This window comes from Lactuca serriola, chromosome 8 (assembly GCF_051521515.1).
Source record: "Lactuca serriola cultivar US96UC23 chromosome 8, Lser_US96UC23_V15, whole genome shotgun sequence".
In the NCBI taxonomy this organism is placed as follows: Eukaryota; Viridiplantae; Streptophyta; class Magnoliopsida; order Asterales; family Asteraceae; genus Lactuca; species Lactuca serriola.
This window is the reverse complement of record NC_136415.1, coordinates 38,643,580-38,715,668: the sequence shown is the minus strand read 5'-3', so window position 1 is coordinate 38,715,668 and position 72,089 is coordinate 38,643,580. Positions and strand designations below refer to the sequence as shown.

Here is a 72,089-nt window from a genome sequence, read left to right as displayed (position 1 = left end):
CTTATTCACCCGACAAACACAACAACTACTTCTAGTACTGCTTTTGTTTCCAACCATCAACGTGTCCATTCATCAAGGAGATCCGGGTCCGATATAAAAAGAAAATAGTATCTTTTTGAGTTGGGTCGGGTCCATCTTTTCACAAAAAAAAAAGATTTTTTTTCCTTTTTCCATTATGTATATTTTAATTCTTGTTATCATTTTAATGCCAACTTAAAAACTTAAAAGTTTTTATCTTCCTATTAATAGAAAATATTTTGTTGACATATTTATGGGTTTTATCTGTTTTAGTTATTATTATTTTATTCTTATTGAAAAAATGGGTTTATCTATTTTAGAAAAGGGGTTTTGCTTATTTTGGAACAAGAATTTTGTATATTATCCAAACTCTAATTTGAAAGATGATTGAAGATTTGTTTTTCTCCATAATACATTTAGCTTAGTATATTTTTAACGCCTGGAGACAGATAATTGATGAATGAAAAACTAATTACTAATATATCGTGTAATATATGTTGGTTGAATAAAATTTTGAAAAAAGTAATAAATAGTTGAGTCGATGGAAGAAAGAAAAATATAATTTTATATGTTGAAGCCTTTTACAACTTGCAATATAGCACACCAAATTTATGTTAACTAGCAAAGAGGTCATATGTTGTACGGATCAATAATTTTTTTTTTTTTTAATGTTTTGTAACACTTTCGATCTCTAATATCTAATCTATAAAAATTATTAAAATTTTATTTAAAAGTGTGTAAAATATTCTCAAAATTTAAAACTTTTTATTTACCTGGTTTAATCGCTTAAACATCATATAAATTTATATAAATTGAAAAAATAAATACAAAAATAGCATCCTACTATCTAAATCTTGATCTTGTGCTCGTGTCCTTTCTTCTAGTACCACAACTGCTGAATACCTGAACCTACGAAAACATAAATCTCTTCTACATCAGACACTAGGTCTGGTGAGTTATTCTCCTATCTTTTATTACTTTCTTTTTCATAATTATTAGTCGTCCTTACAATTACTCCTCTAGTTCATCTCATACTTTGCACATATCTTAACTCTGTCTTTAACTCTATCTCTTCTCTACTCTATCTCTAACTTTATTTTTTCGCAACTCTGCTGGTCATTCTCTATTCAATCTCATCTATACTTAGCCTAATATACTATGTTATATATCATTTCTATTAAGTCTCGTTCACTTTATATATCTCTACAAAATCTCATATACTCTTTATATATCTCATCTAGTATATCTCATATTTGCTTAGTCTCATATACTCTGTATATCTCGTCTCGTATACTATATATATATATATATATATATATATATATATATATATATATATATATCGTCTCATGCTCAATCTCGTATACTCTATATAAATCATCTCATACTCAGTCTCATACACTATGCATAGCTCATCTCAGTTAGGTATCGTATACTCTATGTATATCTCATCTCATTCTCACCCCCGAAGGAATATCAATCTCATTTTCGGAGGAAGATAAATCTCATAAATCAATCTCATTACCGAAGGAATATTAGTATCATATATTAATCTTATTCCTAAAGGAATATTAATCTCATTCCCTAATGAAATTATGTTCATCACATGCCCTGCTACATGTTCTATGTATATCTCATACATATGCTCAAATCATATGCATACATGCTCAGATACATGTTATCTATGTTTAATCATGCTCTGTCTTCAACTTGTAATTTGATGGCATTCACTTAGTGCCTCAAGATTCTCATACATATATACATAAATATAAAATCAAAAATATAACAATCATAAAGAAAGAGTGAGAGTGATAACTCATCTTATCAGTTAGTGAACACTAACTTTCCCACTTCATCTCCTTTATTAATTTCTACATCTTGGCCCATCTTTTGCTCTTAGGCTTCCATAGGTAAAGGATGTTAATCCTTCTAATCCACCATCTCTAGCTTTTCTCGGCATCATTTTGGTAGCAAAATTGCCCCATCTCAAATCCTAATCGATCCCCCATGAAGAATGATCGAAATGAGCTCTTTAAACTGATTATAATATGTTTTATGTGTGTTACCACGTCATGGCCCCTGGGAATCAACAAGTTACATTGTTGATTCCATTCTAGCTCGAGGCAGTTTTTCTTCCAACTTCAAACGCGAATAACTTCTTCGTTTCTTACCTATTTTCATTGATCTTTATATCCACACGAAGCTAGGAATATACTATACATGTTTTTCAAGTTATATCTCATTGACTTAATATTGTTCTTAATTTATTAAGTCACAAATTTGGCCTAAAAAGCATAAAAATACCAATTTTACCCTTTTGACCAAAAAATGCATTTCTCATGCATTCTTTCTTTAGAACTCACTCATCTAACATCTTATAGTGACTTAAACCCTTCTTAGCCATCTTAATGAAGTTACAACTTCATATTCTCATATTTTTTTTCATAAATGACCAAATTGTCCTTTTGGTCAATACTGACTAAAAGTCAAATCTTTCTAAAATTTGGGTTGTTACAAGTCTTCCCCCTTTAAGGTATTCCATCCTCAAAATATTTTCTTGCTCTCTCAGTCATCTTGTCACTTAATGACCTCCAATCTAATATTATTCTCTAATTTAACATCATAACCCAAAATAACAATCCACTTTCCAATTCTTCGCATTATCAATACATTGGCCAAACTTTCTCATTACTTTACTCTAAATGGTTGCTATATGATGTCAATTGCTTTATCTACTCTTATGCGATCTTGTGGCACGGTAAATATCATTTTTCATCTTTTGTCCCACTTTTACCCAACCATTAACATCACTTATCTTTTTTTATTTTTTTATATGTGCGGTCTCAAACCAACACATATCTTGACTAACTACTATTTTCTCACCATTTATCATTATCGTACTCTATCCATCTCATGTGTTATTGTCTCATACTCTTCTCCAGTTCTTTTCTATTTTACTATTCTCTTAGATAAATTTATCATACATCTCGACATATTCGATGTTCTCTCATCTCACATAAATTGCTTTATCGCATCATCTGTTTATCACAACTCATTATCATATTCTAAATATATATATATATATATATATATATATATATATATATATATATATATATATATATAAGTGCTTTATATTCTTGCACTATAGACATATATCTCAAGATTAACATTAAAATCACTCTATCTTTGGAAAATCATGTATTGCCTCTTGCAATCAAAAGATTTACATCTCATTTTTAATCGTTAATCTCATTTCTTTTAAATCTCATCCTTTTATTCTCCATTGATATTTTACATTTCCCCAATTATCATGATCACTCAACATCCTTAATATTACTCTGAATATTGATCATTTCTTTTGCAACTAGTAATGGTTCACATACAACCATTTAAAGTCGGTTATTTTCTCTTAACCCTTTTCTCACTCATCATTTTGGTACTCGATTAACGAATCATCTCTTAAGTCACGAGTATATCACTAACATCAATAAATGGATACTCATAATCGTGTGACCATTATATTGGGTATTTTCACTCATTTTCTAGTAACCTCATACACTTCTGAATCTTTACGTAATACTCGAATTGTAAATCAATTATTTTAATTGGCTACACTTTAGATCTTCCACACTTAATTAAAAATAAATAAAAAATAATTTATCTCCCTTTTTGGTTCTTCAAACATTCAGATCAACCTCAATCAAATAAATCTCTGCAATAGTCACAACATGGTTACTCTACTCAGATCACTCATATTTACCATTCAATTTAATTGAATCAATCACTCTGATCAATATTAATCGTGCTAATCGATATCACTCCTTCATATCAATTAATCAAATCATTCAATTAAATTTCTCAAATCAATCACTTAATTTAATCACTCGGATCGCTCAGATTAGTTGGATCGACTTCTCACATCAATCACCCAGATCCATCATTCAAATCAATCATTAATACCAATCAGATTAGTTTTTCAGTTCAATATCACTAACTCAGTTCAAAAACTCAAATCACTCAATTAACCAAATCACCAACTCTAATCAATCACCTAGATTAGTTTCCAATCGTTTAGATCAACATCAGTTACTTAAATCACTCTCTCAGATCACATAAATCAATATTAATCATTTTGTTCAATTTCACTCAATCACTCGAATCATTCACTCAATTCAATCTAATCAATTACTCAAGTTATTTACTCAATTATTAATTGATTATATTTACTGATCATTCTCCAGACCCTTTTTTATACTCAATTATGAAATTTTTTTCTCTCGTAAGTTATAATTTCTCAAATCAATTTCAATCACTTCGATCGATATTATTGTTGTAGTTGCTAGGTGTATACATCATGATTGTACATAACGTCATATTCGATAGACAGTCGATTATTTGATTCTAAACATGAAATAAGGTTGAATCAAGCATTCTCAGGCTATAAAATCCTAGTATAGTTAATCTACTCAGATGCTCATAAATTACTTAGATCAGTTACTCTTGGTTATTTAAATTAATTACTCGAACTATTCAAATTAGTTACTCAGATCAATTATTCTGCTCAGTCACTTAGATTCATCACTCTAATCAATTTTCCAATTTCATTAACTCAATTTGTAATGCCGATTTTTAGGTAAATTTCTTGAAATATAATGTGTTTATTGATTTTGTGAGTTGGCCTAGTAAGTTGGGTGTAATCATGGTACGCTAGGTATAGCATGGCGAACCTTGGACACAATGCTTTTCCCCCTTGTACGCTGCATGTACATATGGTACGTTGGGAATACTTGAGCCAGAGGCAAACCCAAAAATTTAGGGTTAGGACCCTATTAAAGCACCTTATTCCCCACGGTTTCTCTCATTACCAGCCTCCATTGACCCCAAAGCATTATATCGAAACTGTAAGCCCTTTTCTTAGAGAAACTTGAGCCTTGTGTGTGTTTTTTGCATATTGGAGAAGAAGAGATCATTGGAAGAGGATTAGTTTTCATGGAGCATGAAGATCTAGAACTCTCTTCACATATGCAAGATTCTGGAGTTATAAAGCTTCAAACTTTATGACTCCTTAGCTTAGATATAGATTTAGGACTATGTTTCGTATGCTTTGGTCCCTTGGTTTGGTTCTTGTGAGTAGAAGTTACTCCAGAACTTGTATTAGTTATTCGTGGTATTTTTGGAGTTGTAGAATCATAAAAATCGCAAGTTGATGGGTTAAGCTCAACAATACATGAGTTTATGGTCTTAATAAGAAGATAGAGTGTTAGAAAAGCATGTTGGGCCTCTTTGACCCATGCAAAGGCATCAAATTGATGAATTTATAATTTAATACATTTCCATAGTGCTAGATTTGTAATTTGGACATCGTATTTAAAGCATTAAGTGCTCAATGGGGGTTTTGGTGATCTGGGGCATACGCGGGGCGTACCGAAGCGTACACTCAACGTAACGTGTTTGACCCTCAACTTCCCTTATGTTGTAAAAGCTTGTACATTGGGGGTAACTGGTGGTACACGGGGCGTACTCACCAGAACCCTTATTGGGCCATTTCTTGGGCTTTGGTTTTTCTGGCTTGGGCCGTGTCTTATTGGGCCAAGGGTAGGAAAAAGATAAAAAGCTCTTTTACCCTTTTTGAGAGGGTTGTGATTGGAATTTAGTGGTGGATATTAACCTGATTATTTATTAGATTTAGTTTGAATGTGTGCAGTTGAGGAGCCATCATAGCAGCAGCCTGTTAGTGTGCGTCTGTTCATCGTTTGATTAAGGTGAGTCTTCTCACATTGTTTTGGCGGGTCGAAGGTGATGGGTTTTGAACACTATAACATCCCTATGGTGCATATACAACCCTAATGATTTGGATCTAAGTTTTCTCTAGTTATACATGCAATTTTCATTTTCAAAAGCATGAAGCCTAACTAGCATACAACATTGATATTTGAAACATAAAAATGAGTTAGATGATTACCTCTTTGTTGTAGCTTGTAGAACATGGACTTAGAAAGCTTAGCACTTCAAATGTGATGCCTCAATTAAGTCACAAAACACCAAGAACAAATGGGGGATTATGAGAGAGGTTTACGAGGCACCAAAATCGTCTATACTCTTCTTAGAATACTTGTGTATCGATTTTAGGGGCTTATGGGTTACATATATGGTGTATAATTCCAAGGGTCACTTGTAAATCCTAATCCATTCACTTAGGCTTTTGATCCAATAATTCATTTAGAGTAACACTTCATGGACTCTGACATAAGCTTTGTCCATCACTAATCAATCATGGATCATTAGCCCGAACTATATGTATCACTTATTTACATAATCAGCCCCTGTTAATTTAATCAGTCTCTTTTGATCACTAAATTAATTCTTGATAAATACCAATTAAATAATATGATTTATCAATTAATATAATATTCTTATAATATATTAATAAATCACAAATAACCTCTTTCTCAAATATCCTTCCTATCAAATTGCTCTGGTGAATGCAACCCAAATGGACCATGCTACTATCGGGTCAAGTACATACCAATTATAGATATGGGTTTAGACACCAAATCCAACAGTCTCCCACTTGGATAAGTCTAATAACTATAACTGCAAGTACGACAAACCGACTAGCAATCATAGCTCTCAAAAGACGTTGTCAACTCTGATCAATAACGTGTCCTTTAGATAAGGGATCATATAATCCTCTGTTCTTCAAGATATCGTGTGAAAAAATACATGGAATGAAGTCATACTCATTGTCCAACAGTTTGTTTCCCGATTTCTGATTAGTTTGACATAGAACTTAATTGAACACATCAATTGAGTCCTGATTACTTGTTAAATTATACACAAGATATCGCTTTTAATCCTCTTAGGATAAAAGGAACAGATAAACTTCGACTTATATGCTTGTACTAATTACTTGTTAAATTATACACAACAACACTTTTTATTACACCGAGTTACTGATGCGTTTACGCACTATCAATATACAACCAACTCGTAATCAACAACTCATATATCTTGGTTTGAAGATTATATGATCTTATTGTCTCACAATCACTCTTGATAAATTCCATGAAGTGATTCATGTAAGCGTGGGTTTAACCCAATACTCAAATATTCTTTCAGGAGCACTCATGAACGTTGTAGAAAACTTTTTCTATGTCTAAACACCTTTGACAATCTACAAGCCAATTCATGACATTCTAACTTCATAGCCTACTTACAAAGTATGATCGACTATGGATGGTTTGAATAATCTTATTATTCTGGAAGCCAAAACATGCAAATTGAAACAATAGTAAACAATTGACACAATATAGCAACTTTACTCATAAATAAAACTCCTTTTAGTTAATCATCAAATATCAATTACATTTTATCGATTACAAGTTTCTAAACAACTATCTAATCACTAAAACTAATATCGTCCTTCAACCCAATACTCCTAGCATGCTGCAAGTGCTTAACCCTACTCAGTCCCTTCGTAAGAGGATCTGCTGGGTTCTCCTCTGATGATACCCTCTTTACTACGAGGAGTCATTCTTCTATCCGATGTCTTATGAAGTGATATTTTCTGTCGATGTGCCTGGATCTGCCGTGATCCCTTGGTTCCTTGGTTAAGGCGACCGCACTCTCGCTGTCACAAAAAATCTCCATAGGCTTCTTTATAGCTGGTATAACTCCTAGGTCACCGATGAAGTTCTTTATCCATATCACCTCCTTCAATGCTTCACTTGCTGCTATGTACTCTGATTCGCATGTTGAATCATCTACAGTCTCCTGTTTGGAACTTTTCCAAGTTACTGCTCATCCATTTAGGGTAAATACCCAGCCTGACTGAGAGAGGAAATTATCTATGTCAGTCTGAAAGCTGGCGTCACTATACCTTGTCACTCTCAAGTCATTACTTCCATCGAAGGTAAGGACCTGGTCCTTTGTTCTTCGGAGGTACTTGGGAATGTTCTTTACCGCAGTCTAGTGAGCTCTACCAGGATTCCCTTGATATTTGTTGACCATGCTCAAAGCAAAGGCCACATCAGGGCGAGTACATGTCATAGCATACACGATCGATCCAACTGCCGAAGCATATGGTACTCGGCTCATTTCTTCTATCTCTACATCGATACTCGGGCTTTGAGCCTTACTTAATTTGGTATTGCTCTGGATAGGCAATTCTCCTTTCTTGGAATTCTCCATGCTGAAACGTTTCAACACCTTGTCCACGTAGGTACTTTGAATAAGTCATATTAGTCTTTTACTCCTATTTCTTAATATCCTTATGCTTATAATGTAAGCAGCTTCTCCAAGGTCCTTCATAGCAAAACACTTTCCAAGCCAGGACTTAACCTCCTGCAAGGTTGGAACGTCGTTTCCTATGAGAAGTATGTCATCTACATAAAACACCAGAAAGCTAACTATACTTCCACTAGCTTTGATATATACGCAGGACTCATCCTCGCTTCTCGAAAATCCAAACTCTTTGACTTTCTCATTGAAACAAAGATTCCATCTGCGAGATGCTTGTTTCAATTCATAAATGGATTTCTCAAGCTTGCACACTCTATTAGGATAATTTGCATTGACAAAACCCTATGGCTGACTCATGTAAACATCTTCAATCAACTTTCCATTAAGGAAAGTATTTTTGACATCCATATGCCATATTTTATAATCATGAAACGCAGCTATGGCTAGCATAACCCTTATAGACTTGATCATCACTGCTGGTGAGAAGGTCTCATCATAGTAAATTACAGGAGTTTGAGTAAAGCCCTTCACAACCAATCATGCCTTATATGTGTGTACTTTCCCATACATGTCGGTCTTCTTCTTGAAGATCCATTTGTACCCGACCTTATTACGACTCGGTACACTTTCAACCAAGTTCCAAACTTAATCGTCATGCATGGACCGAATCTCGCTGTCTATCGCCTCTTTCCACTAAACAGACTCAGGGCCTGCCATGGATTCCTTATAGTTAGATGGATCTTCCAAATTTACCAGTGTACTAACACTGATAAACGTATCACCTTCCGTAGTAATATGAAAACCATAAAAATCTGATGTCATCCTAACTCGAGAGGAATGTCGAGGAGGTAATGAATCGTCAATTGGTTCAATAGGAGTTTCCTCCTCAGGTTGAGTGCTGGTGTTTGAGGTTCCTTCATCACTTAACTCTTGAAGCTCTTCAAGGTCAATTTTCCTCCCACTGTCCTCTTGACATATGAGTTCTCTTTCGTGGAAAACCCCTCTCCTTGCAACTAAGACAACATTGTCACTTGGTCTATAGAAGAGATATCCAGAGGATTTCTATGGCTAGCCGATGAAAATACAACGCTCACCACGAGGTTTGATCTTGTCGTGAGTCTCTCGTCTTACGAAGGTCTTGAAACCCCAAACCTTGATATATGCCAACGAGGGAACCCTACCTGTCCACATTTCGTGAGGTGTTTTGGCTGCCTTCTTACTTGGGACTAGATTAAGGATATGGGCGGCAGTCTCTAACGCATACCGCCAGAATGATATAGGCAATGAAGCTCGCTCATAATGGAAAAAACCATGTCCAACAAGGTTCGATTTCCCCTCTCAAACATACCATTAAGTTGCGGTGTCATAGGTGGCGTCAATTGTGAAACAATTCTACATTCCTTAAGATAGTCATGGAACTCAATAGTAAGATACTCACCACCTCGATCGGATCGAAGCATATTTATTTTCCTTCCCAGCTGATTCTCCGCTTCTAGTTTAAACTCTTTAAACTTTTCAAAGGTTTCTGACTTATGCTTGATTATGTAGATATACCCATATGTGTTATAATCATAGGTAGAAGTCACATAGAAGCGGTTAGCATCCCTTGTGGTAGATATGAAGGGCCCACAAACATCGGTGTGTATGAGATCCAACAAACCCTCACCTCTTTCAAAAGTACTAGTGAGAGGTGACTTGGTCATATTTCCAAGTAAACAAGATTCGCATGTGTCATTCGACTTTAAGTCAAATGACTCCAACACTCCATCCTTTTGGAGTTAGGCTAAGCGCTTCTTGTTGACATGTCCAAGACGACAATGCCACAAACATGCCTTTTCCAAACCATTGGATGGATGAATATGCAATACATTATTTCCTAAGTTATCTACAACCATCACAGTTTCATATACACCCTAACAAGGCAATGCTTCAAAATAAAACTTACCATTATAAAAAGCATTAATAGAACCAGTTTCATTATAAAATGAAAATCTAAAACCTTTTTTATACAAACCATGAAAAGAAATAATGTTTCTCGCCATATCTGACGAGTAGAAAAATTATTCAAATCTAATTTTAACCCATTACTAAGCAATAAAGAATAAACTCCGATCTTGGTCACATGCGACGCTTTCTTATTCCCCATGATCAAGTTCATCTTCCCGTACTCCACATCCCTAGTTCTTTTTAGACCCTACAAATCATAACAAATGTGAAAACCACATACTGTACCAAGGACCAAAGAATTAGCATGTGATGAGTTATTATAAAGAATATTATAAATACCTGCAAAGGTGGGATTTATATTCCCATCCTTAATGTCATGCAAGTATTTGCAGTAGCTTCATTTCCAGCGCCCTTTTTCATGACAATGAAAGCACTCTGCTTCCTTTGGATTAGAAGAGTGAGCATCAGAACCACCTTTGGACCCACTAGAAGAGGCACCATCATGAGACTTTCCCTTGTGATTCTTTATAGGAGCTTTCCTTTTCTTCCCTTCACAATGTCCAATTGCTAGGACTAGGGCAGTAGTAGTAGGAGTAGGTACAACAAATTTTCCTTTCAAACTACTTTTAGCAGTTTTGAGAAGGCCTTGAAGCTTGCTTAGAGTGAATTCCTCATTGTTCATATGATAAGTCATTCTGAACTGATCATAACAAGAAGGTAAAGAGTGTAGAATAATGTCAATAGCCAACTCTTCATCAAAATTGACATTCAACTTCAGCAAGCGGTCCACATATCTTTGCATCTTCTGTAAGTGGGCCGTGATGGACTCTTCATCCTTCATTTTGGTTGTTATCATGGAGGAAATGATTTCATACATTTCCTGTCGAGCACTTTGATGATACATTTCCATCAAGTCTTGGTGCATCTCGAAAGGATATTAGTCCTCATAGGACTTTTGGAGTTTAGTTGTCATAGTTGCAAGCATGACGCACGACACCTTTGTCGCGTCCTTCTCATGAGCCCAATATACAACAATTTCTTCAGGAGTAGCAGTCGCTTCATCAACCTCCTTTAGCTCTTTATCGAGGCCATATTCCTTATCCTTATAACGAGTGATCATACGTATGTTTCGAATCCAGTCATTGAAATTCGACCCATCGAAAATCACCCTCCCACATAAGTTCATGAGGGAGAAAGAGTCGGAAGGTTTGGAGCCAACAACATTTGGGGTAGACATCTTAAAAGAAAGAAAAAGTTTACATTAGATAAGAATCCTTAATATAACACCCTAATGAAATATTAAGGCTAGGACCCAACACAATATTTCACAATTCGGAAGAGGGATGCCTTAATCCAATTGCAAAATATTTGAAGGTAGGTAAATCACAATTTACCAATTTCCACCAGGAAAAACGAAATTTAGGATTGAAATTCCTAGATCTTTGAGATTCATTGAAATTTTCAATGGCATGTTTAAATCTCGATTATGCCCTTCAAGTTTGTGACAGGGATACCGAGGGTCACAAACAATGTGTGAATAACCATGCAAATGTGCTTGGTACTTTTGATGTCATTTATCATCTAATCAATGTGTCGGTTAACCACACACGCTCCATTGATCTATGAAAAACATCTAGCTACCCTTTGCCACCCTTGCTAGTCAAAGTTAATGTGCCGGTTTACCACACACGCTCCACTAACGACTTGGCAAGGTGCAAAGTGCAATTTCATGGAATAGCATCACTTTCACATTTTTCCTAAAGTAACTAAAATTGGGAATTTATAAAAAAAACATTTACTTACTTTTATAATTATCATTATACTTTTTAACGAGTTTTAATGTCCTATCATATCCGTTCGGCTAACGACCCTCCACCAGTCAAGGAAGCGGTGGGTGAGAGTGGACACCCATTCAATCGCATTTTATAGGCAATTTACTTATACCCACTTATAGACCAGCTTTAATATTATAATAATATAAGGGTTGAATTTTAACCTTTTAAAATTCTAGGGTTCAGAATTTAATGTTTCATACATGAGACTTTTCAAATTCCAAAACTTGAGGGAAAGTTTTGAAACACTCTTTAATTTTAGAATTTAATGTTTCATAAATGAGACCTTTTAAATTCCAAAACTTGAGGGCAAGTTTTGAAACTCTTCAAAACCTTTTGAATTCTAAAACTTGATGGCAAGTCTTGTAACTCTTCAAGACCGTTTGAATTCCAAAACTTGATAGCAAGTTTTGTAACCCTTCAAATCCATTTAGATCAAATTTTAAACAAGTAAAATAATCATATATTTTTATCAGTTACCATATACCAATTTGATCTAATTCAACTCATATAGCAAGATATTTCAAATCAAATAATACAAATAATCAACTTATTATATAATCAAATTATCTTAAAATTTGATAATTGTCTTTTAATTGCATGAGGATAATCACTACCATATCAGAAAAATTGAATTTTATGATACAAAACAGTTTGTGACAATGATCCTAATCCAATTCAGGCCAAAAACTCGAAAATCTATAAACAGGGGATTCTACTCGTCGAGTTCATGGATGGACTCGACGAGTTCATCTCATATGATCCAACTCGTCGAGTTTCCATGTGCACATAAAACCCTAATGCTTTGGATCTAAGTTTTATCTAGTTCATTTTCCAAAGCATGATGCCTAACTAGCAAACAACATTGATATTTGAAAGATAGAAATGAGTTAGATGATTACCTCTTTGTTGTAGCTTGTAGAACTTAGCCTTACAAGAGCTTAGCACCTCAAATGTGATGCCTCAAATAAGTCACAAAACACAAAGAACAAATGGAGGATTATGAGAGAGCTTTAGGAGGCACCAAAATCATCTATACTCTTCTTAGAATACTTGTGTGTCGATTTTAGGGGCTTAGGGGTTACATATATAGTGTAGAATTCCAAGGGTCGCTTGTAAACCCTTATCCATTCACTTCGGATTTTGATCCAATAATTCATTTGGAATAACACTTCATGGACTCTCACATAAGATTAGTCCATTACTAATCAATCATGGATCATTAGCCCAAACTATATGTATCACTGATATATATAATCAGCCCCTGTTAATTTAATAAGTCTCTTTTGATCACTAAATTAATTCCAAATTAACTTTTGATCACTAACAATTAGATAATATAATTTCTCAATTAATATATTATTCTTATAGTATATTAATAAATCACAAATCACCTCTTTCTCAAATATGCTTCCTACCAAATTGCTCCGGTGAATGCAACCCAAATGGACAATGCTACTATCGGGTCAAGTACATACCAATTATATTTATGGGCTTAGACACCTAATCCAATAGAAGGAACTAATGTCGGCCCATTGATTATTTTTATTAGGATGTTACCTATCTGTATGACTCTTGCATGTATTGTATTTGTTTACTTGTATACCGGGCGAGGCATAATGCTAGGCGGGACCTGATAAGTGTGTTGGGCGAGGCCCATCACATGTTATTGACAAATCTATATTGGTCGGGGCCCTATGTCGGGGAAGGACCGATGGATGTCAGGCGAGGCCCATTGTATATATGGTATGTGATATTTTGAGGAGAACTCACTAAGATTTATGCTTAGGGTTTAAGTTTTGTTTTAGGTACTTCCGATTCGAAGTGGACGACCCTGGCTTGATTGTTGTGCATCTACCCTTGTTTCCGCACTTTTATGATTTTTTGGGAATGTACTCTGATAACTATTTTTATTTTAACATATTTTCGTATAGTTGATATGAATATTAGGTGGTTTTGGGGTGAATTAAAAATTAAATTTTTACTTATGATTTTTGGGATGTTACAAGTTGGTAACAGATCCTTGGTTTGAGGGATTCAAACACACTCTCGGGTGTGTCTGAACTCATACTGAGGAGTTGGTAAAATTTTCATAAAAAGAAATGATTTCTAAAAAGGGATTACTACTAGAAACAGGGGGCATGATGCATGCAATTGTTTGTTCCAAAAATACCCATATATGTTTGTTTGATTCAGTATGTTAATAACATGCTAGATTAGGATTAAGAATCTGCTCAGGATTGTATGATATGATGGATGTCTTGTATGTTTACTGTATGAGCCCCTAGAACTACATGCTAGTAGGATTACTAATGATATGTTAGGATGGCCTGTTAGACAATGCTTTGGTTAGAACTCGGTGCTCGAATGTTGATTGCTTTGTGCTTTTAGGAACCACTGCTAATACTAATTGACTACCAAGCGAATATTGTCGATTACATGTTGCAGAAATTAGATAATTTTAAAAGGTTAGGTTTAACTCTATTGCGTAGCTCTTGTTTGAGTCCAATCGTTATAATGTGAGACCCTGCAGTAGAAGAATTATCTAGTGTCTATGACATGTAATTATATTTGTGAGATAGTTAGTGGGTGTTAGTGGGGGTTTCTTCTGTAACTGATGGTGGAGTGTAACTCCAAAATTCAAGGCCAAAAACTTCATTTTTAAATTAACCAATTATAAAACCATTTGTCTAAAAACAATCATCGCATCATTCAAATCAAAAACCAATGTATCGATAGTCAAAACATGTCATGATAAAAAATCATTAGAGTATAAATCCCAAAGATATATGGTGCGGAAAATGTGGTGTGATGCACTGCAATCATGTCGACTCCTTTCCCTTCGAAGAGGAAGTACCTGAAACTAAAATTGAAACTATAAGCACAAAGCTTAGTGAGTTCCCGCATCATACCGCATACCATACAATAACATACCACCAGGCATATTTAGGTGTCCCGCCTACCCTGTCAGGCATATCTGGGTGGCCGACCTACCCTGTCAAGCATATCTTGGTGCTCGACCTACCCTGCCAGGCATATTTTGGTGCCCGACCTACCTTCTGGTTTATCTCAACCGACTATGGGGACTATTTCACCCCTACCACTACCACATAATACATAGCATAAACATACTGTCAGACATATCTGGATGCCTGACCTACCCTCTGGTTTATCTCAACCGGCTATGGGGTTTAACCTACCCCTCCTACCACTATCACATAATATCATAGCATACAAGCACATAAAGCATAACATATAGTAGCATACCAAACAATTATCACAAATACAATCATCTCAACTATAATCAACTATTAGTGGCCCGACATTGGTGCCTTCGACCCCCTCCTACTGGAAGGTAACTCACCTCGATAACTGGTAATAGCTGCAAAAACTCTTGCTCTGAAATCAACCCCTCTCAGACTCCTACATATAAACATTTCCTTTAATTATCCATCCATACTCATGACCCCTTATGGGTCAACTTTGGTCAAAGTTAAAGCCAAAGTCAACACTCTGGCCAAAGTCAACCATCCAGGTTGACTCAACTTGCGGAGTTCCATAATCCATAATACCTTGGAAATTTCGATCTAACTCGTCGAGTTCCTCCCTATAAACGAGTCGAGACATTTCAACACAGCCCGTTGAGTTCCTCCTTGAACTCATCGTGTTCTTCAGTCTTCAAAACCCAAAAACCATGGCCAACTCATTGAGTCATCTCCTAGACTCGACGAGTTTGCTCAATAAACAGAAAAGGTAGGGGGCCACGATCCAACTCGTTGAGTTGGATGAACAACTCATTAAGTACTCTTAGTCTAAATCCATTCAGTCACTTCCAATCGATTTCAATGCTTCCAAATCATAGATCTGGTCCACTAGGACTGATATATCACGTAAACTTCCTATCTTTACTTGCATGCATGGAATACTTGGCTCAAAAGGCCAAAAGGATGGTCCATAAGTTGCATGGGACCCTCATGGCCATTAAGTTGGCACCTTTATGCCATGAAGTCCCCTAAAAACCCTTAATATGAATGGTTTTCCCACATTGGATGTCCAAGTCCCAAAGACTAACATTCTTGGACCAAAACATGGAGAAATCACTCTAAAACTATATATAAACATCGAATAGAAACGATAGGAACTTTATACGTCAAATGAACCAGAAATGGAGCTCAACTTCTGGATCTACTCTTCTCCTTCAGATCATTGCTCCTTCTTCAACAATCATCTTCTTCAAATTCACAAAGCATGCAAAAAAATGGCTCAAAACACTCAAAAGTGAATTAGGGTTTTGTGGATATGGTTTGGGATGATGGAGGCTGTAAATGAGGCAGCCTTTGGAGGTTAAGGTGGTTAAATAGGATGCTAAACCCTGAAAATTAGGGTGTCACTCTGGCAGTCCTACTCATCAAGTTGAGGCTCTTAACTCGTCGAGTAGACTTTCTAATCCCACATCCAAATATGTTCCTACTCAACGAGTTTAGGGCCTCCAACTCGTCGAGTTTCTATGCAAAAAGAATAAATTTTGAATTTAATACATAACAGGATCCGGGCGTTACAAATCTCCCCCACTTATTTTAGACTTCGTACTCGAAGTCTGCTGCATATGGAAATAGGTATGGGTAATGCTCCCTCATCTCATCCTCTGGCTCCCAAGTCCATTCTGTGCCCTTGCGGTGCTGCCATTGCACCTTCACCAACTTTACCCTCTTGTTCCTTAGATCCTTTGTCTTCCTGTTAAGGATGGCTACCAGTCACTTGATGTAGCTCAGGCTGCCATCCACCTGAATATCCTCTAAAGGCACAACTGTAGAATCATATGCCAAGCACTTCTGCAGCTGGGAGACAAGAAAGGTGATGTGGATCTGACTAAGTTCGGATGGCAGATCCAGTCGATACGCAACCCGGCCCACCCGGGCCAATACCCTGAACGGACCAATGTATCTGGAGCCCAACTTGCCCCGCTTCCTGAACTGGATGACACCTTTCCAAGGTGACACCTTAAAGAGGACCATATCTCCTAGCCGAAACTCTAGGTCTGATCGTCATCTGTCAGCGTAGCTCTTCCGCCGACTTTGGGCCGTTTGGAGTCTACTCCGGACCTGCTGGATCTTCTCTGTCATCTTGAGTACCATTTTGGTACTCCCCATGACCCTCTGTCCAACCTTATCCCAACATATTGGGGTCCTGCACTTCCTCCCGTAGAGAATCTCGAAGGGAGGTCGGTCGCTACTGGTGTGGTAGCTATTATTATAGGAAAACTCTACCAAGGGAAGGTAGGTATCCCAACTACCACCAAAGTCTAAAACACATGCCCACAACATATCCTCCAAAGTCAGGATGGTCCGCTCACTTTGACCGTCCGTCTGCAGGTGAAAAGTCGTGCTAAAGTGCAGACGAGTACCCAACTAATCATGAAATTTCTTCCAGAATCTGGAAGTGAATTGTACATATCGGTTAGAAATCACGGAGACTGGCACCACGTGTCGAGCTACTACCTCTCTGATGTAGATGTCAGCTAGCTTCTCAGCTGAAATGCTCTCCTGGATCGGAATGAAATGGACACTCTTGGTCAACCGATCCATGATGACCCAAATCGAATCCACTCCTTGTGCGGTCTTGGGAAGCTTCGTGATGAAATCCATAGTAATATCCTCCCATTTCCACACAGGGATATCCAATGGCTACGTCTTTCCGTGAGGTCTTCGGTGCTCGACCTTGACCTTCCTGTAGGTCAGGCATCTCTCAACATACCAGGCTACATCCCGCTTCATGCAGGGCCACCAGTAATCAGGACAAAGATCTCTATACATCTTCGTCGCCCCTGGATGGATGGAAAATTAGGACTTGTGTGCCTCCTCCATCAGGATCTGGCGCACACCGCCTGCGTATAGAACTCACACTCTGCGGTTGAGTGTCAACAGCTCACAACTATCATATTCGTAGGAGGAAATCTGGCCCACGATGCGCTCACGCTTCCACTGTTCCTCCTTCATATCCTCCTATTGGGCCTCTCGGATCTTCTCCAAAAGTGGAGTCACTATTGTCATCCTCAGATAGATGTCTCTTATTAGGGCTGCGAATGCCTTGTGGCTAAGTGCATCAGCTACAACGTAGGCCTTCCCCGGGTGCTAAAGGATCTCACAATCATAATCCTTCACCACATCCAACCATCGCCGCTGTCTCATATTCAGATTTGGCTGGTCCATCACAAACCTCAAGCTTTTGTGGTCCGTGTAAATGGTACAATGGACCCCCTAGAAGTAGTGTTGCCAAATCTTGAGGGCGAAAACAACTGCCCCCCAACTCCAGATCGTGCCTCGGGTAGTTCGCCTCGTGAGGCTTCAGCTGCCTCAAGGCATAGGCCAAGATGTGCCCTCTCTGCATCAACACTGCGCCGAAACCCAAGATGGACGCATCACAATATACTAAAAAGATCCTCAATGCCCTCTGTCAGGGCTAAGATCGGTGCCTCGCACAACCTCTACCTCAAAGTCTCGAATGCTGCCTGCTGCCCAGACCCCCAACAAAATACAACGACCTTCTTCATCATTCGGGTCAGAGGTACTGCTATCTTGGAGAAATCCTGAATGAATCTCTGGTAATAGCCTGCTAAACCAAGGAAACTCCGAATCTCAGATGGAGACTTCGGAACCTCCCATCTCATCATTGCCTCCACTTTGGCCGGGTCGACCAAAATACCATTATGATTGATAAGGTGCCCCAGAAATTGCACCTCATGCAACCAGAACTCGCACTTGGAGAATTTGGCGTACAAGCTCTCCCTCCTCAGGGTATCCAACACCTCTCGCAAGTGCTCCTCATGCTGCTCCTGCGTCTTAGAATAAAACAGGAAGTCATCAATAAAGACTATCATAGACCGATCCAACATCGGTCTACATACGCGGTTCATGAGGTCCATGAATGCGGTAGGGGCATTGTTGAGCCCAAAAGGCATCACCATGAACTCATATGGCCATAGAGAGTCCGAAAGGCAATCTTCTTTACATCCTCATCTCTGACTCGTATCTGGTGATTGCCTGAATGCAAATCTATCTTGGAAAACCAAGATGCCCCCTGAAGTTGATCGAAGAGATCATCAATCCTTAGGAGTTGGTAACGGTTCTTCACGGTTACCTTGTTCAGCTCCAGGTAACCTATACACATTTGATGCGACCCGTCCTTCTTCACAAACAGGATCGGGGCTCCCCAAGGCAGACTGCTCGGCCTGATAAATCCCTTGTCTAACAGCTCCTACAGCTGTGTAGACAACTCCTGCATCTTAGGAGGAGTTCCTTGGCTATTAGAGCTACACCTGGGACTAGGTCGATACTGAACTCCACCTGTCTCTCCGGTGGTATCCCAAGCAACTCCTCCAGGAACACATATGGATACTCTGTCACAACTGGCACATCACTCACGGTCGCCTTACCCGCCTCCCAGGTATCCATGACGTAGGTGACACAACCTGCACAACCCTGCTGAAGGTAGCGCCTAGACCTCGCTGCTGAAAACAAAGCCAGCCTGCGCGGCGGCCTCTCACCCAAAATCACCAACTCTGCCCCACTTGGGGTCCTGACACAAACCAAATGCTGCTCACAGTCGATCACCACCCTATTAGGGCTTAACGAATCCATTCCTATGATGACCTTGTAGGGGAGAACTGGTTATTCATGGCGAGGGTGCTCAGCATGGACCGACTCTTTGTTCAACTGTGAGAGCCAGAAGATATTTACAGCAAGGATGTTCTGGTTTTGTGGCTTATGTGTTAGATACAAGACTGGAGAAGAAGAGGATGATTGATGATGTGCCATTTGTTTGGAGTATGCGGATGTGTTGCCAGAGGGCCTTCCAGGAGTGCCTTTGGAGAGATAGGTGGAGTTTCGTATTGATTTAGTTCCTGGTGCGGCTCTGACAACCAAGAAACCTGATTGGTTGGCACCACCGGGGATGCAGGAGTTCTGTACACAACTGCAGAAGCTGTTAGACAAGGGATTTATCAGACCGAGTATTCCAGCCTGGGGAGCACCAATATTATTTGTAAAAAAATAAGGATGGCTCCCACAGGATGTATATTGATTACCGAGACCTGAACAAGATAACGGCGAAGAACCATTATCCACTTTCAAGGATTGACAATTTATTTGACCAACTTCATGGTGTGTCTTGGTTCTCCAAGATTGATTTGCATCCAGGCTATCCTCAGATGAGGGTCCGATATGAGGAAGTTTAGAAGACGACCTTTAGAAATCGTTATGGTCATTACGAGTTTGTGGTGATGCTGTTTGGGCTCACTAATGCACCAGCATCGTTCATGGATCTCATGAACTGGGTTTGCAGGACGATGTTCGATTGGTCAGTCATCGTGTTTATTAATGACATATTGGTCTATTCTAAGACCAAGGAGTAGCACGAGGATCATATGTGAGAGGTTTTGGAGGCTCTGGGGAGGGAGAGGTTATATGCCAAATTTTCCAAGTGCGAGTTTTGGTTGCACAATGTGTAATTTTTAGGGCACCATGTTAACCAGAAGGGTATATTGGTCGATCCGTCTAAGATTGAGGCCATGATGGAGTGGGATGTTCCAAGTTATCCATTCAAGATTCAGAGTTTCCTTGGTTTAGCTGGGTATTACCGGAGGTTTATCGAGAATTTCTCTAGGATCATAGTTACGTCGACCAGGTTAACGAAGAATTCTGCTACTTTTTGTTGTGGGCTTGTGCAACAGGTGTTGTTTGAGACCATAGGGCATAAGTTATGCAAGGCTCCGATCTTGACCCTGCTAGAGTGTATGGATGATTTCATGGTATATTGTGATGCATCGATCTCGGGATTGGGTGCAGTTTTGATGCAGAGGGGTCATGTGATAGCTTACGCTTCGATGCAGCTGAAGCCACATCATGATGTAGTGGGATGTTCCAAGTTATCCATTCAAGATTCAGAGTTTCCTTGGTTTAGCTGGGTATTACCGGAGGTTTATCGAGAATCTCTAGGATCATAGTTACGTCGACCAGGTTAACAAAGAATTCGGCTACTTTTTGTTGTGGGCTTGTGCAACGGGCGTTGTTTGAGACCTTAGGGCAGAAGTTATGCAAGGCTCCGATCTTGACCCTGCTAGAGTGTATGGATGATTTCATGGTATATTGTGATGCATCGATATCGGGATTGGGTGCAGTTTTGATGCAGAGGGGTCATGTGATAGCTTACGCTTCGATGCATCTGAAGCCACATCATTACTTGTATGGGGTTCATTGTATCATTTACACGGACCACAAGAGTTTGAAGTATTTGATTGAAAAACCAACACTGGACATGAGGCAACACAAGTGGCTTAATGTGGTGAAGGTTATGATTGTGAAATCCTTTCACCCAAGGAAGTCCAAAATGGTGGACAATGCTCTTAGCCGCAAGTCAGCTACCGCACCGATCAGGAATGTTCATATGAGAATGACTGTGATTACCCCACTTTTAGAGTAGATTCGAGAGGCTTGGGTCGAGGCTATGAAAGAGCAGCACCGGAAGAGTGAGCCTATAGTGGGTCAGGTTTCCTCTTTTTATTATCATAGTTGGGGATTCTTGACCCTTCATCGGAGAGTCTGGGTTCCATACTATGAGGGTGTGCGGCAGATCTTGATGGAAAAGGCACACAAGTCGAGATTTTCTATTTATCCGGGAGCGACGAAGATGTATAGAGAGCTCCGACTCGATTATTGGTGGCCATGCATGAGGCAGGATGTGGTGTGGTATGTGGAAAGGTGTTTGAATTGCATGAAAGTCAAGGCTGAGCATCAACGACCGCACAGAAAAATGGAGTTGTTGGGTGTTCCCGTTTAGAAACAGGAAGAGATTACAATGGATTTCATTACGAAGCTTCTGCAGACCGCACGAAGGGAGGGGGTGGATTTGATTTGGGTCATCGTAGATCGATTGAACAAGAGTGCACAGTTCATTCCTATTCAGGAGAGCATTTCTACAGAGAAGTTAGCGGATGTCTATATCCAGGAGGTTGTGGCATAACATGGTATCCCCGTCTTACTAGTTTCCGATCAGGATGTTCGATTTACTTACAGGTTTTGGAAGAGGTTCCATGTTGATTTGGGTACTCATTTGCATTTAAGCACAACTTTTCATCTACAGACCGATTGCCTGGTCCAAATAAAAAATCATTGATATAAAGGTTGGGTGTATATTTTAAAATTAATCATCTTTATCTAACCCTGATTGCATCAAGTCTCATATTATGCTGAAACATTGAGCATATCCCAATGGCTTACCTTGATTGCATAGTCAACAGCGTAAGAGTTACTTGTCTGGTCCTTAAATGGAAAAGGGTTGTTGATGTCCTTGACCTCCGAGTCTAAGGTATGACATGATACCATTATGATTTAATGGTGAATCTTTGTTTCTAGATTGCAACTTACTCCAAGATACGAAAGTTTAAACCACTTCTTGTTGATGAGTTAAACTGTTAATGATTCACGCTGATGTCACCTCAGCGTAACTAAAATAATCCATTCTCTCCATAAGTCTTCTAATACATAACTTGATGATTCACTGTGTAAAACCACACATTGATAAAAGTTCGAAAGTCTGTGCCGATGGTTAGTCTATATGTCGTTGGCTATCATAGGCACCAATCCATTCTTTCCCTTACATTCTTCTTTAACGTTTTATGATTTAGCGTAATGTACCATACGCTGATGAGAGCTTGGAAAATTTGTGCCGATGGATATATCATTATCTGTGATATATTACACGCACCTATCCACTCCTTCCCTCTTTCTTATAATAAAAGAGATTTATGATTCAGCATATGAAACCACACACTAATGAGATATCGTAATAGTATGTTAGTGAATGATAGTTTTAACCCACACTATCAGGAGACATTACAAACTTACTTGGTGACCATCTCAAGCCACTCGTTGTTCAACTACTTAAAAAGGAAGAAATATTTTAGGGTATATATTGGAAATTCACTGCTCTAGGTCAATTTCACAAGCGATTCAAAAGCAATTGGCACTCTCTCTAAAAAAAGACTCCCAATCGTAATCTTCCTCAAAGTTTTCACCAAGTCAAATTCCTTATACGAGTTTGCCCCCAACACTAACATCATCAAAGGTCCTCATGCTCCTGACTTTACCATCATCATTCAATCCACCAATGTGGCGTTCTCGGATGAAATCCCAAAGCAGTTCGCAAACTTAGGAATCGAGGACTTTATCGACTATGTCAAAAGTTGCCCTCTTCGATATGTATTATGTGATTTCCCAAACCCATTCAACCCTAAACAAGTATGTGAGTTTTACTATAGATGCTTTGTTGATATTGTTGCTCGAACCATCACTAGAACCATTGGAGATGGTCAATTTTGGGTTACCATTGATGTGGAATCCTTTCGAACTGCTCTTCGTCTTCCTCGATTTGAAAGTTACTCTGAAAATCCCTCTAAAGAAAGCTGCAAATCTGCTCGTGAAAAATTAGGGTATAAATTTCATCTTCCAAGCCTCACTCGTGATCCATACAAGAATACTCTTCGTTGATGTTTTAATGTAGGGTGGAAGTACTTAACAGGTGTAATTGGCAAATGTCTTGGATACAAGACTGGGAGTTTGGATCAACTGAATCTCTTTGAGTAAAGGATTTTATACTCCATCGTTTACAACAAGAAACTAGACTTTGCTCAACTTTTTATTGATCAAATGGTTGATTGCATTACAGAATCATCTGAATGTTCCTTATCCATGTTGGCTTGGTCTAATCTTGTCTCAAACAGAAGGCTATGATGTTGGTGATGAAGAAGATAATGATGATGATTCAGAAGCTGGTAATAAAGAAGGGGCTGATGAGAAGAAGACACTGATAAAAATATAGAAGAATCAGTAGTTGGCATAGGAGAAGACTTAACTCAGAAAAAGAACTCTCCTCTAAGGTTGAACAAGCACATTCATTTTTCAACTACTTCTTCATCGTCTTCCCCTGTTGATGACATTGTACCTCGTGGATCAACCCCTCCTATTGGAGATACTACTGTTCCAATGATCCAAGATGAACCTCCTTTAAAACCGTCTCCTTCTCCTCAAGCTAAGACGGTTCCCCCTACACCCATTATTGTTGCCGCTCTTCATCAAGGTGATCAGGGAGAAACCAGCTCCAACTTTGAAACTGTTGTGCTTTCTTAACTCTCCTTAATTTTACAGTTAACTCAGTCAATGGATAAAAGGCTGAAAAAAGTTGAAAGGGATGTGGCCACAATGAAGTAATTTAAGGCTTTGGATGATGATGATGATATGGTTGTTTATGACACTCCACCAAATTCTCTAGGTGATAACCTACCTCCACCTCCACCTCTATCAAAAAATATTCCTCCACCATCTCATCCTCCTCCAAGAACTATTTCTCCTCCTAACTCTCCTCCCCAATCTAATGCTTCCAAAGGGGGGGGGGGGGTAATCAAGAAGGTCCTCAGCCAATGCAAATGTAGGTGGTGATTTCATCTTAGCATGAGATGACTAGAAGGGTTGAAGTTGAAGCTGATCCTTAAAAGCATATTGTTGTTTTTGATATTCCAGATGCCAATGCTATAACTGATCAACAAATTCTAGACACTAGTGACCATTTAGAAACCGATGACTATGAAGGGTTTCTTGATCTTGGTTTCATGCAACAAGTTGTTGTTCATGATATTCCCTTAAATGTTGTATATCATGGTTCTTGTTTTAAGGGGGAGATTTCTCAAGAGGTTCCTCAAGGAACTAACAGTGATATTGACTCTGATAATGATTAACTGAATCCTCGAAAGACTAAAGCTTCCTTCTCAGGGGGAGCTTATGACGCTAAAGCTAGAAGCTCTTATGTTGCTACTGGTGATCTTTCAACATCTCCTCCTAAAATGAAAAGCAAACTCATCTTTGATCTGAATGAATTATCGGAAACATGGAATTTACCCATTAAGGAAGTTAGAGAAATAATCGTAGAATATAATGTTCTTGTTCGTCAAAAGAAAGAAGAAAAAAGCGGAACGTCTGTCTACCAAACTTTCTCAAGCTCTTGCCTCCGCTGATGAGAATGCAAACATTCAAAGCGCTGATAATCAGGTCAAGAAAATCTTCAAGAATAATGTGGAGAAACAACACAGTGTTTCATACCTAAATGACCAGATTGATAAGAAGAAGGTTGGAGATGTTCTTACACGCAGGTCAAAGCCTAATCCTATCATCAAAGTAAGATGCACCAAACCATGGAATGAGTCACTAAAGCTTCATTTAGTTAGAAATAAAGTAGAATATGAATACAGAGAGGTTATATTTTCTCTTGAGCTAGTCAAATTTGGCTACAGTGAGTAGATGCACATTCAAGGAATTATCAACAAACACAAGGGTGTTCATGCTCAAGAAGTGAAATTGGCAATTCACCATCTTCTTGGCAATTCACCATCTTATGCCATCCGTTGGTCCATCAGCTAGCTCATCTAGATCAGTCTCATCAGGAAGAACAGACACTCCCAGACAGTCCAAGAATACCAAATTCCTTCTTCCTTATGGCACCAGATACATCAACAATGAATTACCAGCGCGTTGAACCTGTTCAGTATATGTTTATTCCAGAACCAGAGCACGAGATATTATATCTTGACAGTCAAAATCATATGTGCTTTCAAATCACTTATGACATTCCTTCTGCTCCCACTAAACATTTGTTTCATCCTTGCTTGGAAGGTCAAGGTCACTATAACTTGGAAAGAGGATATTGTGTGCTGATTTCACTAGAGCTGAGTAGAAGAATGGACGAACTTAAGCTTAATCAATTTAGATGGGTCAAGCCTGAAGTCTTAAAAGAAGCTGATAAGTTCTACAATGGCTCTTCTGATGACTCTGAAGAAGAAGTTTAGTTTTGGCATCATCTTATAGGGGAGATTGTAAGGTCACACCTTATGATATGATGATTCAAACATACGCCACGTTGATAGATCATCGTCAACATCTACACATCTATAGCGTCAACGTATCAAGCTAATCATCGTCATCTTATAGTTTAGTTATTCGATTGTAATACTTTGTATATTAGGAAGATATATTTGTATATTAGGTAATTATATAGATAAGTATGGAATAGATCATAGATCATGTATCTTTGTGATAACATCAGTTCTTAGTATAAATTAGATGCAATCCATTCAATTAAGGGATATACATGTATAGATTAGTATATATACAACATTAGGGAAAACCCTAATGTTGTGATTGTGGCTTTGTGTCAATCATATTTGTGACAAACCTGTCTTCTTGGTGAAGACAAAACTATTTCTAGGTGAAAGAACAATTTGGAGAACTTCTATGTTATTTACTTTCTGTTTATTGTTTTGCTTAGATTAGTTTTACGTTTTTTATTCATACTTGAAGTGTATCCGATCGATACAAACCTTCAAATACCTCTAATGGTTTCGAGCCTCTCAAAGATTAAAAACTAGGAAACAGAAACAATAAACAATTCTAATCAAATACTCAACACCAGATAGATCTGACTTAACTAATCTATGCAACTTTGATGGGACACAAAGTAGGAAAAACATACCTTTGATTTCTTGATATGTTTCTTCTTTTGACGAGCCGGCTGAATGGAGTAAAGAATCCAACATAGAGTTACTCTTCTTTAATCGCATACAAAAAGCAAACAAGAAACAAATTCAAGAAATCCTCGAACTATGAACTTCGAATAGAATCGATATCTCGATTTTGTTCGTCGACCACAACATGGAAAACACCTTTCCACAGCGTGAAAACTGCACTTTGGGATTCTATAATGTTTTTGAGGATTTCGAACTATTTAGGCTGAGAGGTATATTTCATAAGTTCAAAAACCTGATTTGGAGCCCTCTATTTATAAGGAGATGATTTGAAATCTCGGAGATAATTACCAAACTTAATTGTAATTATCTTTGGAATTCAAATCATTCTAGAATATTCCATATTCCTTTATTTACTCTAAATCATTTAATAAATCAAGTCCCTCAAATAAATATGTTTTCATATCTGTGTTTTATTTTGTTCTTGCGTATAACCCAAAAGTACATTATTATTTATAGTAATATTACTAGGATTTGTTATGACTTTGGGCACTAATCTCCATCATTCCTATTACGGGTATGTATTCTTGAATTGAACTTGTATCGTTAGGCCTTAGTCTTTTGGGAAAATTTTATGGCATTGGACCTGTTTTGGCTCATTGGGCGCAACGCGATTCTGGCCCATGGGCTTGATGTGATTTCAAGGTTTGTTGTCTATTTAAACACACTTAAGCCCCTACGTTTTGATCATTTCCAACCTCCACCACCCCTTAAGAGTGTGTTCGAAAACCCTAACCCTTCTCCTTCCAATTTCAAGCTTGATTTCCTCCTTTAGAGCTTAATCTTCCATGTTTTTGGTGTTTTAGCTTGAAGATTAAGATTTCTTTTTGAACTTGGAAGTGAAGAAAAAGAGTAGATCCATAAAGCCCACACGTTTTCTTTCCTTTTGTAAATAAAAGCTCCAACCTTTCCTTTCTATTTGTTAGATCTTGCTTATGGTCCTTTTTATGCACTTTTGTTCCCATTTTTGTGATGAGCTTGGAGTTGATATGAATCCAGCTCATTCTAAGGATTGTTATTTGGACATTTTGAGATGAGAAGTTGGTAGCATGGTCTTGCTCTTTGAGTCATGCAAGCGGTGTTGTCATTTTAGGTCATTTTGAGCTTGAAGTTTATATCTAGTGAGTTTTTGGGATGACTTAATGGATAAAGTTGGAAACTTTATCCATTTAAACATTGTTAGTGTCTAGATCTGAAACATTAGGTAATGAATTAATGGATTAAGTCAAAATCCCATGTGAAGATGGCCAAAGTGCGAGACACTTTTGCTGGATGCGGGGCACTTTTAGGGTTTTCTCAACCTCACATGTTTTGAGCTCTAAACCTGACTATTTTGTCTTTCATCAAGTCACAATGCGCTTCTCTAAAAGCATGGCGCGCTTTTGGACCCATAATGGACTATTTTTTTTTTTTACTTTTTAACTAGGTTTGGCTGTAGGCCAAACATTAGAGTTGGGTCATAGGTTGAGGTTGACATTTGATCACTTATTTAGGTGGTTTTTGTACCAATTGTTACTTTTCTTCTAGTTGTGGTGATTGGCTGACTGACTAAGAGGTGAGTCTTCTCATTATACTATGATTAGACACATGGTGTCATTTGTATGCTTGTTGTCTTTGTGACTTCTTGATAGTATGTTTATATGCTTATTAGGTTGAGGCCCATTATCTGGATGGGTCCATTATTTAGGACGGGGCCCTTTATTATGTGTTGTATGTGGTATTTTGGACAACTCATTAAGCTTTGTGCTTACGGTTTAAGTTTAATTGTTTTAGGTACGTCTGGTAGCATAGGGAACAACCCGACTTGATTTCATTGGATCCTCCAGAGATTCCACGCTTTCTAGTTATATTTTACTCTAATGATTTTATGAGATTACATTTCATATACTCTGATGTTTTGATGAGATTATACTTTATACTCTGATTACCGTTTCATGGAATGGAAATGATAGTTCCAATTTACTTTAAAACAGAAGACTTTATGTGGATTTTTTGGACGTTAGAGCTAGTCAAAATGGCGAGTCACCAATTGTGGAGTAAGGCCTGACCTCTATCCCTTAAGGGAAATCCACAAACACATGATGTTCCATTTCAGTAGCTACAATAGACGCCGTAAAAAGATCTAAAGGTAAGTTAACCCCTCTGGACAAATTAGATCTTGTTAGAAATCTACCTAAACGTGTCTTCCAAATAAAGATATTTACTTTACTCGACACTTTCCTACACTACCTAGAGGTAACATCAGAACTGTCTATAATGTAATGATCAACCTCTTTCCTTAAAGAAGATACTGAGTAATTTCTTGTCATCTTCCAAACTCCACTCTCGTTCTACATCTCCTCCCCACTTGAAATTAACATGTTGAAAAGCAAAGTTAAGGTTCAAATTGAACCTATTAACAACCTAGTTTAATATATCAATTTAACCCCAAGTACTCCTCCCATATTTGTAAGATCTCAACAAAACTAACCCCCTGTTTCCCGCGCAAATGGCCTTTATCATATCCTTCCAAAGGCAAGATGTGTTATCAGGAAACCTCCACCACCATTTATATAAGATCGCTAAGTTGAAAAACTTTAAGCTTTTGATGCCAAACCCACCATTTTAAAGCTATTTAAAACCTTGTTCCACACCATCCAAATGATTTTTCTTTATTCATAGTTTCCTTCCAAAAAGAAAGTGTTTCGAATGCTTTCGAGTTTTTTAATAACCAAAACAGACACCTTATATACAGAGAAAAGGTAGTTGCCTAGGCTTTCGAGTACTGCCTTACAAAGAGTAAGACTCCCGCCTAGAGATAGAGCTTTAGTTTTCCATAAAGAAGGTTGATCTGAAACTTCTCGATCAAGGAAAACCAAACCGAAATTCTCATCATTTTACCTCCCATTGACATTCCAACGTAAGAGAATGAGAAGTCTCCATAAGCACAAGCCATCATTCTCCCCGTGCAAATAACCACAGAAGTAGACACGCCCACCCCCAAGCACTTTATTTTTGTTAAGATTGACTTTGAGGCCGAGGCACGATGAAAACACCTCAATATGAGACTGTTATATAATACATATTTGTTAAAATGTATAATGAATATGAGACTGTTATATACTTACGCTTAGGTGTAAACAATTGTAACAAAAAAAAATCAACCCTAACTACTTAGTTTCTTTCTCTATATTATTTGAAATTTATTGTTCCATTCATTCATTCAATTTAATCTGTTTGCTTGTTATTTCACTGTTTTTTTACCACCGACTTTTCTACACCATCAACACATGCATGCGTGATTCTTGTAATCCCTATATAGTATATTAAAGAAAGCGAAATATAATTAATAGAAATGATGTTTTTGTATATTATATAAGTTATAAGTCAAAATATATCTTGTGTAAAAAAATATAATAATTTTGGAGATGAAATATGATTGTTCCATTTTTCTATTATATTTTGATATATAAAAATAGAGACGAGTTGGACACGGATATAAAAACAGAAATAATAAAGGTGAAAAAAAATGTTATTAAAAAAACAGTAAAAAAAGGTAAAAAAAAAAAATAAAAAGGAAATGAAAACTGTTGTCTAAAAAATAATAAAAAAAACATTAAAAAGATGAAATAAACGAGAAAGGAAGAAAAATCGGATACTTAAACTAAAAACACTGAAAAGTAAAAAAAATAAAAAAATAAAAAAAAATAAAAAAAAAAAGGATAATGACTTGAAAGGGTAACGAACTTTTGACTTTGTTCACATTTAGTCACTAAACTTTTTTTTCGTTATCTATTACCATTGAACTATTGAAACTGTTCACATTTTACCTTTATGACCGGCTGTTACCGATGATAAGGGTAAAATGTGAACAATTTCAATAGTTTAGTGGCAAATAGATAACGAAAAAAAGTTTAGTGACTAAATGTGAACAAAATCGAAAGTTCGTTTCCCTCTAAAAAGTTCAATGGCTAAATTTGAACAAACTTCCTATTGTATTATGTTTTAGAAAATTATTTATTTTTGTTTAATTGTAGCAACATTTGTTGATGAAGAAATCTATGAAATAAAAAAACAAAATGTAACATCCGGATTTCCAGGTATCATAATTTAAGTATTTTTCTTTTGAGTTAAGAAGAGAGACTCGACGAGTTGACGCCTCAACTCGTCGAGTAAGGTCGCGACTGATGACTCGGATTAATGAATGGACTCGACGAGTCGGTGAGGCGACTCGACGAGTCCGCACTGTTGGCAGAAACCCTAAATCTTTGGGCCCGAGCCATATTTAAAGGCACTTATGGCCTTCAATTGCGACTACCTTTCCCATAAGTGAGAACCCTAGCGAGCTTGAGTGTGTAAAGTGAGAGGAAGAGTTATCTTGAGCTTTTTGGTGTGATTTTGCAAGAAAGGAGAAGAGTTCCAGCAAGAGAGACAAAGGAAGGTTATTGTTCTGAGTTATTCAAGCAACGATTTTATACATGTTTTAAAAGATTTAAATGGTATATTTATTTTATATCTACAAATATGTTGCGGATGAAACATGGGTAGATGAAATACTTGGTGTGTGATGAAATAAAATGATGAGAGATAAGTGATGATAGAAAGGTGATGATAATTAGGTAAATAGATGATGATAAATAGGTGATGTAGGATGAAAGGAGATACCATAGCCTTAACCGGCAATGTGGCGATGTAGTCATCTACCAGAGTATAGATGGCGACCACAGACTATTCAAGACAACCCAGTGGAAACACCAACAGGCTCATAACCTGCAGGTGATGAATTGCAAGTTCAGGAGATGTTGTAACTACGTATTCATGCGATGATACTCTAACCCCTTACTATGAATTACGAGTTCAGACGATGTTGTAACTACGTATTCATGGGATGTCACAAATTCCGCATGTCAAACCAATGGTCATAATTCACATCAGTGAGAATCATTTTTTTGTAAAACCAAAATCATATTGGAAATTTTGATTTTTTTATTTTGGAATATGTCAAACCATTGGTTTTTTATTTCGGTTTCGGCTTTTTGTTTTTTTTTTTAAATATATTTTCAGGGTTTTGTTTTGTTTTTTTTTTTATTTCATAGATTTCTTCATCAACAGATGTTGCTACAATTTAACAAAAATAAATAATTTGCTAAAACATAATACAAGATGAAGTTTGTTCACATTTAGTCATTGAACTTTTTAGAGGGAAACGAACTTTCGATTTTGTTCATATTTAGTCACTAAACTTTTTTCCGTTATCTATTTGCCACTAAACTATTGAAACTGTTCACATTTTACCCTTATGACCGGCAACAGCCGGTCATAAGGGTAAAATGTGAACAGTTTCAATAGTTCAATGGCAAATAGATAACGAAAAAAAATTTAGTGACTAAATGTGAAAAAATCAAAAATTCGTTACTCTTTCAAGTCATTATCCCTAAAAAAAATTGTACAAAAATACCAATAAAATGGTAAATATTTTTGAAAGTACTTCAATCACCTTTGGATAAAAACTTCTGAAACAAATGAGAGAATCCGAAAACATTCATAAGGGCAAAGATGGAATTTAACTGACTACAGCATGACCCTTGATGTAGGAAATCAGACCGTAATAGAAATAGAAAATGGTACGTGTTTGGCTGTGATAATTTACATACTTTGTTTTTCTTTTTAAATTATTTAGACATATATCAACATTAATGTCAAATACTTCTTTATATAAGGTATAATTTAGATTGTATATACGATTCATGTAAAATGTTTATTATATCATTAATTTGAATAAAACAAATTTTAATCTATGAGTAGCTAAACAATCATTATAATAAATAATATTATATTTAAATGTAAAGTATATATTAAATTCAGGCCTCAATTAAGCTCGATCTATTTACTAAATAAAATTACTTTTTATTTATTTATGAATCTTGTATGTGAATGATAAGTTTGTACGGCTACACGAAAATATAAACTCCACAGATTCTTGAAGCTCAACACCTGGTTCCCTATATGTTACTGTTCTTCTTGTATCCTAGAGAGAGAAAGTAAGTAAGAGAGAGAGAGAGAGAGAGAGAGAGAGAGAGAGAGAGAGAGAGAGATGAGGCAGCAGCTATCGTTGATCAACGCAACGACGTCGCCGGACACTACAACCATCGTCAGCCGCCACAGATATTTATCTCTTTTTGCCTCCGATGACCGTGACTTTCTTCTCTCTCCCACCGGAGCTCAGGTCCCCCTCTATTTCTCTCTCTAAAATTTCTAGTGCATGCCGAAGTAATCGTTCAGCTCAGCATATATTTTTTAGACAGCTGTTTAATTAGTTCAAAACATACAATCATTTTTGTGTAAAACTTAAGTTAAACGAGTCTTATCTATCCAAATGTTTTTCTTTAGATCTAGTTATGGATGTTCGAAGGAAACAAGTTTCTTTTTTTTTTTTTCAAAAATGAAAAAAAAGAAGACAAAGATAAAGTTTGAACTAACGAGAGTAGATCTGCACCATAATATTTTCCATGTACTAATATGTCGTATAAATTATTTGATTATATATATGATTTTGTCACTGCGCCATACAAATCTCTAGAGCTTCATGTACGTAATTGTATATCTTTTAATTACATAAATCGTCCACAAATTGTTAGTTGGGAAATTAAGAAGTTAAAATAAGTTTATAATTTTGAATCTAGAAAATAAAAGGAGTGATTCTTGAAGACTATAACCTAAATTTAACATATCGCATATTTATAATTCTAGTTCAAAAAATTTAAACTTCAAAGATCATGTACACTTGGATTATGAGCATATCCTTCCAGTTTTATTCATGAACATAACACAAATTTGACTCAACTTGGGCATCATGGATTCATGTATTCATGTGTACGTAAAAGAAAAAAAATAAAATAAAATAAAACTCCACGTGGATTAAGTTTAAGAGTCACAAACAGCTAATATATATTCCCATGCCATAGCAAACTGTATTTAGCAAAGGATACAAGTTAATATATTTGTGATATATATATGATGTAGTTGTTGTGACAAAAGCATATATAAAACACTGAAAGGGTAACCATGTCCCATTAAACTCAAACAGGTACATCACGCATGCTTTATGGTACCTTTCCAACACAAAAAAGACTTCCATCAACCTACAAAATTTATATGAAACATTTACATAAGTGGAATCCCATAAATGTAAGGTGCCTATCCCTTTCATTTGCTCAGAAGTGGGGTTCCCCTTTGCATTATTTGCACCTTCGATACCTCAAAAGATGAGGGCATCATATACTATAGTAGAGATATTATTTTTGATTCTAAGGTTCTTGGATAAAATTGCCCCACTAGTAGTTGTACCAATATGACAATATCACCTTACAATATATATCTCCATATTTCAGATAAAAATTTCCGACCTTCACGACAAAATCGTTGGCATTTACTTTTCAGCAAACTGGTATCCACAATGCCAAAGTTTTACAAAACTATTGATTCAAGTATACGAACAAATCAAAGCGAAAAAAGGGTCAGCATTTGAGATCATCTTTGTTTCATCTGATGAAGACTTGAATGCATTCAACAACTACTATCAATCAAACATGCCATGGCTTGCGATTCCGTTCTCTGATTTGGAAACTAAAAAGGCATTGAACAACAGATTTGACGTTGAGGGGATTCCATGCTTGATCATCTTGCAACCCGATCATGATGCAGGTATTGTGCACGATGGAGTTGAGTTGATTTATCGTTATGGTGTCGAAGCATATCCTTTTACAAAAGAGAGGTTGGATGAGTTGTTGAAGCAAGAAAAGGAGAAGCATGAACGACAAACTCTCTCAAATTTGCTTATGAATCATGATAGAGATTTTCTTTTGGCTCATTCGGCATCCAAAAAGGTTGGTTTAATTTAATTTATAAGTGATTCTTAGTGGTTATATATAAAAGTGTTTGAATATATCGAGTTTCTATATATGTACTTACACATTTATGATAATTAATATAACCCCCCATGCATGCAGGTATTAATATCTTCCTTGATAGGCAAAACCATCGGGCTATATTTTTCAGCACAATGGTGTCTCCCAAGTCTCAAATTCACACCCAAGTTGATATCCATTTACCAAAAGATAAAAGCAAAACTAAGTGAACAAGAAGACTTTGAAATCATCTACGTGTCAACTGATCACAATCAGCTAGAGTTTGAATCTTCTTTCAGCTTAATGCCATGGCTAGCACTCCCATTTGGGGACTCGATCAATAAGGAGTTGACCAAGTACTTTGATATCACGGGTATTCCAAGTTTGATCATTTTGGGTCCAGATGGAAAAACTGTAACGAAGAACGGGAGATCTCTGATTAACTTGTACGAAGAGGAAGCTTATCCTTTTACAGAAGCGAGGGTGAAGCTATTGGAGAAGCAAATGGATGAGGATGCAAAGAATCTTCCGAGCATGGAGATACATTCGGGTCATCGCCATGAACTCACGTTGGTGTCTCAAGAAAATGGTGGGGGGCCGTTTATATGTTGTGATTGTGATGAGCAAGGTTCGGGCTGGGCTTACCAGTGCATCGATTGTGGGTATGAAGTGCACACCAAGTGTGTTAGGCCGGTGGTTCAAATGTCTAGTGCATGAAAATCCACCGGAAAACTGTTTACTACTATTTGTTTACCAAAACGTGAGTTATGGGTTGATTTTAGATTTTGGAATGATGAATTGTGCATAATTATTATCTTGAGTAAGTTGTTATCTTTCCAACAATTTGATCTAAAAGGAATCATCTTCTCTAGAGTTGCACTTTCGGACCGGACTAATCGGGCTTTGTTGGGCCGGTCTCGATTTGGGCTTTGTGGTCATCTACTTAGATCGGTTTCTAGTTGTAGGGAAAGGAATTAGAGACCAAACAAAGAAACGTGCCTTGTTCTATGTTCTATGTCAATTTTGGAATCTTTCCATACCCTAAAGACTACATCTTATTTCTCTTTAAATAACTTATACTTATATAATAGCTAGATTATCACTTGTGTTATATAAGGATTGATTAGAAGAAAATATGATTGAAATAAGAAATAACTTATACTTATATAATAGCTAGATTATCACTTGTGTTATATAAGGATTGATTAGAAGAAAATATGATTGAAATAAGAAATAACACGCGTTTTAACTAATAAAGCATTAATTATGTTATTTGGTTATAAGGGCATCCACAAAGCATTGAACTCTATAGAGTTCAAGTGAATTGTCATCATTCACTATTTCATACAATTCTATTCATTTTTATCCCACAATGCATTAAACTCTACAAGTTCAATAAAACATATTAAAAAAATATTTATTTAAAGATTTAAAGACTTTTCTTTTTCCCGTTGAAGAGTTCATTGGTCATTGAAATCTAAATCCATTGAGTGCCAACGTGGCATTTCACAATGGTGGAGTTGTATTCATTGAATGACAAATAGTCATGACACCCTATTCAACTTTTCCACTAAACTCCCCATTGTGGATGCTCTAAAAAAATTATGTTCTTATTTAGGTTAAAATTAAAATAGGTGTTTAGATTAAATAAATTTATATTGTTGTATTGTTTTAAAAATAATCTCAGTCAAACAAAAAAAGTAGTTTTTAACATATAGGGGTATGCAAAAAAACCGAAACCAAACCAAAAACCGAAAGGCCCACTACTACACAAGTGATTTAATAATGCAAACCATTCTTTATTTTTGAGGCCGTTGATGGTAAAAGCCGTCTCATTAAATGTTTAGAGCATTAAATAATATACGAACCGCTTTAAAAAAGCATCGGATAAATTTCCATAAGTTTTTGTTAAGGCGGTTAACAACAAATAGTATCAAAAAAAGATTTTTTAGTGCTACTTCATGTAAAATCATCATTAAATAAGGATTTTTTGATGCTCTTTTTATAAAAGAGCATCATTAAATCTTTATCTTTTGATGCTATATTTTGAAAAACGCATCAAATGAAAACGCTATGATTTTTTAGTGCTACTTCATGTAAAAGCATTATTAAATAAGTATTTTTTGATGCTCTTTTTAATATAATAGCATCATTAAATCTTTATCTCTTTCCCTCTAAAATTTTCGTTTTAGCTTTCTAAAAACCCTCCATAGCCACCACCAAATTCCACACAAATCGCATCAGTAAAATCTAAAACCGCCCCAAATCATCTCTTTCCCTCTAAATTTTCGTTTTAGCTTTCTAATATTTTCAGCGGATTTTCCCCCAATGGTGGTCGAAAAATTCTAATCTCCCCCCAAACTTAAGTTCCTCTCGCCTTCAAAAAAATTCTAATCTCCCTCCGACCTAGGTTTCCCTCCAACTGGAAATTTTTTTGATTGAAATCCAACCGACCCCTCATAAATCTATGGCTTCATTAGTCATTCATATTCCTAAACGTTACTGGTTATCTCCATTTCGCATCTGATGAAACCACTAAATCCTCTGCTTCTTCTTCATAAATGAGAATTTACTCCTAAGAATTCATCGTCGTCTCTTTTACTTCGACTAAACTTCTCCCTAGTGCAAAACCCTAAATATCTCCATCCTTGTAGCAGTAGATTTCAGGGTGCCAGGATTCGGTCTCAAAATGAACGCAATCAAGTATGTCCTACACCTTCTGCATCAACTTCTTCCAACTATAGTATTTTTTTTCCCTAAAAAAGACTATGGAAGGTACGCAATATTGATCACATTAACTATTCAATTCAAGAGCATTATTCAATTTGGTGACTTTTTTCGATTTCATCAAGTATAGTTGAAATAATCATGTTTTGTGTTGTTTTTCTTTTATTTAAATCGGGATTTCTATGACTTTTCAAGGAGGATCGATAAATATAAGAAAAGTGATTCAGCATGAAGATTATATTAGAGGATGTGGAGCATATTTACATTTAGGAAGCACAAGTAAAGAAGGAAATGATGATGGGAAGAGAGATGCTGACAATGAAGAGAGGAGGTGTTCGATCGGGAAAATTAGTGCATATCTGAGCGTGGTTTACTGGAACATCTTGCAAGAAAGAAACATCAAGCCAAAGTGGCATATTTGACAACCGAAAACTCTATGAAATCCATGGAGTCTGCTGAGAACTCATCTAAATGTGTTCCAAATGATTCAAAAAAAGATAAGAAACCACCACCGTCATTACTAGTTATTGCAGGTTCAAGTGAGGTTTTAAAGAAGAAAATGGAGTGGATATGTCTTATTTGTAATGTGAGTTCATCAAGTGAGATTGATTTACAGAAGCATCTTGAGGGAAGAATACAAAGCCAAAGTAGCAATCATAAGAAAAGGAAATAACAAGTGAGATTGGCATCTTTCTTATCTATATAAGGTGGTTCAACATTTTCTAATGTTGTTGACTAATAGCATCAACAAATGATTGATGATATTTTATGTTGCCATTCGTATTGTGTTTTAAAAGGCAATTTGATTTCTAAGGCTATTCAATAACAGCATCAAAAAATAAGTCTATTTTATGAAGCTATATTTTATAAGGCGGTTTTGGACAGCATCAAAAAATAAGTCTATTTTATGAAGCTATTTTTATGAGGCCGTTTATGACATTTTCTAAGGCGGTTGTAGAACCGCCTCAAAAAACAACACTATTTTATAATGCTATATTTTTTGAAACGGTTGAATAACCGCCTCAAGAAATAAAAAAAAACGCTTTATTAAACCACTTCTGTACTAGTGGCCGAAACCGTAAAAAACCGAACCATTTGAAAAACCGATTGTTTGGTTTTTGTTATTAGAAAAACCGATTTTTTAGGTTTGGTTTGGTTTTTCTATATCTAGAAACCGAAAAAAATTGAACCGAACATAAATACACAAAATGACATGTTTTATGTATAAATTTCACACCATTAGTAAAGTAATCCATAAAATAATAAAAATTAATGTTCTATGGTGTTGGTGAAACACATATATGATAGGAGAGGTTATAGAGTTAAAGGTCTAAAAAGATTCAAATTACATACAACTCATATGGATTGTAAGATTCAAAAATGAAGATTTTTTTGATACTATAAAATGAAGGAAAATAATTAACTCAACCAACCCACGTTGATTATTTATAAATGAGAACACATATATAGACATCATCTTTTTTTATTTTACATTAATTTCTATTTTGTTTAAATGGATGAGATTTATATTAGAGTATATATTAAATAAGTATGAGCTTTTAAAATCCAATGAGCCGAGTCTAATAATTTATTAATTGAAAAACCAAAAAAAAAAACGAAATATACAACCGAAAAAAAATGATGGTTTGGTTTTTCCAAAATAACTAACCGAACTTTTTGATTCGGTTTTGATTTTAGCGGAAAAATCGAACCAAACCAAACCATGGTCACCCTTAATTTTTAATTAAACATAATTACTTTAAACATTATCAAAACACTAATCAATCATGATGTTTATATTCCATCATCCACATTAAAAAAAATCTACATGAGAATACCCATTACTCAAAATGTGCTACCAGTATACAAATCTCAAAATTAAAATTGAGTACAAGTTTTAAACTGGGAATATAAACAAAGATGAAAGTAACATGCTACGTTAGACAAATAAACGAAAGTATACTGTTGTGTTGCATTCAACCGGCATTTAGCACACAAAGAAATGTTTATACATATGCCTGTAACATTTAACCATTGAAGAGTCCACTTTTTTGTGTTTTGACCTAATAAACAAAGTTATTACAATAAGAGGCCAAAGATCACACATCAGACATAAAAAAGAGAAGTCACTGCTCATGGAGGGATGAAGTACACCACAGAGGATCAACAACATATTCAAATGTCGTGGTTTGCTACAAAAAGTACACCACCAAGCGAAGATTGTATTGGGCATCTATTGCCACCAACCAAAGGTTTTTTATAGCATCCTACTTTAATTAGTTTTTTTTATAACATTAAAATTTATAAAAATAATTATAATTTATGACAGTTGTTTTTAAAAACATCCAACTTTATGAAAAACATTTTATAGCATTCTATTTTAGGAAAAGAGTTTTTATAGCATCCTACTTACCAGTACTCCACGTTGGTTTATTGTTGCACAATCGTCAGGAGCATAGACATTCAACACTCTTGAGACCCTAACCTATTTCGTATATTTCCCAGAAATTTATAAAATCATTTTTTTACAACGGCGACACAAACACCCTTTAATCTACACTCATAAACTATTCATTAATTCCAGATATGTCCTGGACGCACTAGTATAAAACTAGTTTTTGACGTTGGTTTTTGAAAATAGGGTGGTGTTAGTTTTTATATTTCTCATCACTAAAGGTCATAAAGGAATTCACATGATTGTTTCCATGACATTGTACTAAAAACGATTCACCATTGCAAATCAAACTTTACATATTAACATCGGTTTTACATCAAAAAAAGTGACAAGTTGTGTGACGGCCGAAAATGGTGGCCAAATGTCCTCGTTTATAATGGGTTTTGTTATTTTATATGCACATTTATTTGTGTCGGTTATTATGTAATATCTGAATCCCGAGGTATGAATTTTAATTGTTTAAGTTTAAAATCTGGATGGCCACGACTTGGTGATGGCATCACCACGACGTGGCAAAGTAGTTTGGACTCGCACATCTTAAATGGGTGCCACGTCATGGCAGTAGGTGGCTATGGCATGGCGAACGTTTTGGACCAAACCCTAATCTACGAGGTTTGAGACCTATTTAAAGGAATGATGAGGCTAAGGTTTGTTCATCTTCAGCCTCCAACAACCTCCTAAGCCCTAATGAAACCCTAATTCTTTTCCTCCATTGTGGAAGCTCATTTTGGTTCTTTTGGAAGATCTTGTAAGAAGAAGGAAGAAGTAGTGAACCAAAATCCATAAATCAAGCTCCTATTTATCATCTTAGTACACTCTTGGACCTTTGTTAAGTGTCCAAGACTCCACATTTATGTTGTTAAGTTGCTAGATCTTTAGTTTGGTCCCATATTCTTCTTGGTCTTGTTAGTTGGGGTGGTGAGTGTAACATACACGTTCGGTTATCGTGTTATGAAATTTTAAAAGTGAATAATATAATGAAACATTATATGAATTTGAGCGTTGAGTTCTAACAGATAGTTTTTACTAGAATTGAAGTAAAACTATGTTTAGAATCATTCAAAATGTGTTGGAAGTCTTATGAGATTCCAATCAAAAGTTAACTATTGAAACTAACGAAAATATAAAATTGAAAATAAGTAAAATTATATTACTAAAAGTTGTAAAGAATCTCGTTAGAAACATTTAGGCGAAAACATCATCGAAATCCGAGTAAACGAAGAAGTTATGACTTACTGAAGTTTCGCGACAGAACCGGCATGACGCCATATGACGTAAAAAGTGAGTTTTTGATAATATACTTTTTAGCCTATATGATTTAAATGAAAGTTTTAGTATTCGTTAAACTGAGACCTTTCATAAAAAGAACGTCATAATCTGAATTCATATGAGTAAGTTATGATTTTTCTAAGTTTTAGAATAGCAGTAGACAGATAAAAACTCGAAATAAAGATCGAGCGATATTTAGCCGACGCAACCTAAACGAGAATCGAAGGTATCGTCAATAGTAGTATAACGGTAAAAAGACAGACAAAAACGGACGTCGGATGAAGAAATTATGAATTTTAACGAACTTTTCCTATCTCGGCCCGTTAAATATATAATATTAAAAATAAAGTCAAAATTAGCCAACGGAGTCTAAACGAAAGTTGTAGAATGTAATTTCACCTATGCGTGGATATAAAGAACGTCAAAAATGGAGCTCGTATGCGAAAGATATGGCTTTTTGAAGTTCGGAGCACAAACTTCGAGACCTGACTGCATTCACGACGTGAATCATAGAAATTCACGACGTGAACTACTTGAATGATACCTCTCAAGCCTAGAAGACACACGGAAAGCCTTAGGGGATGATTGGGATCAAACTCACGACGTGAACAAGCATGATTCACGTCGTGAACCTCGAAATTCAGCCTATAAATAGAAAGCGAAGCCCTTCGGAAATGGTTGATACTTTTCATTCCTCTCTAACTTTATACTCTCTTTTAGCCTACTTTTAACCCTCCCCCCCCCCCCCGGAAGCCTCGGTATCATCCCCGACACCCGAAGCAAGTCCCGACGCTCTGAAGTTCCCGAGAAAATCATATTTTCAAGTCGAAACTCTGCCCGAATAAGGCCTGGTTTTCAACTAAAATCCCCAGTTTCGTCACAGAAAGTCATATTTAGAGCCGAAGTGCTGCCCAAATTATCATTTATTCCTTCGGTTATTTCACAGTGAGTTCAATATATAGGAACAATTGTATGTTATGTGTTATATGTGCTATGTGCCTTCCTGTGTTATCTTGATTTTTATATCTTTGATCATGTAGAGCATGTCTCGTATCACTTCTGGTATTGGCTTTGAGCCTTTGGCCATGTAGATCATGTCTCGTATTATTCTAGTATCAGATTTATGTCTTTGGCCAGGTAGAGCATGTCTCGTATCACTTATGGTATTGGCTTTGTGCCTTTAGCCATGTAGAGCATGACTCGTATCACTTATAGTATTGGCATAAGGCTATGTAGGGCTGAAAGCCTGTATATTCTAGCAGAATGATAATCCAAAATTGTATGTCTTTTGTGCCATTTGGTCCGAAGTGTTACTGATGTATATCAAGTAGTTGAAATTGTTATGTCTCATTGAATATATATTATTGAATCAAATCATCGATTGATATGGAAAGCTTGTCGTATGATTCACATATGCCTTTGTTGTTCCTTGTTCCTCTTTGGTTCTGCCATATTGGAGTATATATATATATGGCATAACGTTATATTGTATCTATATTGAACTCACTAAACGTCATATACTGTTGCAAGATTTGGAATAGTTTATAATATTACTTTTGTACTTGGGTTTACGTTTGTATAAAAGCTTTAATATCTTGGGTAGTTATGTAATATATTAAAACTTAGTCGGTTTGTATCCAGTCTTTTGTAATCAAACTATCAATGTAAAATATTGTTTATAAATATGCATGTATCATGTTTTGGAGTAGCTTGGAGTAATAACAATGTATTTATTATGAAAGTTTGGGGTCTTTCAATCATGGTATCAGAGCAGTAGTTTAAGTGAACTAAATACAATGGATTGGTATTTAGACTTAAACCGTTGGAAGTTCAATATATGAATGGATTCATTGTAAGTATATGGATACAAACCATAGGAAAGATTTAAGTGGGGTATTGGGTAGTGATAAACCCTAGTATTCTAAAATATTAAGATACTTCAAAATTTTTAGAGAATTAGTTTAAGTGAACTAGGAATTTTGAAAATTTCTAGAGTTAAACATGGATTGCTAAGAGATGATGACACGACGTGTATCTAGTATATTTTAAGTTAAATACCTAAATGGACACAAGCACTAGAATATTATAGGAGATATGTCTTATATTCTAATATGTGCTAAATGATAAATGAATATAGCATGCCTTAGGTTGCTTGCTTATATTGCTATTACTTGAGAAAGTTTAAGGTTTGTTGCCGACCTTGGTCTGGAAGAAGAAATTTTAATTATTCCAGATTCTAAGAAACTTTTCGAAGTGATAAAGAGACTTATGATAGTTGACATCGATAATTTTATAGATAAATGATCAAGGGATATCGTAAAATAATATTTATGAAGTGTCATCGTAAATAGTGTATTAATACCTATAGAATGGTATTGTACATTTAAAGTATGTTTGATGAAATAATAACATCTTTGGAAGAATTATGTGCGTTTGAAACACATTTGGGCGAGATAAATGTGTTGGTGCAATCTATGAAGTTGTTCCACCGCTGTCCAGATTGAAGCAGTGATTGTTTATAGAATCAGAAGAACCGAAGATGGTGATCAATACTTCGGCAGTATCGTAATTGATGTTGTGCAAGATTTAGAAGAATTAAATGAAGATCAAAGGAAAGGCTAATGAAGTTTTCAGACTTAATAGGCCAAGAATTTGCCTAAACATTTTGATGTAGTATGTAGTTTAAGTAGTAACCCTATACAGGATGTTCAGACTTAGTATTTAATAATATTGAGTGACGATTAACTTCTATCACATCCTTATGGAAGTTCCATTGTGTGTTAATCCGAATTTAACATACATGATTAGGATTGTGAATTAATTCATTTAATGGTAAAAGGCTAAGTAACTTACTTGTCTAAGTAAGGTAGAATGCTTAGTTGAAGAAGCAATACACCCATAGTATTGTATGAGAAGAAATGTTGTAGTCAGGAATGACAAAGAACCAAGCTAAAGCTAGTAGAACATGCTGAGATGCAGCTATAATGTGGACTTCCTTAGATAGACTCCTATAAAGTAGACTTAAAAGATACGCTCATGAGAAGAAGACTTACTAGTATACAGGAATGACGATGTCATGGAAGGATAATGAAATGAACAAATATGCATAATGACTTGCATGTGATAGAAGATGATGCAGGTAGTTGGAAATCGTTTATCTCCACACTTCTAGAAAAAATTTTGGTATAGTGTGTCTTACAGAGTAGACACTACCCGAGAAAGAATTTGTATGAAGAATTTGGAAGTAAAATTCCTATCGACCTAGGAAAAGTATTAGGATATGCTAAATCGAGCATATGCGTAAAAGGAATTCTAGAATGTGAATTTAAGAAATCCAAGATATGTTTGATAGAATCGTGAAATCCCTAGTTGATTCTAGGAGAAATTGTTGTATGTACTTGTTTGAATACACTCAGGTGTGAAAAGTTGCTTTATGAAAACTTTTGAATGGTGACTTAGAAAACTGCGAGATAATACTTGGAACGAGTATGAGTAGGTGTGAATAGTAGTAGAGGCCTATACTACTAGAAGCATACGACTCACACTTGGATCAGGGAAAGTCACAAGGTTAGCAAGAAGTTAAAAATTGATTCCGTTTTTGTTCGAGTATGCCATTACCTTTGTTTCGGTGATGACTAAGAAGATGATTTTCGTTCAAACCTTAGTAGTCGTAAAGAAGATGATTTTCTCCAATACCAAGAGCTCCAAAGCTCATATCTAGCCTCTCATGTGGTCCATAGGGATAAAGTTTCCAACTTTGTCCATTGGGACTATCCAAAAAGGTTTAAAACTCAATCCATAAGCTTAATAGTGCAAGGGATTAACCAATAAGCACTTAATCCATAAAGACATAGTCCAAAAACATAGATCTAACTTCCTTGAGCTAGAAAACCACGTAAATTTGTCAACTTTACATTCATGCATATCTAAATGAAGCTTTTAAGCTTACAAATGACTTAATAATTGACTTAATGCATGCATGATACCAAAACTCTTATAAAGCTTGCACCTTTATGCTTAAGGACACCAAAACAAACTCAGACCTAAAAGAACAAACTCTAAAACGACTTAACTCATCTATTAACCCAAAAAGCAACCAAAAACACAACAAACTAATTATGAAGAGATTTAAACATATACAAGACAAGATGCAAACTTGATACCTAAGAAAGTTTCCCCAAACTAACTTTTCGAAAAAAAATTAAAAAATTTTTTGAAAAAAAATATATTTATAAAATTAGAAAATTACCAGTAAACCTGCTAAAAGAGTCAAATTGAAAAAAATTAAAAAAACTATAAAAGTTTTTTTCTTAAATAAATATAAAATTTAGGTTTAAAAAGTAAGAATCGTAAAATATAAGTTTTTTTAATAACATAAATATAAGTACCCGTTTCTTGCGTTTCTTTATGTTTCTTTGATTAGTGTATACCTACAAGTTCTTTGAGTCAGCTTTTATGGGTTGTACAAGCAAACACACGAAGGAAGGAAATCTATCAAGTATATAAAAGCTAAAAAGAAGATAAGGCACGTCACCTTTACCAAAACAAAAACTCAAATATCATGGCGTGGTTTCTTTCAATTGCATATCGCCATGTCCAAGACGCCACGCTATTCCACATCATTTGTTAAACTACCTCAACCTATTTATTTACTTTTTTTTAATTTATCAAATGTAGTTTCTTTCTTTTTATTTTATTTTTTTAACTTATCAAAATGTAATTTCTTTATTTTTATTTAGAACGGCTGACTAGACACCCACTAATTTTATTCATAAAGCTAGATATTTTATCCACCATTAGAGTTGAAATCTCTACCATTTAGAGAAAAGGACACATTTTTGTTACACCATGATAACACTATGCTATAAGCCTTTTGGTATGTAGTTATTGTTTTGCAAAGTGATTATTTATCCACTCGTGATGCAGTTGTTAAATTTAATGCTTCTGAGTATATATAAATGTACCCACACGCTGCGTCTTAATTGAACCAAACACAAGTATTTAAGAAAGAATATATGATATATTAATTCAAATTCAAATAATTACAAAAGAATAAATTTGAATGTATCATGTTTCTACGTAGTGATTATATGCTTCTTCTACATACTGGGCATGTATTGTGGTTAAGAAGCCATTGTGATATGCATTCCGGATGAAACTTGTGCTCACACTGTGGAAACATTCCAGCTGCATCCGCAACCTCAAAATCCTGTTTCAATCAAGATTAAATGCCATTTTGTTATTAACATGCAAGATTCATTATTAAAAAAGATTACAATATATATATATATATATATATATATATATATATATATATATATATATATATATATATATATATATATATATATATATGTACCTTATCAAACACAGGATACATTGATGATCAACTAATTAACAAAATTGACATTAATCTTATTTAAATCAATGCAACTTACTTGAAGGCAAATTGAGCAACAAGTTGTATTTCCAAAAGCATCAAAGACGTCATCTTTTGTTATTTCAATCTTTGGAAGCTTAATGAGTTTCTCACAACTTGCAACCTGGTCACACCACACCAAATTGAATTTCAAATAGTCAATGATTGAATGTATGCCTTAAATGCATCCATATTCACGTATCTTAGATATTTAATTTTCTTTCTTCCATTGATTTCAATCATTGACTGCATACCTTGTTAATTAGGAATATATGATCTTCATCTCGAAGAAGTTTTGATTCCAAAGCACTTGCTACAATATCAACCTACATCGATAATATTATAATTACTGAGTGAAATGTTTTTGTAAAAAGGTTTAAAAAAAATAAAAAAAGGCAAAATTTACCAGGTGAAGAAAGCAGCCATGTTCATCATCATGATCAGAATACAAAAGCTGTTGAAAGGTAGCCGTAGTAATTTTCTGTGACAAAGCTGCCCCTGATGTTGCACCCATGATCACATCTTGTAAGAGGTTCGTTTTGTCCTTAAACCCGATCAATGCGCCTACAACTGCTCCAATTATACCTCCAGCTACACTCACAAAGCATATGATCGACAATAGGGTTAAAAATGTAATTAAAACCACTATCATTACAGAAGTGTATCTATATTATGGAGACTGATCACTGACCTACACCAAAGTGGAAGACGAAGATGAGAAGGAGTGCATGGAAGAAAATTAGAGAAAACATGGAGGTGAAAAGCTCTTTCATCTTGTCACCATAATGAATTAACGGAGTTTTTAACAACGAAGAAGAAACTATGGTGAGTTTGATGGAGGGCAACCACGTGATGATGATCATAGCTATTAATTTCTGTAAAAGGGTTTTGAATTTTGATCGTAAAATGATTGCTTGAAATTGAATTTTTGTGTTTATATGGAAAAAAAGAATGGGATATGTCTTGGAAGTTGGAAGGAAGAAAGCAAGAAACTTCACGTTATGGACTTATGGTCAAAGTTGAATATTCTCAGAATTTTGGGAACTACTTTATTCAAACCCTGTGTTTTCCAAATTTCGGAGAATAAAATCTTTATATAACAAAGGATGAGTAGATGGATAATCACCAAAATTACCACATTCCAAAAATATTTATATAACCAAATAGCCCAACTTTTTGAGATTTTGGCAAAAGACGATCTTGTTCTCAAAAGGTTATATACTATTATATTTGAACTAAACATTGAATTTGGAAATTAATTTTTGTGGCCCCACATATTTAAAGTTTTTTTTTTTTGCATATGAAGATGTCGACGTGAAAAACAAGTTTGAAAGTCTCCATTTGTCTGTCACTTTATGCTGTAAGTTTTGTGAATATTTGTTGTGTATATCTTAGCGGTAACTTGTTCTTCATTTCATTTGAGCAAAATTACATAAATGGTCTTCCGTGTTTTAGAATAAGTCAGTAGGTTTAGTCCCTAAGTTTAATCCTGATGAAGATGATATGTATAGTTTCAATTTCAATATGAAGTTACTCTGATACACTTTACTATTATATTTTATATTTTTTTCTTTGTTTTACTTTAATTTATATAATATTGAATTAAAGGTACATCATCCAAACTAAACCCACTCTCACCCAAATAAAAGAAAAGGGCAAAGAAAAAAAAATACGATAAACGGACAGTATATTGTATTTTTGTATCCTAAGTTTGAGAGTAATGGAAAAAGAAATAAATACTTTATGAAGAGAAAACAAATTAAATTTAAGGGGGGGGGGGGGGGGGGGGGGGGGAGCAGGGATAGAGATATACAAAGAGTTCGAGTCCAATTTTAAGTTTTTATGAACCAAAAGGAATTGATATAATGATAAATTTAAAAAATAATTTGCATTCAAGTGTCTTACGACCTGGTACATTGTCAACCAAATTCCAAACTTGATTGCCATATATGGACTTGATCTTGTTGTCCATTGTCTCTTTCCACTTGACAGACTTAGAGCCCACCATGACTTCCTTGTAGTTAGAAGGCTCATCTAAATTTATCAGTGTATTATCACAGATAAACGTATCATCATCTGTAGTAATATGGAAATCATAAAACTCTGGTGTCATTCTAACTCTATTGGAACGTCTAAGAGGTAATGACTCGTCAACTGGTTCAACAGGAATTTTTTCCTCAAGTTGAACGCTAGTGTTCGAGGTTCCTTTATCGTTTGACTCTTGAATATCTTCAAGATCAATTACACTCTTATTGTCTTCTTTGCATATGAGCTCTCTCTTGTGAAAAACTCCTCTTCATGCTACGAAAATCACGTTTTCACTAGGTCCGTAGAACAAGTATCCAAAAGACTTTTGTGGATAGGCGATAAAAATGCATCTCTCACTACGAGACTCCTCTTCATGCTACGAAGACCACCTTCAACCAAATGTCATTAACTTTTCATGAAACCTAAAACTACAAACTATACCATTCGATGCGATTTGTTAGAATACTAAGTTATGCTTGTAGTTTGTGATTCTAAGTTATATAAAAAAGTTGATAATACTTTGTAGGGAGTTTTATTCAAAAAATATATATAAATTTTGAGTTCTCAATGGAATAAGAGAAAAGGAATCTTTTATGAGACTTCTTTTTTTGTTACTCCAAGATATCTCGTTGTATTGATACATCTTTTGTCTTTCTAAATGATGGAATGTTTTAATGTTTTTCTACACCTATAAAATTGAAGTATTTTGGAGATGCAATTCAACAAAACAATGGAATGTAAAGGACATAAAAATGATTTTATATGGATCCAAAAAATACAAGAAATTGAAACCACAAGTACATCTTCATCGAGAAAAAAAATAATTAAAAATTGAACTTGCACTTTTTGAAAAACTTACGGATTAAGGACTATTTATATAATAGTCTTTTGTTTTGAAAGAAGAGTTTCCAGCATCCTTTGATGAATATCAACATCGAAACAATTCACTAGATCGTGTTGAAAGTCTTATTATCACCGTTTTTGTTGTAAATTTTTTGAATAACTGTTATATATTGCTTAGTAAGTGTCATAACATGGTATGAAATATCCAACTTTAAAATAGAAAGAATGGTTAAAACTCTACAAATCAACCTTAATATTAACTTCTTAAAATTCAATACAAAACAAAATGGTTTATTCACCCACCAAGTTTGTAGTTCAAAGAACGGGCCAATAAAGAATTAGTTTGGTTATCAATTGATCGGGAGCAAGAGGTTGTGGCTCTGATACCAATTAAAGAATTATATCAACCAAACTAACACTTTGATTGTATTAGAGAAATTCAGTATCACAAAAACTCTAACAATTGACCTACCTCTATACATGATCAACGCATACATATATAGATCTAGAATTCATATTGGATTACAATTCCTAAACAAAGAATTAGGAAACTTTCCATATAACGCGTATCTTGGACAGCACTCCAAAACACCAATGGGTCGACCCACGACATTAAGCCCATGGTCTCAACCCATTCGACCAACAATCACCCCCTGAATGGTTGAGACGGCAACTCGCACACACCGAGTAACGATCTCATTTCACCGAACCTTACTCGCGCTAAGGCTTTTGTTAGGGGATCCGCTACTTGTTCTTTTCCCGCCACGTGTTCGACTTCTACTTGCTCGTTTTCCACATGCTCCCGAATGAAGTGGAAACAAGTGTGAATATGTTTGCTCCTCCCGTGAAACACCGGATTTTTAGACAACGCGATCGCCGACTTGTTGTCTATACGAATCAACACCTTTTGTTTCTCTAATCCGGTCACCTCCGCGAGCAACTCCCTTAGCCAAATTGCTTGGCATGCTGCTGAAGTAGCTGCCATGAACTCGGCTTCACACGAAGATAAAGCAACGGTTTCTTGCTTTTGCGAGCACCACGTAATAGGGGATTTACCAAGAAAGAAAATGTGACCAGTAGTACTCCGACCATCATCCATGTCTACATTATGACTACTATCACTATAACCCAAAAGTTTCAACTCGTCACACTTTTCATATTTAATTCCAAGCGAAATTGTACCACGAAGGTAACGAAGAATTTGCTTGATCGCGCGCGCATGAGATTCTCTTGGACTTTGCATATAACGACTTACTACCCCGACCGAGTAAGATAAATCTGGACGAGTGTGAAGGAGGTAGCGTAAGCATCCAACTATCCTTCTGTAATTAGTGGCTTCAACTTCTGGTTCATTCTCGGCTTTTGATAATTTTAGTCCCGGTTCCATTGGACATTGAGTGGCATTGCATTCTTCCATCCCGGCTTCTTTTAAAATTTTCATTGCATATCCCTCTTGCTTTATAGTAACACAACCCTTTTCTTGAGAAACCTCAATGCCCAAGTAATAAGTCAACAAGCCAAGATCTGACATTTCAAACTTTGACGACATCATGTTTTTGAATTGGCTTGTTATTTCATGACACGTTCCCGTTACGAATAAGTCATCTACGTACACTGCCACAATGATATATTCTCCTTTTGAAGCCTTTTTATAAACCGTCGTTTCTTGCAAACATCGTTTAAAACCCATTCCTCGTAAGATGCCATCAAGTTTAATGTTCCACGCCCTTGGTGCTTGTCTTAGGCCATATAACGCTTTTGCTAACTTGTAAACTTTTTCTTCTTCTCCTTTTTTCTCAAAACCTTCGGGTTGTTGTACGTACACTTCTTCTTTTAATTCACCATGCAAGAAGGCCGTCTTTACATCCAAGTGATAAATTTTCCATCCCTTCCCGGCCGCGAGAGCGATCAATAAACGAATCGTCTCGAGTCGGGCTACTGGTGCGAAAACTTCATCAAAATCAATCTCGTGTTCTTGTACATAGCCTTTTGCTACGAGTCGCGCTTTGTACCTAGAAATAGATCCGTCCGCATTTCTTTTGATTTTATATACCCACTTTAATCCGATGGGTTTAACATTCTTGGGAAGAGACACCAACTCCCAAGTTTTATTCCTTTCAATTGACTCGATCTCGTCTTTCATTGCCTTAAGCCATTCGGGTTTCACAATGGCTTCTTTTAAAGTACTTGGTTCCTCGTCAAACGATAACATTAATTCATTCATGTTAAGCTCATAATCATTGAGGTGAACTGGCAAAACGGAAACACGATTAGAACGACGTACCGGGTTATTCGCGAACTCGTTATTGCCGTCGGACTCGTGGTCGCTGTTGTCCGTATCAGGTTCTGTCGAGATTGCGCTGTCCACTGTTGGGCTCGGGGCTGCTGGGCTCGGCGCTACTGATGGGCTTTCATTTAAATGTTGCGGAGATGGGGTGGCATTGGTATTGGGCTGGTGAGTCCCATTATGTGGCTGATTTATCAAAGTGGCCCAAGCAATTTTGAATGTTCCAGAATCATTTTCCTTTTCCGCTGCTATTGTTCTCGTACCTTTTTCAATTTCCTTTTTCCATTGCCATGACAACTTTTCATCATAAGTTACATTGCTGCTTATAATAATTTTATTTTCATATGGGTTAAATAAACGAGCACCTCCCGAACCCGGTTCCGTTCCGAAATAAACCAATGGTCTCGATCTATCGTCAAGTTTCTTTAGATGTTTCGAAACAATCCTTTCATACGCAACGCATCCGAACACCTTTAGATCTTCAAGATTCGGTTTTTGACCATAGAGTTTTTCGTAAGGCGTGACTCCTACTAACGCTCTCGTAGGGGTACGATTTATAATATAGGTTGCATGTCGAACGGCTTCTCCCCAAAACTGATTTGGAACTTCTTTTGCTTTCATAAGACAACGTGTCATCTCGATTAGCGTCCGGTTTCGTCGTTCTACTATGCCGTTTTGTTGGGGTGAGTACGGAGCCGTTAACATTCTTGCAACACCTTCTTCGCTCCAAAAACGATTAAAATCGTTTGAAGTAAACTCTCCCCCTCTATCTGTGTGGAACGTCTTTATAGCCTTCCCGGTCCTATGTTCAATGGACTTTTTGAATTTTTTAATTACATCTGCCGCGTCGTTTTTGTGTTTTAACAAAAAAGACCACATGTATCTAGAAAAATCGTCAATTAGCACTAAAATATAAACGTTACCGGCCATCGTGGGAGGATCAATAGGCCCGCAAATATCTCCATGTAACATCTCGAGAATATTTTTAGACTTATAATTGGTTTTCTTCGGGAATGTGTGTTTGTTTTGTTTGCTTATCACACAAATTTCACAAACTTCTTCTTGATGTTTCAAAATTGGAACTCCATTAGTCAACTTGTGCATCATATTCACCGCACCAAAGTTGATATGGCCTAGTCGTGCATGCCATAACCAAGACTCGTCATCGATCTTTGCTTGCAAATATTGGGGTTTTCCAACTTTAAGTCGTGTTTTATAAAGACGATTTTCACTACGTGGAACCTTCATTAGCAACCTTCCATTTCGATCTTTCATTGTCAAGTAATCACCATGCATTCTAATGTCACAACCGGATAGTGTCGTTTGGCCAAGACTTATGACATTGCTACGAAGAGAGGGAATATAGTAGATATCTTTCATAACTTTTTGCTCACCGTTTTTTCCTTCGAACAAAATTGATCCTTTTCCTTCAATTCGAACACACGAGCCATCTCCAAATCTTACTCTTCCGGTTATCCGTTTATTCAACTCCGAAAAATATGAGTACTTCCCGGTCATGTGATTACTTGCCCCATTGTCGAGGTACCACATATCGTCGTCTTCTTGATTTGCCTCTACTTTGGGTGGAATGTATTTGTCTTCATTTAGGAAGATTGTCTCCTCTTGCATCATAAAAAATGTTCCTTCTTCGTGATCGACCTCCTCTCGGGCATCGTTGAGATTTGCTTCATGTTTCCTGTTACGTTCCGGGCATCGCGAAACAAAGTGTCCAAACTTATCACACCGGTAACACTGAATATTTGATAGGTCTCTTTGTTCATGATTTTTGCCTTTTCGTCTTTGATCATCACGATTCTTTGATGAGTCCCTTTGATCGTGGTTTTGGGTGTTATCTCGACCACGGCCACGTCCTCGGCCTCGTCCCCCACGGTATACACCACGTCCTCTCCCACGGCTTGAGTCTTGGTTTCGATTTGAGTTATCGGTCTTGGCATAAAGTAGCTTTTCACCGGAATCGGATGCTTTGCCGATTTCTTTAGTCCGTTCCTCGTAAGCTTTCAGCCGCCCAACTACATCTTCAAAAGTAATGGTTTTTAAATCCAAAACTTGCTCGAGTGCTGCTACGATGTGAATGAATCGACTAGGAAGACTCGTAAGAAATTTCTTCACCAACTTCTCTTGTGAGATTGTTCCTCCAAGTGTCGCTGAAACGGTCGCAAGTCCCGATAGTTTTGAAGAGAAATCGTCAATAGTGCTCGTATCTTTCATCTTCAAACTTTCGAATTCCGAAGTCAATGTTTGCAAACGTGCTTCCTTCACTCGATCCGCACCAATGTTCCGAGATTTGATTGCATCCCACATCTCCTTAGCAGTGGCGAGATTCCCGATTTGCAAGATTAAATCTTCCGGTATTGATTGAAACAATAATCCCATCACGATATTGTTTCTCTTTGCATCCGTTGAACCCGGATCAACCACGTCCCACACGCCGTGAATGCCGAGTAAAACTTTCATACGCATGTTCCATATCGTGTAATTTAATGGCGTCAGCTGCGGAAATTGAAACGAGATCGAGTGTGCCTCCTTCACGGGCAGATTCGCTCCGTCTCCTGCCATGAATAATCAACAACAAACCACACACCTTCTTCAACAGATGTGCAATAAAATAATGATTCCAATTAAGAAAATGGAAACGACGACCAATAGGACCAAATGCTTTTTCTTTAATTGGACCACAAGAAAACAATTGTTTTCTTCAAAACGTGTTCTTGATCGAGGAAACAATTAATAAATAATTGGGGTATTAAATACTTGGAGGAAAAGCAACAGTTTTGCATAAGAAGTTCCTAATTCTTTGTTTAGGAATTGTAATCCAATATGAATTCTAGATCTATATATGTATGCGTTGATCATGTATAGAGGTAGATCATGTATAGAGGTAGGTCAATTGTTAGAGTTTTTGTGATACTGAATTTCTCTAATACAATCAAAGTGTTAGTTTGGTTGATATAATTCTTTAATTGGTATCAGAGCCACAACCTCTTGCTCCCGATCAATTGATAACCAAACTAATTCTTTAATTGGTATCAGAGCAATTCAGTATCACAAAAACTCTAACAATTGACCTACCTCTATACATGATCAACGCATACATATATAGATCTAGAATTCATATTGGATTACAATTCCTAAACAAAGAATTAGGAAACTTTCCATATAACGCGTATCTTGGACAGCACTCCAAAACACCGATGGGTCGACCCACGACATTAAGCCCATGGTCTCAACCCATTCGACCAACAGCCAATAATCATCGGTCATTCATGACCCAAAACATAATAGTGTATTTGATAAGGTTATGAGGAGTGGTCAGATTCAACCCACTTAAAAAGTGATGTCAACTTATCGTCACGTCAGCTTCACTACAAATCTGATTTCGTATAAGGAAGTTATGATTTTTTTAAGATTTAGCATAACAGTGCACAGTCCGGAATTCAAATTTTAGATCGATCGATTTTTGGCCAATACAATCTAAACAAGAATCAAAGATCTCGTTAATAGGAGCCCAAATATATAAAGACAGACGAAAACGGATATCAGATGACAAAGTAATGAAATTTTAACGGATTTTATTTGTTTAAGCCTATTAAAATATAATTTTAAAAATAAATTTAAAATTAGCCGACAGAGTCTAAACGAAAGTTGTAGATTTCGTCGCTACCTACGCGTGAATATAAAGAACGTCAAAGACGGAGCTCGTATGCGAAAGTTACAAAATTTAGAAGTTATGTATAGGCTGATGCGAAGAGTGCCACGTGGCACCATCTCGGCCCTTGCTTTCTCCCCATGGCCTCGCATGCGAAGCTGACACCTGCCTCATCATATGTGCAGTGTAGCACCTCGTACGTGCAGCATACTGAGTACGTGCAGCATACTCCGAGGCTACGCTCGGTGTAGTCCAAGAGTATGGAGAGGACATAGTTATTTGTCATTAATCCGGGAGCATGGATTAGACATAGTCAATTGTCCCTAGTCCGAGAGTATGGAATGGTCATAGTTATTTATTTGAGAGCATGGATTAGACATACCTGATCTGGGAGTATGGATTAACTAAAGAGGTTAATTTTAGATCCGAGAGTATAGATCATGTCATTGTGAGGATTGACGGGTGGGGTAAATTTACTTATATGAGGTGAAATTGTATATATTGTGAGCTCTAAAACATATATATATATATATATATATATATATATATATATATATATAACATTATGGGATTGAAATCTCTATGTACTCACCAGGTTTCGCAACCTGACCCACTTAGTTTATTTGTATCACAAGTATTGATACGAGGACACATTACATTGAGAGATTAAAGGGGATGTAAATCATTAGTGTAAATGAATGTAAGGTCTGTTTATGCTTGTGTTTTTGTATTGACAATGACATCCCAAAGTTTTAATATAAACAAAATACATTTCTTCGGAAATTGCTTTGATAATATATTTATCATGTTTTCTGGGAACAAATTCCACAACATATTTCTTTAAAATTGATACTCTCATTTTTAATAAGCATAAATAAAAATTTTAAAATGACTGTGAATTTGGGGATGTCACATTGCAAGAGCTTTACGAATATCTGACATTTAATAGACTAAACATTACTTACGTTGTTCAGCAAGTATGAACACCTTGTTTCGAATCGTTTCATAATTCAGGGTCGTGACCCGATAACCAATTATCATAAGGCTTGGGGCCTTTGGGAAAGAGACTTAGTCCCCTTTGAGTGTGGATAATGTAGATTAGATGATCGGGGAGTTTGGTTTGTGTTTTGGAGTCTAAGACTATATCGGTAAAGTGGCAGTTCGGGACTTTTATGAATTTTGGATTTTAGTTCGGAAAAGTTAATTGAAGTGTAGAGCTTCTCATTACCTTTCTGTGGATATAAGGATCGTCGGATTCAGAATTAAAACGAATAAGTTATGGCCATTTGAAGTTAACAAGGATTTGGGGCAAAGCCGAGTACGCTGGGCATACAGAGAGTACACTAAGCGTACTAGGCTCAAACGATCGTGAGTTCACCCACGTACGCTGGTCGTACGTGGGATTACGCTAGGTGTACGCAAGGATTGGGCTAACCCTAATTTTTAGGGTTTGCACCCTATTTAAACAACTTAAACCACCTTTGGACATATTATTAAGTAGCCTCCATCACCCTATACCCTAAAAATGAAACCCTAAGTGCCTCTTGTGAGTTTTGAGCTTGAAAGTGAGATTTAATGGTGTTTTAGTGAAAGAAAAAGAAGAACTCTTGGTGGTTGCTTTGGAGTAGCTTGTAGATCTAGATTCATCATCATCTTTGCAAGACATTTGAGGTATAAAGTTCTCTACTGGATGGTTCATTATGCTAGATCTAGTTTGGGACCATGTTTATGCATTTTGGGTCTTTTGAGCTAAATTTGAGCTTTTAATCTACTCGAGAAGCCATGGATGTTATATCTTAGCTCCATGGAGGTCCCTTGTTTATAAAAATGCGAACTTTATGAAAGATATTGGTCCATGCAAGTGTTAAGAGCCTTATTAAGCTTCTTTTGGAGTGTTGGTTCCCATTAAGTCAATTCGTCCTTTAGGATCAGATCTGAGAATTTGGTTAGAGTTCTCAACTGATTAAGTGCTTAATGGAGTGGATTGGTGGTCTGGGCAGTACGTTGGGCGTACCTAGTTGGTACGATGCACGTACTGGCCTCGGAAGGAGTACGTTAAGCATACGAGCTGAGTACGCCCCGCGTACTCAGCAGATTGACTTTCAGTTTGACTTCCTCAGGTTTGGGCCATATTTTGGGCTTTTAGGATTTGAACCTTGTTGGGCCATTGGACTTCTAACTTTGGGTCATGGATAGACTATGAACTTTCTTGGGATTAGGTCCATAGTGGTTTTTGGGCCCAATTTGGAAGTTGGGCCTTGTGATGCCATTTAAGAAATTTGGGCCTTTTGAGTAGTTGGGTTGGGCCTTGGTTTTGGGTCAAGTAAGGAAAAGGGTAAATGGTCTTTTACCCTGGAAATTAGTCAAGTGGCTTAGATTCTTGAATAAGGCTCGAGATCCAGTTATTAATTGGAGATTATTTGATGATGTTAGCGCGGGGATTTTCCAGACCAACGGACAAAGATTTATTTGAGAGATTCCAGCTAGGGGTGAGCAAAAACCGAACCGCAAACCAAAAAAACCAAAAAAACCGCATAAACCGAAACCGAAATGAAAACCGATGGTGCGGTTTTTAGTTTTGCAAAAACCGAAAATACACGATGCGGTGCGGTTTCTAGTCTCGCAAAAACCGCAAAAAACCGAACCGCACCGCATATATATATATATATATATATATATATATATATATATATATATATATATATATAAAGTGTTGATATTTGTAAGAACCAAGAACTTATGACAATTAAAATTTCTATAAATATAAATATCTATCTTATCTATCAAATGATGATTCTATATTTTTAAACTTACAGTCAGTGATATTTATAATATTATTGCATGTGCATGTGAAACAAATATTATATTAAATTCGTATTATGTTCAACCATTAGAAACATGTTTGATGAATGGTTATGTAATTTGATTTCAAACCAAGAGGTGGTGGTATCGGTTCATCTCCAATAAATAATTAGCACTCCTCATCTGAGTCAAAGTAACTCGTTGAGTTACTTGAGTTTTAGTAAAAAGGCAAAATGAAAACAAAAAAAACTAACAAAACCGCAAAAAAAAAAAAAAAAAAAAAAAAAAAAAAAAAAAAAGCGAACCGCATAAAAACCGAACGGTGCGGTTTCTAAATTTCAAAAACCAAGTTGCGGTTTTCGGTTCGGTTTTGGCCAAAAACTGCACCGAACCGCACCATGTTCACCCCTAATTTCAACAGTTAGAGGTGAGTTTCCTCACTGTGTGTAGTGGATCGAAGGCACCAATGGCGGCCAATGGTTGTTATGTTTAGGATGCTAGTTGTCAGCGTAACTATTACCTGTGATATGCTTTATATGTTTACCGAGCCGGGCCCGATGACTATCCTGTATGCTATTTATATTTGTGATATTGCATATATTGTATGATTATGTGTTTATATGTATACCGAGCGGGACCTGATGTCAGGCGGGGCTTGATGATTGATAGATTTGTTTACCGAGCGGGGCTCGATGACGGGCGGGGCCCATTATATGTTTGATATGTATGGTATGTAGTATCTTAGGGAACTCACTAAGCTTTGTGTTTACGGTTTTCAGTTTATGTTTCAGGTAACTCGATTTCAAAAGGGAAGAGCTTAGAATGACTGTATTACACACACCACATTGTTCCGCATTTTATATAACTCTGATGTATTTGGATGTTTATTGACATACTCTGAGTTCACTATGGTTTTTATGATATTGTTTTGGATAACGGTTTTATTAATATAGAAATAAAAAATTTTGGTTTTAATTTTGTGACGTTACAAGGTAAGTTTATACACGCATGATCCCAGAGAACTCTATTTTACAGCCCTTAAATGTATCCGTCGATATTTGTGGGGCATTCTCGATCATGGTCTTCAACTTTATGTTTCACATATGTGTGGTCTTACTGCTTACGCTAATGTTGATTGGTCTGGTTGCCCCACTTCTCATCACTCCACCTCCGGTTATTTTGTCTTTCTTGGCCAAAACCTTTTATCTTCATTTTCGTAGCAACAAGCTAGTATTTTATAATCTATTGAAGAACCTGAATATCATAGTGTTGTCAATGTGGTTGCTAAAACCACTTGCCTTCGCAATCTTCTATTGGAGTTACACTACTTTATTGCGATAATATAAGTATTGTATACTTATCTTCTAATCGTGTTCAGCACCAAGCGCATAGAGATTGACATTCATTTCGTTCGTGACAAGGATGCTCTCCGTCATGTTCATTTTCTTCATGTTCCATCATCGTCTCGGTATGTTGACATATTCGCTAAGAGTCTTCCCTCCACTCCGTTTCTACCTATCGATCCAGTCTGAACGTTCGTTCGAAACCTACCGTTCTGACTGCAGGGGATGTTAGCCGACATCTATTTAGTAATCATATTTGGCCTTATTATTGTTGTATTATCTTTGTATTTAATAGCCCAATTGGATAGCCCGTGTGCTTATTTGTATATGTGGGCCCTTGGCCTTGTTCATTGTATTTATTCTTCTGTCTAATCCATTTGATCGTCCGTGGAAAACATTAGTGAAACATATTCATTGTAATTTGGTTTATCTTCTTGTTAGTTTTTAATGAAATATTTAGCTATTTAAAAAAGTGAAACAAAAATATTGCTAGTAAAATATTTCCTCATAATGTCAATGATTTAAACCTTTGGAGAAGCTAGAAATATCGTTGCATTGATCAAATTTAGTTATTTTGAAACACCAGTGTCATTTTATGCGACAGTTTCTCCGCCTACAATCCCAAACACCTTACACACACAAGCTTGACGTATGCAATACGATCCCCTGAGATATAAAAAGGCTAATAAGTCCGAATCAAGAAACCAACAAAGGCGTGTACAAGCAAATAGAATCTAAAGTAAAGCTATACCTTCGTCTTCATCAACCCAAACCACATCATAATCTTTACAAAAACCAAAATCTAACACAAACCCATTTCAGATCTCACCTCAATCTCAAATGGGTATTTGTTGGTCTTTCCTAAAACCTCATCGAAGCCATGATATCCCGATTTCATCACCTTCACCCCCTCATCACCATCTTCCTCCTGCAGATGATCATCATAACCATTTCATCCCTGATCAAGAAAGAACATACTATCCAATCCCCAGTAAGTTCGACCCACAGAAAACCATCAAAAACCATGAAGAAGGGTCTATTCTAGGAAAGGAGTACGTCGATCTAAAGAAAGTTTACTATATCGGGAAAGAATTAGGGAGAGGACAGTTTGGTATCACGTATCTTTGCACTGAAAAGGCCTCAGGTATGAAGTATGCATGCAAATCGATATCAAAGAAGAAGCTTGTTACAAAGAAGGATATGGATGATGTAAGGAGGGAGATTATGATGCTGCAACATCTAACTGGGCAACCAAATATTGTGGAGTTTAGAGGTGCGTATGAAGATGAAAGTAGTGTGCATTTGGTTATGGAGTTGTGTAGTGGAGGTGAGCTTTTTGATAGGATAACAAAAAAAGGGAGTTATTCTGAGAAAGAAGCAGCCAAGATTGGGAGACAGATTGTGAATGTGGTGCATGTTTGTCATTTCATGGGGGTTATGCATCGAGATTTGAAGCCTGAAAATTTCTTGATGGTTAGTCAAGATGAAGATTCGCCATTGAAGGCTACTGATTTTGGGCTTTCAGTCTTCATTGAAGAAGGTTAGTTTTAAAGATTCATCCTCTTAATTAATTCATTCTAAATTAGTATATGTTTTATATAACTTATCTAAATCTATGTATGCAATTAACTTTTGTAACTGAATTTTGGCTTTAAAACGTTGCAAAAGTATATTGTTTTGGTACGTTCCTTTTGGTTCAAGTAAAGGAATCATTGTTGAAACGTATTTTATAAAGTGAGGAAATATATTTTGTACAACAGAACAAATCCCATTTTGAAGGCAATAGTTATTAATTGATTTCTAATTTTATAATTTTGAAGAATGTTAATATTTATGTTATAATTGTTATATAAAACATATGTAACAATATTGAAATTGCATTTCAATATTTGTGTTATGGACAGATACATAATACCATTTTTATTGTTGTTACAAAACTAAAATCTTATACATTATAAAACACGGTTTACATATTGTATTAAAAAATATCTAATTCTAACATCAAATCTCACATATTAGTGATAATAAAACTTGAAGATGTGTTGTTAACATCATTTTAGAACATTTGTAGCTTTCGAAGTTCTTTATTTTTCGTGTTAATAAAATTCCAAAAAACAGTTATGTTATAATGTTAAGTCTTATTGAAGTTTTAATAAAAAGTTTGAAGCTTAAAATTTATTGGCTAGGTGGCCTCAAATCCCGCAATTGACTAACCCTATTTTGTAATTTTATTTTTATTTTTTTTTAAATGCTGTTGGTTTAATATATTTGATCGAAGAAGAAGAAGAAGAAACTTTATTTTTAATTTTAAAAGTTTCCAAGAACCAATAATTAATTAAGTAACTTCATATTTTTACATATATTTAAAATATATATTATTTAGTTTGCCAATAATTTAATACAAGTATTTGATTAATGACAAAATATTTAAAATATCTTTCAATAACAACATAATAATAAATAAAGTTTTATTACACAAAAGTTCTTTGAAGACATTTATTGTTATCACCTCAAATGATTTGAACTGTTCATTAATAACTAGTGGAAAGGAGTTCACACCATACCATTCTTAATATCATGGATTAATAACTTAGTTATAAAAGAAACTGTGATTGAAATTGGATGTTACATTTTTTTACCAACCCAATAGGTATTGTTATATTTTTTTTTAGATGACAATAACTATTTTTCTTACCAAAATGCATGTCAAAGCATCTATTTGTGCACTAAAATCACTGCTAAATATTGGTTATTTAGTTTTGTCCTTTGAAAAGCATTTAAGAAATAATGTTTTATTAATAAGACGGAAATACAATTAATCCAGATATTTAACAATTTTTTTTTATTACTCATTTTGAATGAAAAACTTCAATATTTTTTATTTATGATGTCTTAAAATTTGAAGGGATTTTCATATAAATGTGTTCTGATAGTTTTTAAAAATAAAATTGTGAGGACGATTATAGAGTGAGAGTCTTATAATTTAATCTTATCAAAAAGTATTTCATATATTTAATTATTAACCAATTATTTGGTTGTGTATAAGTTGATTTAAAAGTAAAACTTTTATAATGAAAATATTGACAATACATATGATTGATATCGAAGTGACTATTAAATACGTGTAATACACACGAGTCAACAAGTCAATTATGAAATGACAGGTCAACCAGGTCAATGAACTTTTGTGTTGGTGCCCTTGAAAGTCTTGAAAGTGCCCATCGACATCACCTCATGCATAATCATGCACGACTTAACAAGATGTTAAAGAATCATATGAACACATTATATCAATAATATATATATATATATATATATATATATATATATATATATATATATATATATATATATATGATGATGTGATATTCATCAAAAGAAATTGACCAATATCTAGAAAATACAATGTATGGGACATGCAATAATAATCTTGATTGTACGTTTGTATATATATAAAAACATTTACAGTTGAGATGTAGATAGATAGATATATCAAACTGTCTAAACGAAAACGTTGTGGTTTATTATCTACGCATTTCTTGTTTGAATTTGGATTCATTTAAGTGGCATTTTAGAGATACTAAAATACAATATCTTATGCAATTCATTTTTTAGGGACGATTTATAAAGAAATTGTAGGAAGTGCATATTATGTGGCACCAGAGGTGTTACGACGTCGTTATGGAAAGGAGGCAGACGTGTGGAGTGCCGGTGTCATTTTGTACATTCTTCTTAGCGGCGTACCTCCTTTTTGGGGAGGTGTAACTTCTTTAACTCCCTTCAGTTCTATGCTTTATTAAATTTATAATAAAAGTGGTTTCATTTCATAATAAATGGATAAAACATCACTCTTATAAAGTTTAATATTCATAAAAAAAATTCCTAAATGTTTAAATAAACTACAACAATTTGTTACTCTTATAAACATTAACCTTTCTTTTTAAGAAGGGAAAATTAAAGATTTTTTTTTATTTTTTGTCTTATTTCAGAGACTGAAAAGGTAATATTTGAAGAAATATTAGAAGGTAAACTCGACCTTCAAAGCCCTCCATGGCCATCTATATCCGATGGTGCGAAAGATTTAATTACAAAAATGTTGACCAGAAATCCTAAAAAACGTATCAGCGCACATACAGCCCTTGGTTAGTATACCAAAAAAAACATCTTATTTACTTTTCTCCAAAACTTGAACATAAAAAAAAATAATAACCATGGATGAAATCAACCTCTCAGAACACCCATGGCTCAAGGAAAATGGTGATGCATCAGAACAACCAATAGATAGTGCTGTCTTGATTAGAATGAAGCAGTTCAGAGCAATGAACAAGTTGAAGAAGCTAGCATTAAAGGTATATATGTTTACTTTCATCAAGAAAAAAATGGGTTTTGTTTATTTTAATGGTTTTTTTTTTAAAAAACAGGTTATTGCGGAAAACCTAGAATCAACAGAAGAGATAAAGGGATTGAAACAGATGTTCAACAACATGGACACTGATGGAAGTGGGACCATAACATATGAAGAACTTAAAACCGGACTTTCAAAGCTTGGATCAAGGCTAGCTGAGGCAGAGATACAACAACTCATGGAAGCTGTAAGCTCTTATATTAAGTCAATTCATTACTTGTGAGGTGTAGAATTCCTAAAATATTGGTCCATGTTTATAACTTTATTGATTGTGATTTATTATTTAATATTAATAATAGGCTGATGTTGATAAGAATGGAACGATTGATTATCTAGAGTTTGTGGCTGCAACAATGCATCGACATAAACTTGATAGGGAAGAGAATTTGTACAAAACCTTTCAGTTTTTCGACAAAGATAATAGCGGGTTTGTTTTTTCACTTTTTTTATATTTCATTTGTATTAAAAAAAAACATTTATAGTATTTGTTGGTTTACGTTTACACATGGGTTTTGTTATAGATATATCACTAGAGATGAGTTGAAACATGCCATGACAGAATATGGAATGGGAGATGAAGCAACCATTGATGAAGTCCTCGATGATGTGGACACCGATAAGGTCAGTAACAAATAACAATCACAGTAAAGCAGTAAAAATCTTTTTTTTTAATCTTATATTCATTTTGGGTGATTCGATTTTGTTTGATGGCAGGATGGGAAGATCAACTATGATGAGTTTGTGACAATGATGAGGAAGGGAACAGTTGAAACAGGTGAAAATAGCAAAATAAAAGAACTTGGCCTCTAGTGTTTGTTTGTTGAGGTTGAGTGAAATGTTGTGTGGTAAATAAATAGCCAAGGGTTAAAAAAAATAAGAAGAAGAATGTACCCTTTTGAGCTTTCTCCAAATCATATGTGTGCATAAAACATATATCTATCTATTTCTCTTGGATTTTGCTCCATAAATGTATGCGTGGTTGTTTTGTAAATACAAGTGAATAGTAATATGCAAAAATTTCCTACAAGGGTTTAAAATTAATGTTTGTGGTCAACTGTAGGTTACATACCAAATACCCATAATACTAGTTCTATTTCTAAAAAAAAACAGACAGTTTTAAGTAAAGCCATTGAAAACAAAACAACAGACAAAAATAATAACACATCAATAAGATGTACAAAACACAAACTTACTTGGTTGGCATGTGTGACAATGTTGTTATAGATACTACTAAACAATGTGGTGGTTTTCTGACATCATCTTCTTCTGCTATTTCTTTTATGCTCGATAGCTCTTTGACCAGAATTTGACCCGAGGTTCTTCGTGTATGCTTCATGATTTAAAAAATAAAATTTTAGTTTTTTATTTAAAAACTAATAACATGCAACTAAATATAGCTATTCTATAAGACAAATGTGATTTAAAGATGATTACCTCCAAGAATCTTGGAAGCTCAAAATCACTCACAATAGTACCTCTCTGGATACATAAAATTCATCTTCCGGAAACAATTCGGTAATTGAGAACAAGATCTTCGGTTTTTTTCCATATATAAGTACGAACAGTAGCTAAGCTCATGTCAGGTGTCAAGACCTGTAAATAAATAAATAAATAATAAATAACAAACTAATGTTTTATATATTAATATTTAAAAAAAAAAAAAACTTGCCTGATTATTGCATAAAATTTCTATTGAAGGCTTAAGTTTTTGCCATGGTTTTATCATTCCAGATCTAAAAGATCCATCTCCAGTGGCAAAAGCTCCATCAATCGCCAAGCTCTCCATTGGTTTATCAAGAACCAGCTTTTCCACCACATAATTAACAACCTAAAACAAAAAATAATTTATTTGCCAAATCCTTGTCAAAAATTACCAAAATGCCCTTACTAACCTTATGTATTCTTAAGATACGAGGTGCACTAAGCTTCCCTTGTGTCACAGTTTGAGCCGTTGACCCTTCATACGGCTGTAAATAAAAACTGCACCTGAAAACCATAACAGAAAATGTAACAGAAACGTAACAGAAAATGTAACAGAAAATGTAACAGAAATGTAACAGAAATGTAACAGAAACGTAACAGAAAATGTAACTACTTACTTGGTGTGTTCCCTAGGGGGCAAACGATTATGTAAAACACAATCAAGGACCCACCAAGGTAAATCTTTTTCATCTTCTGTAGAATCCATTTCAGTAATTTTTTTCCTCCATGGACCATTTTGTGAGCCCTCAGTAATAATAGAAGGTGGGGATACAGTTGAAAAGTCAAACGGAGGGTAAACTGAAGAATCGTTTTCACTGTTTCCATCTACTTCAACTTTTGAGAGTGTAATGCTTCTAGAAGAAACATCCCTATCCCTGACAGGTGGCACTTCCCCATTGGCCAAACTTTGGGGACCAAATTTATGTTTCTTTTTAGACAGCCACGGTGCCAATAGTCCTTTCAGTGTCTCCCTTGCCAAATTAACCTATAATATAAAAAGAAAAAGAAATCAATATTTATTCTAAAATTTTATTGATATGTATATATATGAATAAAAGAATGAAATTACCTTATCGTCCTCAGCTTTTTCGGTGATGTTAAGATCAACAGAATACATTTCTGCTGAAAAACACTGTGGGGTGTCCAAATGGACAGATAAGTTTCCGAGTCTACTATCTATAGTGAACCAAGCGGGAATGCTGACCTGGACAATCATGGAAGTCAAAAGTCAAAAGTCAAGGTCAAAGAGAAGATGTATGAAATGGTCAAACTTAACGTACCATCTCAAAAAGTTCTTCCTTCTTTTTTTCAAATGACACCTGTCCATAGTCTTGGATGACAACACCTCTAGTGATCTCCCAAAGCTTTACACAACCAGCATTATCCTATAGAAGACACATTTCTTACTCTCTTTTAAAAAGTGTGAACTTTTTTTTAAAAGGAAAAAAATGAAAAACTTAGGGTACGTTTGGTTGTAGAAAATTTTCCAGTTTTCTAGGAAAATTTTCCAAGAAAAATAGAAATTTTGAAAACGCGTTTTGTTCGTTCATTTTTCCAAAGTTTTCTAAAAAAATAAAAATTTTCAGTTTTCCAAATTGTATGTAAATTAGAAAAGTGATTTTTACAGTTTTCCAAATTTCTAAGATGGAAAATGAAATCTCCACCCGTTCCAACCAAACGCGTTTTCATTGAAAATTGAAAATGAAAACTCAACTCTATTTTCTGAAAACATTTTCATAGAAAATGAAAACAGTTTTCCACAACCAAACGCACCCTTAATGTGTACCTTGGTTAAAACGTGTCGTCTGTTGTTCATAATTTCAAATTGCACGATTCCTGGAATTCCTTTAATACTGAATATTGGTTCTTTATAAACAGGAACCTACATACATGTCAAATTACTTTAGTTTTTTGTTGAGTAATAAACAGAAAAAAATAAATAAATAAATAAAATAAAAAAATAAGCGAATACAAACAGTAAAGATTCTATACAACTTGCTATATATGTAGATGAAAGATTAAAAGTAGAGTAAATTACATTTTTGGTCCCTGAGTTTAGATGGTTTTTTCAATTTTGGTCCCTATAGAATTTGGTTTCCAATTTTGGTCCTTATATTTATGTTCCATAACGATTCTAACTACTCGGCTGTTCATTTTTTTAATGAACATTTTACCCTTGACCACAAGGACAAAACCTGAAGAAAAAAAACATTATACCACATAGACCAAGTTTAAAGCATTTTATTGTTTTTTTATTAAGGTTTATAACATTATATAGATAATAGGTTATATTAATATATTAACAAATAATTCAATCTACTACAATATAAACTAATTACATTAGAGAGAATTCTAAACTCATATGCACATATAAAATGTTATAAAACGTTAACTAAAAAAAAAGCAAAAATTACAAATGTGGTCCCTATGGTATTACTTGCTTTTCAGGTTTGGTCCTGGTTGTCCAAGGGCAAAATTGTCATTTTACAAAACTTAACAACCAAGTAGCTAGATCTAACGATTGATGGACCAAAATCGTTATGAAACATCAAAATAAGGACAAAAAGTCTAAAAAAAATAAGATGAAAAATTATAAAAACTCACAGGAGTAGATCCTTCTAAAGAAGCCCTAGCTCTTGAAAAAGACAAGTTGCCAGCTAGGAAAGAGCCACCTCTATGAAACACCTTTTGAGGATTTTGAGCTTCAGCAGGCCATCTATGAACAGAAGAATCTGTTGTTGCAACCCAAATACCATCATCATGCATTGCTAGTTGCTGAATTGGATGTTCTTTTGTGCAAAGAAGTATACTCTCCCTTGTTGAAAGATCCGTTAAGTACAACTATAAAAAACATTACAATATAACATAAATTATTTATTTTCTTTCATTGAAATATATTAAAAAAAATGGACTTACAGAAAGATCTCTTCCACCACTATACACATGACTGAATGTAGGAGTGCTAGCAAGTGCCCAAACAGAATCTGTGTGAACTGCATATGAATGCACACATCTTTGCTGTCCAAGATCCCATAATCTATAAAAATATAAAAAAAAAAGTAAATATTTTTTAAAAAAAAATGAGTAGCATAAATATTTAAACACAGAAACTACCTGATCATAGAATCCGAGGATCCTGATAAACAAAACCTGCATCATTGACACTATACAGAATTAAAAAACCGAATAACCTAATAATTTAATTACACAAAGAAAATATAAATTTTAAAAACTTAAGAAACTCTGAAAGAACACAAACCTTCCTGTGGAGTCAAGAAGCAAAGCCCTAATGTTATCTGTATGCCCTCTAAGCTTCATCATCTTTGAGCCACTTCTTGAGTCCCAAACACGCACAGCCTACAATAAAATCATATATTCTAAATATTAACAAGACAAGTTTTATAAAAAGTAAATACTTATACAACAGAATTTAGAGTGATTTACAGTTTTTACCTTCTCTGTTCCACCAGAAACAAGAAGAGTTCCAGTATCATTCATTGCTAATGCATAAACAGACTCTTTATGTCCTTTAGCAGCAATAGGAACATATCCTTGAGGTGCATTTGTTTGCAATGTAATATTGTTGTTTGAGCTTATTGTACGTAAGCTAGTAACTGGTAGTAAACTTCCTGACCCATTGGTGCCACCTGGACGATCCTCGTCAGCTGCCTCGCTGGACTTGGTGAGGGGAGCAAGTGCTGCTTCAAGATCCCATATGAACACTTCACCACCCAATCCACCAGATGCAACAATATTGCTCTACAACAATAACCACACAAAAAGAAGAATAAACTACTATATATATGCTCATGATGTTTATATAATTGAAGAAAGACAAAAAGATTACATTTTTTTCTGCTGCAGCAAGAGAAGTGACATAATCTGTGTGTTGGCGAAAAGTCCTTGTGCAAGTTCCATTAGAAAAAGAATCCCATGTCTAGTAGTGGAAAACATGAAAAACAATATAAATATTAGTTAAAATTTTGTATACATAATGATACATTGATTAAAAGGTTTAATCTTACACTGAAGACAAACCTTGACTGTAGTATCTGAGGAGCATGATACAAGGGTATTCCCTCCTACAAGGACTGCATCATTGACCTGTATATTCCAATTTACAAATATGCCCCCGCATTAACTTTTAACAACACCAAGTTTTTATATATTAACAATGAAGAAGAAGTATATAGTATATAGTATATACCCAATCAACATGAGACTCAAAGGTAGCTGAGCATGTAGCATCCTCATCTGTCAATGCCCATCTTTTTAATGTTCCATCTCGGCTCCCTGTGAAGAGGTAACTTGAGTTGTCTGGTTTTGATGGCTTTAATACAGCCAAACAATTCACACCTGCACAATGCTGCAAAAGGAGGAAGTGTGTTTGAATATTTGAGGTATGAAGTTCTTTACATGTTTATACAGAGAGAAGCAGAATTAGGGATCAGATAATCGAATGAACACTGACCTTTGTGTCATCTGTATCATTTAATACATATGTAAATCTTTTCTCCTTGCGAGGACGAACTGAATTGGAGGCACTGCCTGCAATACCCACACGGTGCATTGCAGAAATTCCTGAAGCAAGTTTTGTAGAAAATGGATAGAGTTATTGCTAGAATTTGAAGAAAAGAAGGTTATAAGCTTAAATGGATTGAATGATGCTAGGAGTGAATACAATATTATCTTCAATGAGTTCATTACTTCAAACTTTCCAACAGAAGAGAAGGGAATATGGTATTTCATATCAAAAAAAACCCTAAATGATCATAGAAACGAACCTAAAAAACGCCAATTTACAAACTGAAGGAAATTTTAAATTGCCTCGTAATATCATGTAGTTGAATGAGAAACCCTAAGCGATCGAAAACGAGTCGCGAGAAAACAGAAGATAAACGATAAGTTTCTAAACCCTCAATCGGATTTCCTACGAACGTAATCATCGGCAATAAATCTCTATGAATACACGGATAGACCTGCGGAGCTTACCAAAAAAACGGATCGATAGGAAGAAACGAGATTGCCTGATCCTTCAAAATTTGACTTCAGTTTCTTCGATTGAAGTGAAATTTTCCATAGCAGTGACATTCATCTGTATCAAACGGGTACGCGCTGTTGAAACTGAAAGAAGTGAATTTGAAGTTGATCTCATACGACGATGATAATAATAATAAACGACAGGAGAATCAAATAATCCAATTGGAAGAGATTAATTTTTCTTGTTCTTGTGTTTGATTTGCGTAGCAGTGCAGTGGAAAATGGTGTTATTGAGAGAGAGAGATTGCGAAAGGGGGTTTGAGACGAAGAAAACGAGAATGACAGTGAAAACGAATACAGTATTTCGATTACGTTGTTCTGGTGCTTAATGGTTCGACATGTTTTTTTTCCACCTGGTCCAGGGTAGTTTGGGTTGTTTAATTTCCGGTTTAACATTAATAAGATTGAAACAGTTTTATTTTAATTGTATTGTTTAATTTTTGTATCCTATTCTATCTATTTATATATTTAAATAAGTTAAAAAAATTTATCCAAACCTATTTATTTTGTATGGATTTGTTTCGAATTAGCAGGTTTAAGGTTCAAGACATTTTAATCATTTTGTGTTGTTTCGGGTTGAAAAAGTTTAAACTTAGTCTTGCTCGTTTAATTTTCAAGTCATATCAACTCGAGGGTTGTCCGTAAGGAGGGCAGCCTGATTAACTTGTCCATGGTCCAAGTTAATGTTTCTCATTTATTGAGAGTTCATCAACATATTTATTGCATTAAGGGGTGGTCATTAGTATGGAAGGTTTGTATATTTCTTATTTATTGTATGTCGATGATGTTCTCATATTAGGTGATTGGTCTCATGAGAATACAAATAATCTATTATGTATTATGTGTTGCTTTTACTTGGCTTATGGGTTGAGGATAAATCTTTACAAATTGAGATTGTTTGGAGCAGTATTAAAGAGGAAGAAGTGCAAAACTTTGTTGTTTTGACAGGGTGTGCCATGGATTTTTTGTCTTTCACTTGTTTGGGAATTCGGGTGGGGTTGAATATGTCTCAGATGGAAGGCTAATATGCTCTCTAAATGGAAAGGAAAATGTAGTGTTGGTCAGCCTATGTTACCTAGTCTTTGTTAGCCTATGTTACTTGGTCTATGTTACTAAAGTTGGTGTTGGATTCTCTCAGAATGCACTATATGTCGATTTTTAAAATGCCACTCAAAGTCAATAATTCATTGGAATCCATTACAACCAAGTTTTCTTTTTAGGGGAGGGGGGATGTTAAGGGCAACAAAAGGACTATTGGTTAGGTAAAGTGGGACATGCTCATGGATTTTAAAGAGAAATGAGGGAGTCTTGTAGGATTTAATACGGTACTTCTTCATATGTGTCTTTAATGTCGGTGTTCACGAGACTTTTTCATCCAACTTGGAAGAAAATTGCATTTTTAAAAGATAAAAGGCCCGATGGTGTTTGGATTTAGAAGTGGTTACGTAAAATTAGAGGGGGATATAATGCTAAATTTTTATAGATTATTCAAATATTAGCTTCGGTTTACTTTTCGACTAAAATATAAATAGACTTTGGATCTGGATTATTTGGGGGATTTTTGGTTTGCTTGTTACTAAGATATTCTCCACATCTATCAGATTGGCGCATCTTTATCTTCTTGTCAAATTGATTCTCTGCCTCGTTCTTAAACTCTTTGAACTTTTCAAAAGTTTATGATTTATGCTTGATTGAGTAGATATACCCATATCTACTATAATCATTAGTAAACATCACGTAGTAGCGATTAGCATCCCTTTTGGTGGATC

General features: G+C 35.5%; 4 protein-coding genes across 4 annotated transcripts; 2 read left to right on the top strand and 2 right to left on the bottom strand.

The window, feature by feature from the left end:
• The first annotated feature begins 32,619 nt into the window (after positions 1–32,619).
• On the top strand, positions 32,620–35,426 carry LOC145069091 (putative nucleoredoxin 2). The gene is made up of 3 exons (XM_079016065.1): positions 32,620–32,872; positions 34,038–34,532; positions 34,656–35,426. Exons 1-3 carry the CDS (start codon positions 32,741–32,743, stop codon positions 35,268–35,270), a joined length of 1,242 nt encoding a protein of 413 aa, XP_078872191.1. The 5' UTR covers positions 32,620–32,740; the 3' UTR covers positions 35,271–35,426.
• Positions 35,427–46,004: 10,578 nt separating this feature from the next.
• LOC145069237 (NEP1-interacting protein 2-like) lies at positions 46,005–47,477 on the bottom strand. The gene is made up of 5 exons (XM_079016181.1): positions 47,115–47,477; positions 46,830–47,014; positions 46,678–46,749; positions 46,443–46,547; positions 46,005–46,213 (listed from the first exon to the last, which is right to left on the bottom strand). The coding sequence occupies exons 1-5, from the start codon at positions 47,284–47,286 to the stop codon at positions 46,091–46,093; spliced, it is 657 nt and encodes a 218-aa protein (XP_078872307.1). The 5' UTR covers positions 47,287–47,477; the 3' UTR covers positions 46,005–46,090.
• A 12,609-nt stretch (positions 47,478–60,086) lies between these two features.
• On the top strand, positions 60,087–64,766 carry CPK29 (calcium-dependent protein kinase 29). Its single transcript, XM_079012588.1, has 8 exons — positions 60,087–60,933; positions 63,009–63,152; positions 63,383–63,535; positions 63,627–63,742; positions 63,815–63,985; positions 64,098–64,225; positions 64,320–64,419; positions 64,513–64,766. Exons 1-8 carry the CDS (start codon positions 60,234–60,236, stop codon positions 64,606–64,608), a joined length of 1,608 nt encoding a protein of 535 aa, XP_078868714.1. The 5' UTR covers positions 60,087–60,233; the 3' UTR covers positions 64,609–64,766.
• A 41-nt stretch (positions 64,767–64,807) lies between these two features.
• LOC145065564 (uncharacterized) lies at positions 64,808–70,637 on the bottom strand. Its single transcript, XM_079012587.1, has 18 exons — positions 70,273–70,637; positions 69,752–69,861; positions 69,488–69,646; positions 69,319–69,384; positions 69,128–69,217; positions 68,734–69,039; positions 68,540–68,637; positions 68,395–68,430; positions 68,197–68,317; positions 67,885–68,121; positions 67,067–67,162; positions 66,561–66,665; positions 66,350–66,484; positions 65,898–66,265; positions 65,691–65,784; positions 65,468–65,626; positions 65,233–65,391; positions 64,808–65,128 (listed from the first exon to the last, which is right to left on the bottom strand). Exons 2-17 carry the CDS (start codon positions 69,848–69,850, stop codon positions 65,293–65,295), a joined length of 2,268 nt encoding a protein of 755 aa, XP_078868713.1. The 5' UTR covers positions 69,851–69,861; positions 70,273–70,637; the 3' UTR covers positions 64,808–65,128; positions 65,233–65,292.
• Between the last annotated feature and the right edge of the window lie 1,452 nt (positions 70,638–72,089).

Bases quoted from the DNA above. Each gene is read 5' to 3' on its own strand.
- LOC145069091 (XM_079016065.1), top strand. From the start codon at position 32,741: ATGAGGCAGCAGCTATCGTTGATCAACGCAACGACGTCGCCGGACACT. The intron at 32,873-34,037 runs GTCCCCCTCTAT...TCCATATTTCAG, and splicing joins TCTCTCCCACCGGAGCTCAG to ATAAAAATTTCCGACCTTCA. The intron at 34,533-34,655 runs GTTGGTTTAATT...CCATGCATGCAG, and splicing joins CTCATTCGGCATCCAAAAAG to GTATTAATATCTTCCTTGAT.
- LOC145069237 (XM_079016181.1), bottom strand. From the start codon at position 47,286: ATGATCATCATCACGTGGTTGCCCTCCATCAAACTCACCATAGTTTCT. The intron at 47,015-47,114 runs GTCAGTGATCAG...TTGTGAGTGTAG, and splicing joins CGTCTTCCACTTTGGTGTAG to CTGGAGGTATAATTGGAGCA. The intron at 46,750-46,829 runs GTAAATTTTGCC...TTATCGATGTAG, and splicing joins ATGGCTGCTTTCTTCACCTG to GTTGATATTGTAGCAAGTGC.
- CPK29 (XM_079012588.1), top strand. From the start codon at position 60,234: ATGGGTATTTGTTGGTCTTTCCTAAAACCTCATCGAAGCCATGATATC. The intron at 63,536-63,626 runs GTTAGTATACCA...TCAACCTCTCAG, and splicing joins CAGCGCACATACAGCCCTTG to AACACCCATGGCTCAAGGAA. The intron at 63,986-64,097 runs GTAAGCTCTTAT...TATTAATAATAG, and splicing joins TACAACAACTCATGGAAGCT to GCTGATGTTGATAAGAATGG.
- LOC145065564 (XM_079012587.1), bottom strand. From the start codon at position 69,850: ATGCACCGTGTGGGTATTGCAGGCAGTGCCTCCAATTCAGTTCGTCCT. The intron at 66,666-67,066 runs GTACACATTAAG...TGTCTTCTATAG, and splicing joins GACGACACGTTTTAACCAAG to GATAATGCTGGTTGTGTAAA. The intron at 65,627-65,690 runs GTTAGTAAGGGC...TTTTTGTTTTAG, and splicing joins GTATCTTAAGAATACATAAG to GTTGTTAATTATGTGGTGGA.